The sequence below is a fragment of the Furipterus horrens genome, unplaced genomic scaffold (assembly GCF_987537825.1).
Source record: "Furipterus horrens unplaced genomic scaffold, mFurHor1.1.pri manual_scaffold_13, whole genome shotgun sequence".
In the NCBI taxonomy this organism is placed as follows: Eukaryota; Metazoa; Chordata; class Mammalia; order Chiroptera; family Furipteridae; genus Furipterus; species Furipterus horrens.
In genome coordinates this window covers 30,481,605-30,550,906 of record NW_028327183.1, presented here as the reverse complement: position 1 = coordinate 30,550,906, position 69,302 = coordinate 30,481,605, and the positions used below count along the sequence as shown (strand labels likewise).

Genomic DNA, 69,302 nt, shown 5'->3' with positions numbered 1-69,302 from the left:
CGGTGACAGAGATCGGAATTGGGCCTGAGAAGGGTGGTGACTTGTCCGCTGCCTCTGGGCCTGTAGGTGGGATTGCTACAGGCACTCAGACTCTCAGGCCAGGTGTTCTGTGCACTGTCCTACGGTGTTCTTTCATAAGAGACTAAGTGCAGCGGTAACCGAGTTTAGTCAGGTAAACAGGCCATGCCTTGGATGCACACTAATCCCACACTTGGGAGCTCCTATTCTGTGTTCCCATGGGTTCTTTGAGTTTTGGAAATGCAAAGCAGCAGGAGGAGAGTTTGTCAACAGTGTCAGGGGAATTTTTCACCCTTTATTTAGTGGTGGCCAACTGTTTGAAACAGGAGTCAATGTTTCCGCTCACCAAAGAGAGCCACCCGAGGAATTGCCTGGGATGTCTTTGGCATTACATTGACTCGGGTGTGTGTTTGTCCTCTGTCACCCTTTTGGGCCCTTCCGGGTGTTCATAGGATGTCATTTTATTGAGCTTTCTTTGCTGGCTCTTAGGCAAGAGGTTCATGACTGCATTACTTGTTTCATCTCCCCTAGGTGCACTGTTCACAATCTCTACACTTTTCCAAGAGCAGCAGAAAATGCATGGGTTCCGGGTGAGTTTTCCCACTTTGCTTGGTAATGCACTTGAGGAGGTTCTGAAGGGCCCATGCTTCAACATGGGGACAGAGAAATAGATAAATGACATCATGTAAAACGTAGCTGGTACAGTATCGGGTGAGCGCTGAGAAGCTTTGTGCAACTCGCATGTAGAAGTAGTATGCTACTTTAGGGCCGTGGAAGTTGAGATGTTCATAGGACCAATGTCCGTGACAGTCGTAGGAAAAGGAAAGTTTTACCCGTGATACGTTTTGTATAGACTACAAGAAGAAGAACCGTTTCTGTTATTTGTGGGTTGTAAAGATTTCTGAGGACTTGGAAAGTTTTCTTTAATAAAGCTGATATGAAACGGATAGCTTTTGTCACAACCAGGAAGTCACTTCAGTGTGTGGCTTACTCTCGCTTTTGTAAGCAGAGGGCCTCCTGCCCAAGAAGAACTTGGTGCTTGTGATTGTTCCAGGCACCAAAACAGTGCCATCCAGATAGACACATTTCCATCTATACTGTTCAATCCAGGGCTCAAAATATCCTCTAGTAAAGATGTCCTCACTTCCCATTCCCGCTTCAGTTCTCAGTGTGTTGGCTTTGCCCTTACTGCTTTCCCGCATCTGTTGGTAGAGGTTACCTTGGCGTAGTTACATTCAAGTCCGATGGACACATTTTCCGGTCCTTTACGTCACGCGACCATGCATGTGCCTCTCACATCTGTTTCCTCCTAAGTGATACTTTCTCCCTTTACATGGCTTTAAAATTTTTTCCCTGGAAGTATTTTTGTATGTATCTTTGAATGAAAAGGGGTCTATGGAAAAGTGGGTGGGATACCCCACGATACCATTCTTTCTTAAATAATATTCAGTGTTCAAAGTTTCCCAGTTTTCCAAATGGTTTTTGGTTTGCTCTTTTCAGTCAGGATACAGATAGAGAGTTCTTATGTTTTGGTCAGTAGGGAGGTTTTTAAATCTTTTCGTAGTAGCTCCCCCTGTATTTCTTCTGTTATTTCTTTGCGATTTGTGTTTTGAAGAAAATGGGTTTTTTAGCATCAATTTCGCACAGTCTGGATTGTGTTGATCGTATTTCCATCTGCTTTAATTCTACTTAAAGAAAGAAATGTCTGTATGCCTTGTAAAGTTGGTAGTTAGATCCAAAAGGACTCAGATTTAGGTTTAGTTCTTTTGGCAAGAGCGTTGTCCAGTGCATTTGTCTTCTTTCTCCTGGAGGCCTGTGTATCTTCCTGTCTTTGTTGTGCGACGTTAGCATCTGTTGGTTGGTGTTCATTGCCCCGGTTGGTGTTCATTGCACCAATCCACTAATTCGTCAGGGGAAATTAAGTGGTAACATGCTCCTTTAGCACCTCTTCTTCCCTCATTAGCTGGAATACTTTCCTAGAGAAAACCATGTCCTCGCTACTGGGTTCTGTGGTTCCTACAAGAAAGACATCTCCCAAATCCTAATGGACAGCATTATATTTCTCTTCCTTTTTGTTACCGTTGTTAAGCCATGGGTTTAAGTGACCTTTTGGTCTTTTGGTCTGTCGAAGTTGTTACTCTTTTTGATGGTTAAGTGGGTCCATCTTTGAATCACTTCATATTTGATGTAGAGTGCGTTTTAAACATTCCCTACCTGTTAACATTTCATAGCATTCTCTTTTATTCAACATTTAATTAAAAAAACTTCAAGCTGACCCCACAGTTCAAGGATTGTACAAAGAACTCCCATACTCCTTTTTCGCAGACACTGTGTGTAGGAGACTGTCCATCCGAATCCTGAACTGCAGTTTCCCTGTAATTTTGAGGACTGTCTGTATGTCACCACTGTGCGAGGTGTCTCGTAGCCCTAGTTCTTTCCTTACCTTGAGAGCTTACGTCTTAGAATCAGTGTCTGCCAATGAGTGACATATAAGGGAAAGGGGTGTCCGTCCTCACCTGTAAGTGACAGGTTTATTTGAAATATTAGTGAATAGAGTTCTGTGATAATGGAGAATATTGACCTGGGATAACTTCCTCCCCGCTCCCCGCTCGTTGGGAAAAACAACCCCACACCCGGCACACTGCCATATTTTCTCTTTGGCTTCCCGTCCCTCAGTTACTCACATGTCATCAGCTGCCCCTGTGTCCTGAATTTGTGCACCTCCCGTGCTATTCCAGTGGTCTGTGAGCACCCCATTATTTCACTGCCCACTTCTTCAGCTGCTTCTGTCTCCCGTGCCACAGCTCCGGCTGCAATGGCTCCTGCACCCGGACCAGTTTCCCTCCCCCCGCGGCCACCTGAGAGCTCTGACCGAGCTCCCAACCGTGCTCCACGTGTTGTGTAAGGAACATTTGGGCAGGTCCTTGACCCTGCTTCCTTGGAGGAAGGTCCTCAATCCCCGGAATTTCCTGAGTGACAGCAGTGCCTGTGAAGTGTGCTGGTGCCCTGGTAGCTCCCCTGGGTTCCTGCTAAGGAGGCGAGTCCTGGTGCGGGTCAGTGAGGCCGGAAAGACCAACCCTGTGATTAGAGGTCAGGGATTAGAGCCCAATCTCTGGGGAGGAGAGGCGGCTGGAGGTTGAACTCAACCGCGAGGCCAGTGATTGAAAAGACCCTGCCTACGTATTGCAGCCCTAAGGGAAACACAAGTCACCGAATCTCAGGTGAGCTTCCCTGGTGGGTGAAACACATCTGTGTGCTGTGAGGGAGGCACTCCCTGAGGACTCGGGAACTTGGTATGGGGACCGTCCCGGCGTTCACTGACGATGCCATCTCCCAGGACGCTTTGCTTTAGTCTGTGACCCAGTGTTCCCAATATTAGCCCCTCCTTCTGGGCCCATTTCACTTAACAGACCTACTTCTTCCTCTGTTCTCTTCTGTTTTCCTCCAGAATTTCTCTAATACCTTCGTTTCTCTCTCGTGATTGCTGCTTTGTCACAGGCTCAGTTGTCGTTCAACCACATGAAGCTGCAATTGGAGGTTGTGAAATGGACTCTCATTAGGGCTGGGGTAGTGACCACTGTGTGTGTCCTCTCGTGTCCTGTCACAGCCCATTTCCAGGAAAGCGGGTCCTGTGGAGACCCTTGTGCTTTCTTTTGAATTTCAGGTTATTGTCTAGGTGCCTGTGGTGCTTTCTTCCTTTTCTCTGCTCTTTCCATTCTTGTACCTCAATCTCGTGCCCTTCTCTCCTGCTCTCGGGCTCTAGCCGGAGATCTGCCTCAATCTCTTGTTTTTCCTGCTGACGTGCAAAACAGTTCAGGGTTACTTCAGAGAGTTAAAAGTTTGGTTGAGTAACCGCAACCCCACGACGCTTCCTTCTCACTTGACAGTGAACAGCTAATCAAACCGGGAAAGCGACACACATCACGAGGGTGAGAACTTCATCTTTATTTTATTTCCTCAAGAGAGGCATTGCCCTGTGCTCTTCCCTGATGTTTGTAAAATAGCATACAGACAGGTCACACAGGCTGGTTAAAAAATTACAATGAATTCCCACGACTCAGTAACAGAGACCATAAAATGAAAATGCATGTTGATGCGAATATGGGAGAACTACCCACCTACCTGTAAGATAATTGATATGACGTAACAGATAAATTCACAAAACCCCTCCCCTGCAAGCGTAAACAAAATTAAATGTACCTATGTATAACAGTAAAAGTAGTCCTAATATACTCAGTGGAAACAGCATGTTTTCAAAACTATGACTATTCAAAACTAACAGAAGTATATAAATATTAAGCAGGAAAAGAACTCTACTAATCCTATGGGAACATTTTGCAAATAAATCAATAAAATTTATGGTATACATACAACTATCACACTCTTAGGGCTCTAAGTTCATAGTTTTAAAGTATTTCCTCCTATGCCTGTTACAGAAACAGGGGAGTCCAAAAATCCCCAGAGTTTGCTGCTGGGGGATGGGGAGAAGGAAGCAGCTTTTATAATGCTACCAAATGCCTGAGGCTGGTGGCTAGTGTCTTTTTTTTTTTTTATGCAAAATGGCTTTAATGCATCCAAAGCCTCAGGTAGATGGGAGGGGACTTGGACCAGGGGATGGTATGGAGAAAACACACAGAGCCTGTGTGAGGTTCTGTGAATGGTCAGAATTGGTTACCGCACCCACTGCATCAGAGGACATAGTCAGGGATTTAAAAATAAGCGGAGACATTTTAGCCAGGCTGACTGTGTGGATTTGACTGAGGCTGAGGCTGACTGTGCGGATTACAAAAGGACTAACTATGCAGTTTACAAGGAGGCTGAGAATCCACGAGGTTCTGGATTAAAAGCTGGTGGACCCCATAACACAGACGAGGTCTCCCCAATCAGATTGAATGATCGACAGCTACTGGTAAAGCTGAACTGTGTTTGGAAAGTAGGGAAACGGTTTCTCTGACTTTTCTAAAACTGGCCTGGTTTGGTAGGGGGAGGCAAGAATATGTGTTTATGGGTGTTTTAAAGAACATAAGACTTAACAACCGAAATCCGCAAATAACTAAATCTATATAACTGTTAAATAAACTATTCTTTTTCTTTTCACCAAACTCTGGTATCAAGAGTTATGATTTTGGCGGCGGGCAGTCGGGCCCCAAACTAAAGAGCCCGTGGGTTTGTTTTCAATTGGAGCAGCCCAGGGGTTCTGTAACATGGCGACCCCTGAACTTCACCTCCACATGGCTCTAGACCGTTGTAAGCAAGTGCGTGAAAACGGGACATCCAGCTTCTGCCCTGGGAGATATGAATGAAACTATCTGAAATTTTGGGTGTTGACTGGGAGAGGGATAAAGCCTGAAAACACCCTGGTTTCTTGTTGTCCTTAAACGGCTTGTAGAAGTGTTCTGAAGAGCAGAACATGATAACTGTCCAGCTCATTGGAGAATATTCTGGGCTCTGTTAGATTGTCCGCACAGGAGGCTCCTCTTTCCCTTCCTCCTGCCCGTCATTAGCGCCTGGATTCACTTGCTGCTGAGCACTGGAATCTCCCCTGGGCTCAGCGACCTAGAAGTGAGAGAGAGTGAGAGAGAGAGAGACAGAGAGAGAGAGAGAGAGACAGAGACATTTCCAACAGGCCAATCTCCAAATAGGAAGATTATCTAAATTCTCAGTCCCTTGTAGCCAGAGTTTAGACTAAGTTACAAATCCTATTTTATCTCTAATTCTCCATCCTCAATGCCATTCTCGAACCATGCATTTTCATGATGATTGTTGAAGTGTGATGACTCGGAGCCTAAAAATTTCTTCATATACCCAGGAACCTGCATCCTCGCAAGGACCCGAGATGATTCCGTTTGGGGACCAGCTCGCATCAGAAGAGTTGTGCTTGCGTTACTCACAGCTTGGTCCATTTGTACACGTGGAAATCTGAACTTGGAATCACACTACAAACGTTCCTGACACATGAGCATCACAAAGCGTGGGCGCAGAGGCCTGCTCCGAACGCTAAGCCTGGATTCTGAGTTTAACCGTAACAGGTAGTGTGCTCTTGGCTAGCGCTACAGTCACAGTGCCTGTGTTCCTCCCAATTCAAAACGACTAGGGTGATGGTGGCTCAGTTGGTTGGAGCGTCTTCCCGTACATAAAAAGGTTGTGGGTTTGTTCCCCCGTCAGGGCACATCCCTAGGCTTTGGGTTTGATCCTTTCTAAGCTCGATGTCTGTTTCTCTTTCTTCCTTCCTCTGTGTCTAAAATCCAGAAACATACCCTCGGGAGAGGATTCCTTAAAAAAGAAGTGGGGGCCTTTGGGAGGTGATTAGGTCATTGGGTGAAGCTTTACAGATGAGATTATTGTCCTTAGAAAAGTGCCCAGAGCCACGCCTCGCCCCTTATACCATGGAAGTGCCCGGCGGGGAGTCGGCCGTCTGCCGCACAGACCAGGGTCCTCACCAGAACCCAGCTGTGCCGGCACTTGAGAAGGAAATGTCTGTGCTTTATCAGCTACCCAGCCTGTGGTCTTTTGTTGTGGCAGCCACCGGGCTCTGAGAGAGCTAGTTCCCAAGGCGGAAACGAAATCTTTGCCTGTTGCTCTGCCCAAAGCTGTGAGTCTAAGGTGTGTGTGATAGTGAGCCTTGGGGGAGCAAGTATTTCTCAACCCTCGCTCATTCTGACCAACCCCCGTGACCAGCTGCTCGAGGGTAAAACGTGGCCTTGTGCAAGTGGGGAGATTGGCGAGCCAGGAGAAATGAAGAACGCAGCGGTGCTGTGGCCATAACCCATTTGTTGGAGAGTCAATTTGGATGAAGATAGAGCGAGTCATGGTTTACTTTTTATTGTTGGATATAGGGACCGTAGCATGTAATAGCCTAGTGTTACACATGTACTTTCTGTAGGTACGTCCCTAGGTTGGTGTTCCTGAGGGATGTCAGGCTCAGGTGAATGAACAGCAAGAAGTAAAAACGCACTTGATGGACAAATTTGGAAACTTACTCTTCATAAAACTCACTATTTCAACAAAGCTGCTGCTTGGACACAATTGCTTCGTTTAAAATGATGTCATCGAAATCCTGAGGCCTGGCACCCCCCATGCCACCGAGTTCCCTGGGCGTGGTGTCCGGGTATCACTTACTAGATCATTCCGCTTCTTTGTCATGACGTTTAGCTACCGCACCCCCCCACCCCCAAAAACACACACACACTTTCGATCTCAAAGTTCTTTCTAAAAGGCTTTCTTTGGTTCAAGTGTAAAAGCCTTTTTTTTTTTTTTTCTATTTAAAAAGTAAAATTTTCCGCTTTATTGAGATATAATTGAGAAAAATGTAGGATTTGTAAGTACGCTGCATGGTCCCACCATCTTGTTACCGGTAATGAACGTATCCATCATCTCATGTTGAAGTTCTATTCTCAGTAAATTTCAGTGATCAATAAACTGTTATTAAGTATAGTCTCATTGATTTTTAGAAATATTTATTTATTTTTTAGAGAGAAGGGAAGGGAGGGAGAAGGAGAGGGAGAGAAACATCAATGTGTGGTTGCCTTCCACACGCTCCCGACTGGGGACCTGACCCCCAACCCAGGCCTATGCCCTGACTGCGAATCGAACCAGTGACCCTTTGGTTTGCAGTCGGGCACTCAATCCACTGAGGGACAGTAGCCAGGGCTCACATTGTTTTTCATTAGATAACGACTCTGTCATGAACAAGCACTTGATGGGCAGGGCCATGCTTGTCCCATTGTGATAGATCAGGGGTGTCTTGATGTGTGTTGGCCCTGAGGTTCTCCGTGGGCCTGGAGCATGCAGACGTGGGTGGTCACTGTGAAGAGCTGCGGGTGAGGAACCTCTGCCTTGGTGCCTCAGGTAACCCTCCTGTGGACGTGCGCCCTTGTCCTTCCTACAGGTGGGACGGCTCGTTCGTTATCGGTTGGATGTACCTGCCTCCCCATGGCCCTCATGTGGATGACCCAATGCGATTCAAACCCTGGTTTAGAATTCACCTGACGGAGAAGAAATCGACCCACGGCGGAGTGCATGTATGGCCACAGCGGGCCGCACAACGGCCACATCCAGGTGAGTGTGTGCTCGGGCTCCCTTAGGTACGGCAGCCGTGTGCGGGCAAGGGGCCAGACCTCCTCTCTCTTCCCGGTCTTGGTGCCAGCGAGTTTGCCATGGTGTCTGTAGCTACAAGCCCGTGTCCGTACAGAGCAGGAGAAATGGGAGGAAACGGGGCTCTACCCCCACTACTTCTGTGTGTTGTTTAGGCTGTGGTGCTGTATGTCACTCCCCAAAGAGTCACTAGTTGGACCTCTCCGCTGGTTCTGCATCCAGTTAAAAGTATTTCTTCTTTCCAACCACACCATTCCTCACTGTTGTTTTTTCAATTCCCCTGAGACTACTAAATGATAGCGCCTTTTTCCTGCTCTAAGAATCGCCTTGGAAAAGTGCTTGTTATCCATGTAGCGCAGTGTTTCTTCAGATTATAATCATAGGTTTTATATTATGCCATATAATATATTTCAAAAGCCATATTGAAGGAAAGAATTTATTTTTTTTCTAAAATAATTGTTACAACAAAATTTTAATGCATTAAACTTTTTGCTAAATTGTGTCAAAGGACACGGCTTACAAAAGAAGAGGCTATTTACTACATGTCGTGAAATTTTCAGCCCATGAATAATGCTCTTATAGACATTTTCCATCAACTGCATTTCTGAGCAAAATAACATGGCATTTCTCCTACAAACTTTAACAGTTACGCATGGCGCGGAAAGGGTTAAGCCTCATTGGAATCAGAGAAGGTGTGAGGGTGCTGTGCACCTGTGGGTGGGGTGAGCATGGCTCGGGAACATGGGGTGCCCCTGCTCCCCACGGATGTGGCATCCTAGGTCAGCCACACGGCCTGGGGCCCGCGGTGGGGCGGGGAGGTGCGGGCTCTGCACCGCTGCAGCCCCGTGCGGCTCTGCCACGCTCTCCCGTCACCCTCCCCGCAGCAACCGCCTGACCTGCCGCCGCATCTACCTCCCGCCCAGCCACCGGAGGACCTCATCAGGCCGGGCCTCTTCAAAGGCACCTACGGCAGCCACGGCCCGGAGAGTGTCGTGCTCAGCTTCCATGGGAAGCATGCCAGGGCCACGAAGATCACGGTAAGTCCTTGGGCCACCGGGCGGGTTCAGCCCTGCGTTGATTTGTCAGGCGGGCCTTGGAGCTGCACGACTTGGGCGGCAGGCACCCTGGCTCCTTGGTAGGGCCCAGACCACAGCACCGCTTCGCCAGGATGTGTTTGGGAATCCAGGTCCTCAGGCCTGACCCAGACGCACCCAAGCTGGGTCTCAGGAGATTGTAAGCAGTTCGTCTTTCCCACACAGAGAAAACACTGATGCCCTTGCTCCACCCTGCGGATTCTCACGTAATGGGTAGCGGGCTGGGTAAGGCTTCCGCAGGCTCCCTGGGTGACCCCAAGGGCTGTGACATTGGAGATCCCTGCGGTGGCGCACGGGCCCCACTGCCAGTCCTGGCTTCCATAGCTTGTGCAAGCCGTTGGAAGGTTGTTGAGCAGAGTAGGCCCTGTGTTGTCCCGTCCCGTGCCATTCAGGCTGTGCTCACTTGTCCTTTGCATAGTTTGTTGCGGAGGTGCACTAAAGCCTCCTGAAGTCCTCACGGAGCATTGCTCTTGAGCCTGTGTCCTCAGGGTCCCTCTGCGTTTGGGAAAGCCCTTTGTGACTGTGAGCCTGGAAGCAGGCCTTCATCCCTGGCACGGTGGTGCTCGCCTGCAGGGATTTCGGTGTTCTCCTGGGACTCATGTAGAACTGCAGGGCCTGGGGGATCTCCTGGGGTTCAGGCTTCGGAGCTCTTGCGTGCCAGTCAGACCTGGGTGGGCTGGCCTCTCAGGCCTGGTACCCTCCTCCTGACCCTGGGCCGGGGTGAAGTTCTCTAAGTCCCGGTCTCTTCAACTGTCATACAAGCTAGTTCCCACCTGAGGTCTTTTCTTTTTAGATTTTTATTTGTTTTTAGAGAGGGAGGAATGGAGGGAGAAATAGAGGGGCGGGTCGCCCGATTTGGTTTGCAGTCTGGCACTCAATCCACTGAGCCACACCAGCCAGGCCTCATCAGAGGTCTTTGAGTACAGATCGGCCATTGTGCCTGCAGACCCCTCAGCACGTCACTAGCAATTGCTGACATTTTCTGGCCTCAAAGATCCCTTAGTTACAGAGCGAAGCAGTCCACAGGTTCCATTAGTCCCATCCGGGCTCGCCAAAACTGTTGCAGAGCGAAAGGGGGTTCTTTCACGTGGCGCCTTGGTGTAAAACCCAACAACTAATGTTGAGGAAAACAGGTTTTTCTTTACAATATTCCAACCTGGGGAGGGCAGTGAGCACTTCAGCTCAGAGCCCTGTTCTCCCATGGGAGCCAGCACTTCCCATGCTCCCCAAGAAGCTAGAAGCTAAAAACATGCACAGAAGTTCCCCATCCCTTATCTGTCAGCTAGCTGTCTCCTTCCGGATCCGCGTGCGATGCCATCACCCCCCGTATAACAGTCCAGGAAAACATGTGTCATGTGGCACTGGATCACGCATGGGTCTCCCTTTGCCCTTTTAAAGTCGCATGGAGATGCTCTCAAAACCGCATGGAGAAGCTCTTCCCAAAACCACATGGAGACCCTCTTCTAAAATGGCATGGAGAACCGTGCTAAAATGTCTGCTGCTTATTTTTGAAGCCCTGACTGCGTTCTTTGAGGCAGCGGATGTGGTAACCAGTTCTGAGCATTCACATCACCTTGCGCAGGCTCTGTGTGCTCTCTGTACCATTCCATGGTCCAAAAACCCCTCCCATCTTCTCGGGGCCTTGGAAGCATCAAAGGCGTTTGTGTAGCAGAGACAGTAGGCACTAGCCACAGGCGTGGGAAGGCATCTGAAAAGCTGTTTCCTTTCCTCATCCCCGAACCGGCAGGCTCTGGGGATTTTTAGACACCCCCATTCTGTAACACCTACGTAGAAGGGGATGCCTGTTCCAGGTGCTAATTTTTTAAGGGCTTCTAAAATATTTTTACTTCTCAAGGGATTGCTTGTAAGTCAGGAGGAACACCAGAGTGAGCTCACCTGGCCAGAGGCAGGATGTAGGCTGCAGCCTCTTTGTGCTGGTCTCTGAGCCCTGCTGACCGCCACCCACGCACGCCACAGGGTGACCCCAAGATCCCTGTGGGGCAGCAGCCGGTAGACATCGACTTCACGCACCGCGCCCAGCTGCCCGATGCCGAGAACCTCTGCAGCTTTCACGAGCTCTCCCGCATCGTCCTGGAGGTTCACGAGCAGGTGCGCCGGGAGCAGCAGCAGCAGCAGCAGCAAGAAGACAGCACTGAGGACGGCGAGGGTGCTGGGCTCCCCACTGAGAAGGTCAGGGAGCCTGGGGACAAAGGGGCTGCACCTTTGAAGGAACAGCCTGTCCAGTTTGTTCTGCCCGTGGGCGTGAGCCCCATGAACGAGGTCTCCCCCTGAAGCTGCATGATGTGGTAAGGACACGAGGGTGGGCGAAGACTTGACTGCAAGGTGGTCCTGGGCTCTTGACAGGCTGGCGTGGTGCCGTCGGGCCCCAGAATGGGAGCCTCTGAGGGCTTGGTCCGCGCCCCAGCTCAGACCCACACAGATGGCACTGTTTCCTGGGCTGACCAGTCAGCTGTCACACCCCCAGCGGGAGCCTCCGACGGGGGTTATTAGGACTGCCAGGCATGAAGACTCCTCCCAGAATGCCTCGTGTCACATAGTTACTAAGGTAGAAGGAATCCAAGCGAGGATGTGAGGCAGCATTGAAGCAGACAGCGAGGAGGAAGACTCTCCCTCAGCCCACACCTCTCCACGTAGAAAGCCTGCTTGGAGTTCACCTGGATGTCCTTGCAGGTAAGGCCTGTCGTGGGTTCTCTGTCGATGTGATGGAGGTGGTTCCAAAGTCAGATCGTTACTTCTTCATTCCACATGAGCATGGGGGTGGGAGGCAGGGGACCGCATCCACGTCACATCCTACCCACATTGCCACGTTGCCCTGCCTGAGGTGATTTTTGGCCGTGGGAGCCAGCCTGTGCTGGGACAGGTTGATGTGCTGGGGAGTGCCACCCCAGGGAGCAGCCCTCAGCCAGTGGTGGTGGGAGGTGTGCCTGAACCCCCAGGCTCTTTCCCCCTCTGAGCTGTGTTCTCTACTGTCTCCTGGGAGTCCCAATGGAACTGCGCCGCGACTGCCCACAGTGATCACCTTCCTGGAAATGTCCCCCTCCAAAGTCCCCCTCCGGAAATGTCCTTTATCCTGGCTCGTTTCCTTCCCTGTCTCACTTCCGCCCTCCCTTACCAGCCCGCCTGGATTACTCCCACTAAAACCCTGGTCCTCGGCCCTTGCCTCAGGCTCTGGGATGAGGAACCATCGATAAGATAAGGCACGCTGACTGGGGTCTTGAGGGTGAGGGAATGTTCCGAGGGGCAGGGCCATCTGAGCTGAGACTTGAAGATGAGTCTCATCATCCTACCAGTGAAGGGTGAGAACAGAATGTCTGAGCAGAGGCACACCTTGTGGAGGCCGCCAGGTGACAGTGCGGGGTGTGCAAGCCACGTAGGAGACTCATGCTTGGGAGGGGACGGCGATAGAAGATGGAGCTGGGGCGAGACAGTGGGGGGTTTTTAGAATATCACAAGTGCGTCACACTTGTGTTTGGGAAAAGGCGTTATGGCCGAATCGATGGCCTGGGATGCAAGGTGCGAGTGGACAACGGAGACCCCCTCAGAGGCTACGGCAGACAACGTGGCAGGGGAGGTGCTGTGGAGAACGTGGCGCTTGGGCCTCAGTGGCGGTAGTGGTGATTTTGTTCCAGGTATGGGGGAGGGTTTGGTCCCATCGTTCAGAAATCGGTCCAGATGTGCTCCAGGGCAGTGACAGCCACCTGTCCTTAATGCAGTGGCAGCTTTGCTGCAGTGACCCACTCATCAGAGTGCTGTGTAGTTTATGAGACCTGAGCCCCAGCATTCCCTGCCTGTGTGTGTTTTCTTGAAGCTGGCGCGAGGAGCCACAAGAGGGCGCTGTCTGCAAGCCTTTGGTCTGGCACTTCCTCAGAGGCCAGGACTGGAAGCTGCTGCTCCATGGCCCAGCTTGGCCTCGACTTTACCTGCTGTCTGCTGTGGCTGCGGACTGCTGTCTCCAGGTAACGCCCTGACCTCTGAGACCTTCTGGGCAGAATGTGTTCCAAACAGTTGTGAAGGGGTTTTGGGAAAGTTGTTCCCGTGATCCGTGGCACCTCGGTCTCCAGTCTGGTAGCACAAAGAAACATCTACCCCCCTCTTCTCTTTTTTCCTGCTACTCTCTTTATCCCTTCTCTGTTCCTTACTATTTACTGAGCAAGTACCGTGTAATACAGCTCCATCCGGGCAAACTTTCTACAGTGGCATATTCTAGATCAGTACCTTTCAGTAGAGGAGCCAAAAGGCACATGTGGCTATTGAGCACATGAAATGTGGTCACTGCACTTGAGGTTCTGAATTTTGATATTTGTACCCTTGATTTTAACTGTGAACGGCCATGTGCGTGCCCTGGCTGAGAGGCTCAGTTGCTTAGAGTGGCGTTCCTGTGTGCCTAAGTTGTGGGTCCGATCCCCCATCAGGGCGCATCCAAGAAGCAGCCGGTGAATACATAAATAGGTGGAACAACGATCCACGTTGATATCACTCATTCTCTCCCCAAGGTTAATAAAAAGAAAACTTTATTTTAATGAAATAAACAGATACCCAGCCGTGTGCGCTGAGCCGCTAACACACCGGGCAGCGAAACCACAGCCCTGTGGCTGCTGCTCTTGACCCGCCCTCCCTGCTGGCTCACATGACAGCACCATGGGACCCAACCGAGGCCTCAGGACCCTGGTCACAGTAGTAGCTCGAGACACGCTCATCAGCTTCTTGCCTTTGAAGGCTTTTTAGTGTGAGCGCGCGGACAATGGCTTCCGTGTCTGCCTCATCTTCAGCTTGAGCTCTCAGTAGGTGCCAGGTACCCTGCAGGCTCACAAGTGCTCCCCAGGTGGGGTGGCCACTCATGCGAGTGCAGGGTGGAGACCCAGGCCCCAGGAGTGTGGCAACCTGTCCGCCTCCCTTCCCACAGAGCCAGGCCAGCTCCCAGGGAGCACAGTGAACTCGAGGCCAATCCCTGCAGGCCTTGCCTCTCCTCTGGGAAACAACGTGTCCGGTTTCCTGAGAAGAGGAGCCTGTCTGGTGGCTGTTCAAGGACCGGAGACAAGACATCATTGGAGGAAAACCATCCTTTGGAAAGATCATGCTGGAGAACGTGAGCCGAGCTGCTGCCGCGGGTGAAAGCAGCCTCAGTGAATGAACCCCGAATTTGACTGAGAAGCACCCGGAGGAATGCCTGCTGCACCGAGCCGGAGACTCTGCTGTGAGAGAATGTCAAAGAGACCGTCCAATGCACCGAGGACTGCGTGAGCCACCTCACCGAGAAGTGGTAGTGGCGTGGCGCCCCTTAGGGGATGTTGGGAGAAGGCCGGTGAAATGAGATAGGCTCCCAAGAGGCCGCCCACTTCTCAGATGGGAAGAATCCCAGCTCTGCCCAGCAGAGGGTCGGTGCATTCTGAACCAAGGCCAGGGATGGGCAGTGCTGGCCCAGAGGGGCTGGTTCCCATGGTTTCTCCCCAGCCTGGGGTCTGAGACACCAACCTGGTGCCGAGGACAGTGTGCTCGAAGGATGTCCCAGTCAGGCCAGCGCAGGCCAGGGGCAGGCGGCCTTCCTGCTCTCCAGGCTGTCGCCTTCCTGCCACAGCAGCGGAAAGTTTGAAGACAAGAGAAAGAGAGTGGAGCCGGGAGCGGGGAGTGGCCCTGCCACACCCAGGAGTGCGTTTCATGCCCTGTTTCATAAAGAACTCTATTCCGAAAAGCTATCGTTTAGAATGGTAGGGCAGGGGAAGTGCTTTTGCGACAAGGTAAAGCTAAAGGAGTTCCGGCACATGCCTGGCTGTGTGCCTGGTGGGTGTGCTTCAGACGTGTGGCAGGGTGAGGGAGAGGGATGGGGTCGACGATCATGGGCGGTGCAGTTAAATGTGTCGGGTTTCCTCCAGGGTCCACAGATGATTCCGTCTACACACGTGAGGACACAGCCCTCCCTCCGTTCACACCTACCTTAGCCTTCGGGGTCTGAGAAAGGAGGGCACGGTCTCGCCGCCACACCCAGAGCTGGGGATCGAAGGCCTGGATCTGGAAAGACAAAGAGTCCCTGAAAAGGTGAGGGCTCTCCATGTGGACCCACGACCCTCCCCATGTCTGGCCCCCCCGTCTCTCTCACCCCCCAGTCCCAGCTGTGAGGCCCAGGACCCCTTCCCTCTGCAGCCCGCACCGCCCTCCACCAGAGCCCCGCCGCCCACCTACCTCTTCACACTCCTCCTTGGTGACCCATGCCCTGTAGCCCATGGAGCGGAAGAATTCAAACCGCTGCTTCTGGAACATGGGACGCCAGGCGCGGTTGTTGTTCCCGTAGAGGAAGAAAAAGATGGCCTCTTTAGGGGCGCAGCGGCCCTCTTCCATGTCAATGGCGAGGTAGCTGAGGAAGGCCATCAGGATGTCAGCTGAGAGCAGACGGAGAGGGGCCCTGCCTGCAGTCAGCTTCCCAGAGAGGACGCAGGCAGGACGGCCTTCACACAGGACCCGCAGGAGCCCCATGCAGGGTCGCAGAGCGCCTCCCAGGCACAAGAAGCCCCTGCTGAGCAGGCAGCTGAAGGGCCCCTCTCCTACCTTGACGATGCAGATACAGTGAACTGAGTGGGGAAGCCCACCCCCTTCGTTGACCCTGCCGTGCGCGCGCACACCCGTCTCCCTGTCGTGTGAGCCCCTGGACAGCTCCTGCGGGCAGGAGCCGACTGGCCCATCTCAGTCCTCACGGTTTCCTACCAAGTGACTGAGGCAGGACTGGGTTCCTTGGCGCATTCCCTCAGGGGCCCTTCTGAATGCTCCCATCCTCACACTCCCTGGCCCTGGAGGTGCACTTTGTAAGGTTTCATAGGACGAATGACCGAACGCTTTGTGTCCTCGTCAAGTGCAAAACTGATGCCCTCAGAGACTCAATGTCATACAGATTGTGCGACATGAAGAGGAGGGTGCCGAGTGTTTTAAGAACCCGTTGATATATATGTGCTTTTTGTTTGTTTGTTTATTTAAATTAGCAATGCTTTTCCTTGGCTACCGGGGTGCAGAAGTGAGGAGGTCCGAAGGTTTTGGCGTTTGAGTTAGTTTCAGAGGAGATTGTGTCTTTCAGTTACATGCGTGTAAAAGTACCGCGACAGAAAGCACAATATACAGTCAGGGAAGGGTGTTGGGAAGAGCAGCGAAACGAAGAAGGGAGTGTCAGGGTGGTCACCGGGTTTGATGGAGGGTGCAGAGAGAGCTGATTTCACAGCGAGAACTCTGGCCTCGGTTGAGAACAACATGAGCCAGTGGACTTGTTGGGTGGGGGAGTGGGGAAGTGGTTAGAGCTGTGTTTCGAAGTCCATTCAGGGAGATTGGTAAGAAAGAGCCCTGGGTCTTACTGTTTGTTCTCCTCCCCCGAGGAGATGTGTATTGATTCAGAGAGAGGGAGAGACATTGACGTGAGCGAGAAACCCGGATCGGTCGCCTCCTTCAGGAGCCCTGACCGCGACCGAACCCGCAACACTTCGGTGGACCGCACGGCACTCGAAACAGCCGAACAGGCCGGCCCGGGACCCGGGGCGAGTATTCACAATCGATCTGTGGTATGTGACGGGGGCCTGCCTTGAGGAGAAAGACCGTGACATGTGGTGTCGTCGAGAGGTGTGGCGGGATGTGGGGGAGAAGACTTAGGAACGGTTCGTCTCAAGCCTGTTTCCTCAGGGGAAGGGTGGTGTGAAATGTTTGTGAGGACCTGATGTTTTCTTGTGGTTTCTTCAGTCTTGTAACGGACATTGGTGTTGTTGGGTCTTCCTAAGAACAGTGTAAGACACGCTGTAGTCCAGTCCTATCAAGTTCATCCCCAGTGTACACGGTAGAAATGGGGTGGAAAGCAGGTGAGAGGTCGGAGACCCGCTCGTGTCCCCGCGCTCCCCAGAGGATGAAAGTGACTGATGGGGTTCAGCACGGTACTCACAGGGCCAGGAAGAAGTGGATGCGCCGGTACTGCCAGGAGAACAGGACGGCGCGGCTCAAATAGGCCAGGACCATTGAGAGCAGGTACTGGTGGGAAGAGGAGGAAGACACACACGAGGACTCACATTGTGAAAGAGGAAGAAGAGCGGGACAAGGGAAAGGCTGATGCTCCCGGCATGGCAGGCGCCTAGGGTCTCAGAGATGCTCTGTGTTTGGGCCGGCCGGCATCGGGAGGGTCTCTGAGAAGCTGGAGCGAGGGGGAGTCCCCAAGAGCTGAGAGAAGAGGGACAAGCCTTGGGCTCAGGTCCCAGAAGAGCCGGGGCAGAGGCAGGGTTGCCGTCCGCACTGCGAGAAAGGCCTAGGTCCCCGAAGGCAGGTTGGAGGGGGAACTGTGGGCTCAGGAAACTGCCGCCTGATCCGAGGGTCGATGGTGGAGCAGGAACCCCTCTCACCTTATCTGAGATTCTCAGCTGCGCGTCCCACTCAAGGAAACGTTTGATGACAGGGTCCTCTGTGAAGAGAGGGCAAGTGTGAGCCTGATGACAGCAACGGAGTTTCCGTGGGAGCGTACCGGGCTCAAGAGGGGAAGCGTGCCGCTCTGGGGGAAGGTTGAGGAGCGGGGCGAAGGGTGAGGCTGCCAGGAAGAGGGATAGAGGAGATCGTTCCCTGGGAAAGAAGCAGGTGTGTCACCACCCTCACCCACCCAGTCCCGGGGGACCGAGCGACACGTAGGGTGGCAGCAGCTTATCTGCGTGACTGAGATCTTAGCGACTCAGTGCTGCTCCCCCATCACGCATGAATGCACCCCTGCTCATTCATGCCAGAGCCATTCCGTCCTTTGTCTGTTGACAGTCACATCAGGGCGTGAAGTTGGCCTCCTTCTCTCCCCTTACACACGTGAAGGTATTTAGATTCAAACGGCCAGTGAGAGCCAAGAAGTCTCCGAGGGTACAATACTCACAGGCCACGTGATTCCCAGTGCAAACCCTCCTCAAGTCTAGCCTAATCTAAGGGTCCCCACTGAGACTCGATAGGGAGCCCACCTAGGAAGGAGAGCCCACCAACCAGCAGGGAGTTCTTTTCTGTTGGAAAAGTATAGTTGTTCAAAGTTGTGACTTAAGAGTAGGCTAGGAGGGGGCTCTCCAGGGTATCTGCTTACTGAGAAGCCTGGCAAAGGCCTCCTGGTGTTCTCTCTGGACCGTTGTACCGCGCTTCCTTTTCAGGGTCATTTTGAGACCGTCCCGGTCCTCCACGAGCCAGGTGTTGTTAGGCGCGGGGACGGTCTCCTCCTGTGCCTCCCGCCTCGCTGCTCGCCCCCTCTTCCTCTTTGCCGTGGTGGTCTGAGCAGGGCGGTTGGAATCCACAGAGGGGCCTGAGTAAAGAACCCAGGGCGCAATATAAGGCTTTTGCCTTTGGAATTGAGCTACTGGTCACCGAAACCTGGCCCCCTCTCCACCCCACTGACGCCCCCACCCCCTACAAACCGACCCCTCCCTTCTCTCCAGTCTCATAGACTACTGGCCTTGTCCCCGGCCGTCTTTTCATCTTCCTGCTTTGGCGGTGTCCCCGTCTCCGCCCCGCCCACCCCCAAGTTGACCTTGCTGTTTTCTCTGTCTGTGTCCTCAAAAATCTTCCTTGTTTGAGGTAGGTTCTCCCATTGGGCGGGAACGAAAGAACTGTCATGGTTTCTTCCCTTCCTGTCTCTCATTTTGAATCTCAACTCCTAAGCTCCTTGCTTGCCTCCCAGGCCGTCCTTTCATGCGGATATTCCGGTCCACAGCTCCCGAAGTCTCCTCCACGTTGTGACGCTCTGAACCCCTCCTCTCTTTCCCACCCACCCTACTCAGGTACCCCTTCCTCCGTAATGGCAACCCTGTCGTACCCCTCATCCCCCTGTTTCCTCTCATGATGGTCCTGCCTTCACCCGAGTCACTCTTAGCACCAGGGGGCACCGTGAGGGCCAGGGGTGAGGCTGCCCAGAACACAGGGGTGCAGGGGATCCTTCCCTGGGAAAGGAAGCAAGGATGGCACCACCCTCACCCACCCAGCCCCGGGGGACCGAGCGACACGTAGGGTGGCAGCAGCATATCTGCGTGACTCAGATCTTAGCGAATCAGTGCTGCTCCCCCATCGCGCATGATGGCACCCCTGCTGACGCCACTCCGTCGTTTCTCTGTCGACAGTCACATCAGGGCGTGAAGATGGCCTCCTTCTCTCCCCTTACACACGTGAAGGACTTTAGATTCAAAAGGCCAGTGAGAGCTAAGAAGTCTCCGAGGGTACAATACTCACAGGCCACGTCATTCCCAGTGCAAACCCTTCTCAAGTCTAACCTAATCCTGTGTCACTTCTAAGTGTCCCCGGTGAGAATCGATAGGGAGCCCTCCTGGGAAAGGGAGCGCACCAACTAGCAGGGAGTTCTTTTGTGTTGGAAAAGTATAGTTATTCCAAGTGGTTTCTTAAGGGTAGGCTAGGAGGGTGCCCTCCAAGGTATCTGCTTACTGTGCAGCCTGGCAACGGCCTCGTGGTGTTCTCTCTGCACCGTTGCCACGCGCGTTCTTTTGAATGTCATTTTGAGACCGTCCCCGTCCTCTACGAGCCAGGTGTTGTTAGGCGCGGGGACGGTCTCCTCTTGTGCCCCCCGCCTCTCTGCTCGCCCCCTCTTCCGCTTTGCTGCGGTTGTCCGAGCAGCGGTGGTGGATTCCACACAGGCGCCTGAGTTAAGAACCCAGGGTACGATATAAGGCTTTTTTTGCCTTTGAAATTCAGCTATTGGTCACCAAAACCCGACCTCGTTTCCACCCCACCTCTCCCCCTGTCCCTAGAAACCAACCCCTCCATTCTTTCTTGTCTCATAGGCTACCGGCCTTCTCCCCTGCCATCTTTTCATCCAAAGGAGATTCACCATCTCCTTTGGTGAATCCAATACTCCGCCCCTCCACCGCCCCCCATGTTCACCTTGCTCTTATTCTTCTTCTGTGTCCTCAAAGGTCTTCCTCGTTTGAGAGGATTTCTCCCATTGAAGGGGGACAAAAGGACCGTCCTTGTTTCTTCCCTTCCCTTCTCTCATCTTTGAATCTCATCTCCTATCCCTCCTTGCTTGCCTCCCAGGCTGTCCTTTCATGGGGATCTCCTGGTCCCCAGCTCCTGTCATCTCCTGTAATCCGGTGGTGCTCTGAATCTCTCCTTTCTTTCACACACAGCCTGCTCAGGGCCCCCTTCCTCCTTAATGTCAACCGTGCCAAATCCCGCCGCCCCCTGTTTCCTCACCTGATTGTCCTGCGTTCCCCCGAGTAACTCTGAGCTCCATCGGGCTCCCTGAGGTGCTCGGCTCTGGGCCAAGGTGGTCACAGTTGGCACTTGAGTCAGTGTCAGCCATGGCTCCTTGTTCTCCTTCCGTAAATGTGGGCGATCACAGAAGTAGTTGCCCACCTGGGCTGCCTAGCGCCACGGAATGGATCCTCCCAATCAGGAGGTTCGGAAGCCTCTGATGTCATCGGTTATTCCCACCCGGCCACCAGTTTGAAAGACTCAAACACACATATGTACCTCCCATACACAGAATCCATGTAAGTGCCACGCATGCACTTACTTCTCCTGACGGTCAGGGTAAACAGTGTCTCCTGCTGCTGACCCTACAAGCTCAGACCAGCCTCCAGAGGTGTCCTCCAGTGTCAGCATCGCTCTTTACCTCGTCCCCAGCCAGTGCGCTGTTGTCTCCATTCTGAGCTTGAACTGGGTTGGCAGGTCTTCTCTCCCATTTCCATTTCAGAGTGTTGCCTGGCGGGAGAGGGAGGTAAAGCAGAAATACTGAGACCTTTCAAGAGCGGGGTAAAAGTGTAAAAAAGTTCCTGGGTCCGTGGCCCTGCCAAGTGACAATTTAGTTTCAAACGGCGAATTTGGTGCGCTGACCTGCGTGGCTTGTTGCATTGAGCATTGATCCTGCAAGCGACAGTTTCACCCGTGTGATTCCCGGTCAGGGCACCTGCCTGGGTCACAGGCTGGTCCCCGTCTGGGGCCCTGTGCAAGCGGTCTTTGCCTCTCTCACACATCGGTTTCTCTCCCTGTCTTCCTCTCTTTCTCTCTTCCCAGCTCTTCCCTTGTACAATATTGAATAAGTTGATCTTATTAAAATAATCAGTTGAGCGCAGTACAGGCACTTTGGAAAACGACAAGCACAGCACCAGCAAACACAGGTTTTGGCGACGCTCGATGTCTCAGGAAACGATGTTCAGGATTTGGAAGCAGGGGAAACGCATCCTCAACCCTCAGGCAGCTTTCATTCCAAGAGACGTTGTGAGAACCTAAAATCCTAGAAAGCCGCACATGCGCTCACATGCTTCAGACGGTGTCTACGATTTGAGGGAGTCCATGAAGCACCCAAAGCCTGCCCCTCAAGTCCAGGGAAGGAACTCTCGTCTACATATCCACGTTTTCAGCCTGTGTTTCACTCTTGAGTCAGACATTTCACTACCGCTCAGGTACCCTATGAATGAAATGTCACCCACACAGGAAGACTTAAGTGGAAAGGTCTCCAGTTGAAGACAGAACAGAATGTTCCCTGTGCAGGTGGGGAGGGCAGATGCAGAAAAGGTACCGACCAACCCGTTACGCCGCAGGGTCAGCGGATGCTGTTTCTGAACCACCTGCCAGCCTCACAGCTCTCCTGTTTTCCTGGGCACGGAACCCTTTACTTCCTTTTGTTTATCCTCCCTCCCTCCCTCCCTTGCTTTCTTATTGTGGTGAAATAACATACTCAATTTACCGTTTTAACCACAACAGAGGTTAAATTCGCGGGTATCGAACGCATGCACCTTGTGCTACAGTCACCGCCGTCCATCCGCAGAACTTTGTCGTCTTCCCAAACTGAGACTCTGCACCCAACAAAGATGAACTTTTATCCGTCTCCCCCTGGTCCTGGTAGCCAGCCACCCTTGCGCCTCCTGTCCGTAGGAGCTTGACTACTGTAGGGAACGGGTTTCGGTGGAATCCTATAGTGTCTGTACATTTATTTCAGGCTTATTTTGTCAGCGTAAGGATTCAAGGTTCATGCATGTTGTTGCATGCGCCAGAATTTCCTTCTTTTTATAGGATGGATGATATCGATCATAGAAACCGTATCTTGTTGCTGCATCCATGGGCTGATGGACACTCGGGTTGTTTCCACCCTTGGGCCGTGAGTCGTGCTTCTGATCCATCATTTGAACACTTGGATGAGACAGTCAGGATGTACCCGAAGTTGTATTTTTTATTTGTTCACGTCCATGTTTCTAATCTGCTTGTACCAACCCTGAGTGAAGTCCCATCAGTTCTTCCAGAAAACGGTATGGCAGCTCCTCAACATTCTATGACGTAGCAATTCCAGGTCTGGGAATTTCTTGGAAGGAAATGAAAGGAGAACTTGGAAGAGGTATGTGCACCTCCCGGTTTGTTGCAGCATTATTCAGCAGAGCCGAGGTGTGGAAAGAACCTGGGTCCGTCAGTGGATGAGCGGGTACAGAAGAGGTGAGATGTCCTTTTATTTTTTTATTTTTTATTTTTTTTAAGTATATTTTATTGTGTGAGATTTCCTTTTAAAGTGGCACGTTACTCAAGTAGGAGAAGGAACGGAATGCAGCCATCTGGGACAGTGGGGATAGAGGCCTCGAGGGGGTTACGTGAAGTGAAAGAAACCAGACAGAGGAAGCAAATTCTCTGCCTTCTAGCAGTTTGTTTCCTTTTCGTTCTGATTTCTTTGCTGTGTTGCTTAGCAAATGTTTCTTTTTCCAGAGCGTGGTTTTTGTGAAAAGTTGTAGAAGCTGGAGATCATTGGTCTGTCTTGTCAAGACATCTTTGCAAAGCCTAAACTAATATGATCCATGATTAACTTTGTTCTAAGTCCAGACAGCATGAGCATCAACGATGGATAATGAAGTAATTTGTCCCCAAATTCAGTGTAATTTTTAGACACCTTAATCTTAATGTTATGATTGATGTTTTAAAGCCAGCACTGGTAGTCACAGTGCCCAAACTGGGTGGGTGGCTGGCTCTCTTCTCGCTTTTCTAGCCGTGTCTGTACCCTTACTTTTCATCCCGTCAGAGGATATTAGGTATCCACTGCTTTAGATGTGAGAAACTTGTCTGCCCTAGGAAGAAGCTCTGGGGTGCTTGCAGGGGTCCGTTCTTTTGGTTTCTGGGCCGACAGCCTGACTGGATGCGCGGATGGCGGATAGTAAGTGAGAAATGCATCCGTGAGCCTCCCGCTGAGGCCCTCAGCTAACGGGGCTGCCTGTGGGCCCGCTCCCCACTCCAGCCCAGCATCCTGCTCCAGCCCTGTGGTGGTCTTTCCTTCAGTTTTCTCCCATGTGTTGCCCCTCTCCCAGCCTCCCAGTCCCCCAGCCCGCCATTTCTGTCTTTTGCTCTGTTACTTTGTAGAGTCGTGAGCAACGCTCCGTGATGTCCCGAGCCCCAAATGCCTCCCCAGCCAGCCTTTCCTCTGTGCCCCTTTGGAGGGGGCTGCGAAGGCTCCTGTTAAGGCTGATGTCGCCCAGGAGCAGCGGGGTCACAGGGAGCAGCCTGCTCACTCACCCCCTTGTTGGGTGTGGCGTGCATCATTAGCACCCAGGACTGGGGATGAAAGAACAGAGTAAGAAAGTCGTGGCGACCCCGTTCTCTTGGGCCCTAAGTTGACCTGTTCACCTCTCTGAAAAGGACCATCGTTCCCCTTAAGCCCGTCTCGGAAGATTGTGGTTATTACTTGCTTTAGCGCTTCCTACCCTGTTGTCAATTGAAAGCGGAGCAGGTGATGTCCTCTTACCAAGTACCTCCCCCAGGAACTGAGGGCCGCGCTCCTCCATGGAAACATGTGTGGTTGGGGACGGAGAAGTAGGCAGGCAGGGCGGTGGGGCTTCGCTGTGGGCCAGGCTGGTGACTGGGCGCTGAAGCACTCCGGCTTTCTTCCCGGTCTGGGGGCTAGTTGGTGCCTTTATGTATTCAGTCATTTCCGTGGGTCTGTTCCTCTGAGACTCCCCTTGTGAGGTGCCCCTCCTTCACGTGGCTGCGCCACCAGCACAGGTAGAGCGTGGCATTCCTGCAGAGCAGCTGACTCTGTAGGGAGATACGTTCAGTCCCTATAGCTGGGCCGATTTCATTGTCTTGTTGCCTCCGCATCGCACCAGAGACTCTCCACGCTGTGATCACATGGCCATTTTGGAGTGCTGTATTGGCTAGTGTTTCTGGGTTGGGATTTGGTGACATTTGGGGCGATTTCCTGTCAAACGACTGTAAGTTCTTCATGGGCCTTCCACGTCCATGCGCCATTCTGGGTGGCTCAGCTGTGTGCTCCAAGCTCTTGCCCCCTCCTGTCTGCCTCAGGGAACCTCAGGCTGTTGTCGGGACCCGTCTGCCCTGCCACATTTCCTCTGCAGTTCTTCCAGCTCCTAGCATCCCCTCCCCCTGCTCCTGTGGTCCTTGGGCTTCACCCTTGCCCTCAGAATGATTCTCATGCTGGCTGCTGCCTCCTGCTCTGCTGTCCCCCCTGACTGCGGGTCCCACCGCAAGGCCGATCTGCTCAGGATCTTCCGATCCTCCTGCCTTGTGCACGTCCAGACTTTAGTTTCTTGTCTTGCCCCTGCTTCACATCTCACCAACCCAGGAGACGTGTGTCCCTCCAGAGGAAGTGAGTTGGGGAGGCTCGAGTGGTCATCTCTCCTGGAAATGTAACCCTTGCTGTCCTCTCTTCTCATGGGCGAGAACAACGCTTCTGTGATTCCTCTAAAGCCCAGAATTTCAGGGGCAGGAAGCTGGTGCTCCGCCGGTGCCCTCCCCGCCTTTATCCTGTGGGAGCCCGCGTGGTCCTGGCTGTACCCTCAGTTCCTCTGTTATTTGTCCATAGCTCAGTGTGTTAAATCTCTTTAGAGTTAGAACAAAGCTCGCTACACCAGTCCCTGTGTACACACACTCAAGAAAAGTTGCGTGACTCTTAGGGATGACCAGCTGGCTTTTATGAGTAATATGACCAGTTCTTCTCTTTGATAACTGCTTTTTGAGTGTTGTGAGGCTATTTGATGATGTCATCTTAGAGCAGCATGGAGATGGTTGTCATCCGTGGCCGGTGTGGCTCAATGGATTGAACATCGGCTTGCAAACTGAAGGGTCGCCAGTGCAATTCCCAGACAGAGCACATGCGTGTGTTGCAGGCCAGGTCCCCAGTTGGGGGCATGTGAGAGGCAACCAATCAATGTTTCTCTCTCACATCCCTGTCTCCCTCCTTCCCCTCCCTCTGAAAGTAAATAAATAAAATCTTCAAAAAGGCAAAAAGAGTGCGAGCACTCCAAATAGCATCGTAGAGGGAGGCAGGTGCTCACGTGTCCCGGGCATTACAGGCTGTGACCCCCAGAGGACAGCATACGTGGTCAATAAGGCCCCTGCAGAGCACGTCTTGGCTGTGGGTGTAGGGGGGTCGGGCAGGTAGCTGGTGTTTGTGCACGCAGACCCAGGGAAAAGCCGTGAGATAGGAAAATCTACCTCTGTAAGGGAGAGCAGGGAGCAGACTGAAGCAGAGGCTGGCCAAACTTACAAATGAGGTATGTCTGGGGCAGCTGAAGAATGAAATGGATCCCCACACCACTTGGCAAGCACGAAAGAATGACATAGGAAAGAGGGGTGAAAGTCACAGGTACTAGTACATGAGTGCAGCCAGGTATAGGTAATTACATGTTTGGCCCGGGTGGGACAAGCACCTGTTCTGGGAACCAGTACACAGCAGGAGACTATGGAGGATGCCGATTTAAATCTAAATGAAGATCATTTCTGATCATCCAGTCTCTGAGAAGTGTTTGCAGAAATGAGCCTCCATTCTGGCTCAGGTCCAACCTGTGGGACAGACACAGTCACGTCAAAGAACAATCTTCTCCGTAGGTGGGTAGGGACTTCTGGGGAGCAGGAACTGGTGTGGTCAGGGGTAGGTCAGGATGTGAGCAACAGATTGGGGACAAGGGCCATGACGAGGTGAACACACACACGTGCGTGCGGGGATGTGGGCAGACAAAGGAGGCTATCTGGAGGTTTCTTTTGACTGGTTATTCTTGACCCCTTGAAAACGGTTGGGAAATTCAGAGAATAATTTATATTATCTTCATTTGGTATCCTAAAGTGTTTAATCTGCCCCCAACGAAAGCAGGTTTCACAATGCAGGAGCATATTTTTGTGAGTTTGCTTTTGAAGGCAACTCACCCTTATTCCCTGGCATAGGTGGGAGCGTGAGCCAGCCTTGATTCAGAAGCGAAGGGTCTGAGTTAGGAGCTGGCAGACATCCTCCATACTCAACAGCAGAACGAGCACAAGCAGAGGAAAACACTAGGCATACATTATACAAGCTGGATATCTTAGTCGGGGCACAAGGGTTCCCAAAAGAGCCACTCTAAATGCCCACAGGCTGCGCCCTCTGCTGTGAGCTCCATGGATCCATGACAGGGACAGGAAGAGAGTGTCCCAAGATTGCCCTCCCTCATGAGTTTCTGGTGTGAATCTGTTGATTAAAATGAAGATCTAGCACATTTTCTTTCCAGCCAGGCCTCTCATTTTTGACAAGTGCTTGCCTCCCAAGGTACCAGGGATTGAGTGCGATGGCAGAGAGGGAAAGGGTGTTGAGTCATATGAAAACTATTTATACCATCGTGAAAGTGGAACCATCCTTAGCCCTTTCCCTGCTGTGTCTGTTCAGGTGTAAACCCTCGCGTGAGGTCAGGACGTTTCGTGAAAATTCCTCCCGGTTACGAGCACATCAGGTACAGAGATGCGTACACCTGCCGTATGTACCTCCTGCTGCTTTGGCTTTGGCAGGGCAGCATGGTGAGAAGCTGCATGGGGAGGGACCTCTGACTCACGGCACGCGGACGCTTTGGTCCTAAGAGCAAGCTGCCCTTGGCTTGTGCTGTCTTTTCACCTTTCCGCTCTGTTCCCTGTGGGGTGGCCGTAACCAGCGTCGTACCTGAGCGGTGGGCTGGGCCGGGCCAGGTTTCTGCAGCATCTTTTGTGTTTTGGGGTAGTACCAGCACGATCGCTCTGATGCATACCTTAGCACCTATTATTTATTAAGGCCGAGCGGAGAGAGCAGGGTCGAAGCCCTAAAGCCCTTGTATTCCAAAAGGTAGTGTAAGTGGTTTGTCCTAGGCTTCAGTAGTCACTTGCGTTTAGACAGCATATGTGAATCTGAAGAAATGGCGTACCTGTACCCACATGCACGTGAGACAAAACGCCGTAGAAAGAGTTAATTATTTAGAACCGGATTCCTCTTGATGGACATTACTTGGGCTCTGGAACTTTTCCTAAGCCATATTCCATGGTGATTAAGGCTATCTCCAGTTTTTATTAGGTTGAGCTGAGATGCAGAGTGTGAATTTCAGTTGTCAAGAAAGATGTTAAAAATATCTGCTTGCAGGGACCCGCTGCTGCTTATGACCTCAGCCCCGCTGAGTGGGCCCTGTGTCGGCATCGCCTGTGTGGACGAGACCCACTTCTGAGTCTTATAAGGGCACGGTTTCTAATAAAACCTACTCGGAACACAAGGAATAGAGTCATCTGTGGCGTTTCTCCTAAGCCCTGCCAGGCTCTGGACGTGCGGCTGACGAGCTCGCTTGTCCCATTTTACTTATAGCAGGGAACCCCCCAGGAGTCAGTGTGGAGACGCCAGGACTGGTGGGCGTGCTGGGGGCAGTGTCTGAGCGCTGTGCACAGCCCACAGTGCTTGTGTCGTCGGGCCCAGAGCTGAGCTGCCTGAGTGAAGACCAGTGGCGAGGGGGCTCGTCAGGAGTGTGTATAAGCGGTCAGGAGGAGCCGGGCCCCAAGGGGGTGAGGTGGGCCAAATCTGAAGGCATGAATTGTGTTCTCCTCCAAAACCTGTTGGAAGCAGCCTCTCTAGAACATTCTGTCTTAGACGGCCCCGCTCTCGCTCTGCTTGGCAGTCAGTGAGCCACGGTGCCTTCTCCAGGCCCGTGGAAGAGAATATGACGTAGCACTTCTTAATGAGAGTTGTCGATCAATCGCCATGGCTGTGCTGACGGGAACAGCCTGGCACGGGCTTTTAAATGCAGTGGACAAGCACTTAGAGGGTCATTATGTCATACATTTGCCACGGGATTCTTCTAGAACAACAGTGTCTCTGGAACTGATAGCCAAGACCGAGAATGGAATTGTGACCCACGTGTGGGAGGGAGGCTCGGGGGCTGGGAGCTAGGAAGTGCCTGGAGTTGTGTTGGGCGTGTGTTGTGGTCGGACGTTTTCTGTAGCTTGTAAGAATGTATCGTGAGTCCAGACTTTTCACCACGCCTTCCAGGGCCTCTGGACTTTAGCCACGTGTTATGATGTCCCCCAGCTGCTGATAGCCAACAGCTTAGAAGGCACCGTTCTAACTGGAGATTGCTGTCCTCTCTAAGCTTTGGGTGTAGTTATAAAAATGGAGTAGTCATTGTGTTGTAGGAAATTAGGAAGATCCAGAAAACATAATGAAAATACGATGTGGGTAAGCATTGGCTGCATTTCTCTGTGGACATATTTAAACTGAGTGGTCTCTTGCCTCCATGAGTATGAGGAAAAAATATATAATGTGTGAAAAGAGAGCCATGGCTGGCACGGCTCAGTGGATTGAGCGCTGGCCTGTGGACCAGAGGGTGGCCCGTTCAATTTCCAGTGAGGGCACAGGCCTGGGTTGCGAGGCAGGTCCCCATCGGGCGTGCATGAGAGGCAAGCACAGATGGATGTTTCTCTCCCTCTCTTACTCCCTCCCTTCCCCTCTCTCTAAAAATAAATAAATAAAGTATTTGAGGGGAAAAAACAGTCATTTCAACCCTAATTTCAAACCTCTCTACGCCCCAGTATCCCAGTGCTCCTAAAATGTTCTGATGCAGTGCAGCTTGGAATTTCTTCTCTGTTGTTACCCAGACGTTCCAGAGAAGCGCTGTGACGATTGGTTTGCGAGGTGCCTGGGACCTTGCACTGTTTCCTCCTCCTCCGTTCGCTCCGTTCCTGGAGCTACTGAGGGCCCGTGTCCCCCTGGTCTTCTCAAAGCCTCTAGGCCGTGTTCTGCTGGACCAGAAAGGATCCACAGTCTTGACCGAGTGCACGACGCTGTCCTAGAGAGAAGCAAGTCAGCATCACCTGAGGCTGCAGATTGGGACTGTCAGGAGCTTTGTGGCCTCAGATTAGTGGCTTTTGCAGTATCACTTGTGTTTCTTTTTCTCCATATCAGGCCATGTGTTATCTTACTAATCTGTGTGTGTAAGAAGGTGGAAGCATCATGGGGCGATGTGCTGTCCTTATGACATACCTACCACGTGTCCCTGTGTGCAAATTGATGGTGACTGTTGAAGTGCATTTTGAACTTGAAAATAACGACCTGTAGGGCTCTGGCTTTGAGGTTCTAACCTAGAATCCTGGCAGTGCTCCAAATTGCTCTAGTAGATAGAAGGAGTTTGGTATACAGTGAGGCTGGACAGGCCACTTTCAGCCAGTGTGCACCTCAAGGCTGTCAGGCAGGAGGAGGAAATCCCCCCTCATTCACAGGAGGGTTATTATCTTGTTGTAGTTAGAGAAGCCATGTCTCAGCTCTTGCAGCCAGGCAGGAGGGGTTCCCTCTTACTGGTGGGAGATCAGCCTTGCACTCAGGTCTCCACCTGACTGGACGAGGCCCACCCCAGTGGGGAGAGCGGTCGGCTTTACTCAGTCCGCCGGTATAAGTGTTAACCTCAGCCAGAAGCACCTTCCCAGGCGCATGTGCAATCATGTTTGGCCAAGTGTCTAGGCACCCTGTGGTCCAGTCCAGTTGGTACACGACGTTACCTACCACACAGTGCCTGCACAGAGACCCCAGACCCTACGCCTGGCAGTCAGGGCTTTACGTGAGTTGGTTGCCCATTAATTCAGTCAGCTTTCACCGAACAAGTACGTGTGCAAAGGCAGAGGAAAACTGAAGTGAAGGACATTTTCCAAAAGGTTTACTGCAGCTGGTCCTCTCTCTAGTGAGATTTCAGGTTGGCACTGGGTTTCCTTCTCTCCAGTCGTCTTCAGTGAATACGGTTGCCTTGCTTTTGAAATCAGGTGGGGAAGTGCGATGTTTTTAAAAAAAGAGAGAAGACCCAACTTAATTCTTAATGTACAGTCCCATGACATTGTGGGCTCTGCCGCCACCTCTTAAGGACTCCCGTGCCCCCTCAGCTGTGTAAACGGACGCGAGGCTCGTCATTTCACAAAGGCGCTCAGCTCAGTCCATGTCTTGCAAGACAGCAGTTCCCTGTCATTGGAGCTGCTCACACTGAGGCTGGGTTTCCAAAGGACTCCGTTGTCTGTTTTACTATGCTTTTCAAAGACGTTTTCATTCTTAGAATTCTTTAGGAAGTTTTGTAGGTAAGCTTTGCTGAATTCCTTGTGTGCAAGGCTGTTACAAGCCTTTGTAATTTCTTCATAGTCCTGTCTTCCCCCTCCTGCCCTGTCCCCTGATGCACTGTCAAGTGAAGACTGGCTGGCTCTAAAATGAAGACCCGCTTTGTCTCTTCCTGTAGTGCTCCACCGATACAGACACATCTCGGGGTTGTGGCAGCCGGATATCGGGCCCTGTGGAGGACTGCTGAATGTGGTGGTGAGTCCGAGAGCCTCGCGTGTGAATTCTTTTCTTTTCTTTTCTTTTCTTTTCTCTTCATGTGTGGTTTCTTGTGAAGTCAGGACTGCTGCCCCATGTGGATGGAACTTAGTGCCTTTTCTACCCGAGGGGCAAGTCAGCTGCTTGCTATATGTCATTGGAGCAATCACAAGGAACCTCTCATCAGTTATTTTTCGCGGCCCTAGGTGGTTCTCTGTAGAGCAGCTTCTCCCCCACCGTGAGGTGTGCATGTGCCCTGAACAGGGCCTCCTGAACAGAAACGCTAGGGCCAGGCATGTGCGGTTAATACTTTGGCAGCTCCGGGCAGGCGCCTGGGCCCAGGTGTTGCTGTAGCTGATGTCCCAGTGGAAAGAGTCGGGTGCCCCGGGGAGCGCTGGTGTTCTGCCCCTGCTTCCCTTCTCGCTGGCTCAGGCCAGAAGCCCGGTCCGGGAGACCGGCTGCTCGCCATGTAACAGTGGTGGGTCTGCCTCTCAGCGGCCCCGGACAGCCTCAGTGTGGCTCTTCCGAGCGTGGTCCAGACGGGCCACCTGGGGACTCTGGTTGCTCACCGAGTGGGGTTTGCACGGGGATAAGTATGGCTTTATATTCTTTGGTGGGAGCGTTCGTTAAGAAACACACTTTACATATGTTACGTTTGATATCACTGGGCAAAAGCCTTGCTATTAAAGCATTTTCTCAGGGACAACCCAACAGCTCCCAGCGTGGGCGTATGTTTTTCTTTTTAGTCGTGGGGTGGGTGGGGGGTGGGGGTGAGAATTGTTTTTCATACTGGCAGTGAGTCATAAAAATGAATAAAAAGAAGCTTCTCAAAGCAGGGGAAATGGATGCCATGACTGAATAACAGCAACTGGCTCTCGTCTCAGACAGGCAGCCACAGGAGTGAGTAAGTTCTCTCCTCCCGTGGCTAGAGCTAGAAGCTGTAGATCTGGGCTCTTCCTGGGCAGGCAGGAGCGACTACGGGGTCCTCCCGACCGGGCTGTCCGTGTCCCTGCACTGAGAATGTGGGTGCATTTGTGCTGAGCGTGTGTGTGGGGACTGCGTGTCCTTTGATCTGAGTTCTGTCCCTTTCTATCTGTCACTGGTTCAAACACACAAGAATAGCGGGAATGGTAGCATGAACTGCCAATGCCTGCCACCGGGATTCAGCAGTTACTGGTAGTGCGCCAAGTTTGTGGCCTCTGTCTCTGCCCCTTGCCGTTCTGTTTTTAGGAGGTTTCAAGCAAATCCCAGGCCTGTGTTGCTTCATGTGTTCATCCTTCAATGTGGATCTCTACAAATGTGGGTATTTCCCTACATATGCACCACGTTCTTATCACATCTTGCAAAAGTAGCGGTAATTCCTTGACATTACCTGAGACCCTGTGCATATGTAAGGTTCCCCGATAGTCTCAAAACTGCCTTTGACAGCTGGTTCGTTCCAATCGGGACCCAAAGCAGGCCCGCACGCTGTAGTTGTGTGTTTTGCTCGTGATGTCCTGTTGAAATCAGCACCCCGTTTTTTTCTCAGGTCAGTTGCCCTATTTATTGGGCATCACTTAGGAGATTATTCCGCTTCTTCCTCGTGTCGTTTAGCTACCTCCCCTTTCTAAAAGGCTTTCTTGGATTCAGGTCTAACTGCTTTTTTTGCATTTAAAGAGTTCATTTTTCAGCTGTATTGAGATATAATTGACAAAAATGTAAGATTTCTAAGGCACACTGCATGGTCCCACCATCTAGCTACCGGTAGTTAACGTATCCATCATCTCACGTTGAAGTTGTCTTCTCAGTAAATTTCAGTGATCAAATACACTGTTATTAAGTATAGTCTCATTGACTTTTAGAAATATTTATTTATTTTTAGAGAGAAGGGAAGGGAGGGAGAAGGAGAGGGAGAGAAACATCAATGTGTGGTTGCCTTTCACACGCTCCCACCTGAGGACCTGTCCCCCAACCCAGGCCTATGCCCTGACTGCGAATGGAACCGGTGACCCTTTGGTTTGCAGTCGGGCACTCAGTCCACTGAGCCACAGTAGCCAGGGCTCACATTGTTTTTCATTAGATAACGACTCTGTCATGAACAAGCACTTGATGGGCAGGGCCATGCTTGTCCCATTGTGATAGATCAGGGGTATCTTGATGTGTGTTGGCCCTGAGGTGCTCCGTGGGCCTGGAGCATGCAGACGTGGGTGGTCACTGTGAAGAGCTGCGGGTGAGGAACCTCTGCCTTGGTGCCTCAGGTAACCCTCCTGTGGACGTGCGCCCTTGTCCTTCCTACAGGTGGGACGGCTCGTTCATTATCGGTTGAATGTACCTGCCTCCCCATGGCCCTGATGTGGATGACCCCATGCGATTCAAGCCCTGGTTTAGAATTCACCTGACGGAGAAGAAATCGACCCACGGCGGAGTGCATGTATGGCCACAGCGGGCCGCACAACGGCCACATCCAGGTGAGTGTGTGCTCGGGCTCCCTTAGGTACGGCAGCCGTGTGCGGGCAAGGGGCCAGGCCTCCTCTCTCTTCCCGGTCTTGGTGCCAGCGAGTTTGCCATGGTGTCTGTAGCTACAAGCCCGTGTCCGTACAGAGCAGGAGAAATGGGAGGAAACAGGGCTCTACCCCCACTACTTCTGTGTGTTGTTTAGGCTGTGGTGCTGTATGTCACTCCCCAAAGAGTCACTAGTTGGACCTCTCCACTGGTTCTGCATCCAATTAAAAGCATTTGTTCTTTCCAACCACACCATTCCTCACTGTTGTTTTTTCAATACCCCTGAGACTACTAAATGATAGCCCCTTTTTCCTGCTCTAAGAATCGCCTTGGACAAGTGCTTGTTATCATTGTAGCGCAGTGTTTCTTCAGATTGTAATCATCGGTTTTATATTATGCCACATATTATACTTCAAAAGCCATATTGAAGGAAAGAGTTTTTTTTCTAAAATAATTGTTGTCACAAAATAATTTTAATGCAGTAAACTTTTTGCTAAATTGTGTCAAAGGACACGGCTTACAAAAGAAGGGGGTATTTACTACATGTCGTGAAATTTTCAGCCCATGAATAATGCTCTTATAGACATTTTCCATCAACTGCATTTCTGAGCAAAATAACATGGCATTTCTCCTACAAACTTTAACAGTGACGCATGGCGCTCAAAGGGTTAAGCCTCATTGGAATCAGAGAAGGTGTGAGGGTGCTGTGCACCTGTGGGTGGGGTGAGCATGGCTCGGGAACATGGGGTGCCCCTGCTCCCTACGGATGTGGCATCCTAGGTCAGCCACACGGCCTGGGCCCCGCGGTGGGGCGGGGAGGTGCGGGCTCTGCACCGCTGCAGCCCCGTGCGGCTCTGCCACGCTCTCCCGTCACCCTCCCCGCAGCAACGGCCTGACCTGCCGCCGCATCTACCTCCTGCCCAGCCACCCGGAGGACCTCATCAGGCCGGGCCTCTTCAAAGGCACCTACGGCAGCCACGGCCTGGAGAGTGTCGTGCTCAGCTTCCATGGGAAGCATGCCAGGGCCACGAAGATCACGGTAAGTCCTCGGGCCACCGGGCGGGTTCAGCCCTGCGCGGATTTGTCAGGCGGGCCTTGGAGTTGCACGACTTGGGCGGCAGGCACCCTGGCTCCTTGGTAGGGCCCAGACCACAGCACCGCTTCCCCAGGATGTGTTTGGGAATCCAGGTCCTCAGGCCTGACCCAGACGCACCCAAGCTGGGTCTCAGGAGATTGTAAGCAGTTCGTCTTTCCCACACAGAGAAAACACTGATGCCCTTGCTCCACCCTGCGGATTCTCACGTAATGGGTAGCGGGCTGGGTACGGCTTCCGCAGGCTCCCCGGGTGACCCCAAGGGCTGTGACATTGGAGATCCCTGCGGTGGCGCCAGGAAATGTCCCCCTCCAAAGTCCCCCTCTGGAAATGTCCTTTATCCTGGCTCCTTTCCTTCCCTGTCTCACTTCCGCCCTCCCTTACCAGCCCGCCTGGATTACTCCCACTAAAACCCTGGTCCTCGGCCCTTGCCTCAGGCTCTGGGATGAGGAACCATCGATAAGATAAGGCACGCTGACTGGGTCTTGAGGGTGAGGGAATGTTCCGAGGGGCAGGGCCATCTGAGCTGAGACTTGAAGATGAGTCTCATTTTCCACCAGTGAAGGGTGAGAACAGAATGTCTGGGCAGAGGCACACCGTGTGGAGGCCGCCAGGTGACAGTGCGGGGTGTGCAAGCCACGTAGGAGACTCATGCTTGGCAGGGGACTGCGATAGAGGATGGAGCTGGGGCGAGACAGTGGGGGGTTTTTAGAAGATCACAAGTGCGTCACACTTGTGTTTGGGAAAAGGCATTATGGCCGAATCGATGGCCTGGGATGCAAGGTGCGAGTGGACAAGGGAGACCCCCTCAGAGGCTACGGCAGACAACGTGGCAGGGGAGGTGCTGTGGAGAACGTGGCGCTTGGGCCTCAGTGGCGGCAGTGGTGATTTTGTTCCAGGTATGGGGGAGGGTTTGGTCCCATCGTTCAGAAATCGGTCCAGATGTGCTCCAGGGCAGTGACAGCCACCTGTCCTTAATGCAGTGGCAGCTTTGCTGCAGTGACCCCACCCATCAGGGTGCTGTGTAGTTTATGAGACCTGAGCCGCAGCATTCCCTGCCTGTGTGTGTTTTCTTGAAGCTGGCGCGAGGAGCCACAAGAGGGCGCTGTCTGCAAGCCTTTGGTCTGGCACTTCCTCAGAGGCCAGGACTGGAAGCTGCTGCTCCATGGCCCAGCTTGGCCTCGACTTTACCTGCTGTCTGCTGTGGCTGCGGACTGCTGTCTCCAGGTAACGCCCTGACCTCTGAGACCTTCTGGGCAGAATGTGTTCCAAACAGTTGTGAAGGGGTTTTGGGAAAGTTGTTCCCGTGATCCGTGGCACCTCGGTCTCCAGTCTGGTAGCACAAAGCAACATCTACCCCCCTCTTCTCTTTTTTCCTGCTACTCTCTTTATCCCTTCTCTGTGCCTTACTATTTACTGAGCAAGTACCGTGTAATACAGCTCCATCCGGGCAAACTTTCTACAGTGGCATATTCTAGATCAGTACCTTTCAGTAGAGGAGCCAAAAGGCACATGTGGCTATTGAGCACATGAAATGTGGTCACTGCACTTGAGGTTCTGAATTTTGATATTTGTACCCTTGATTTTAACTGTGAACGGCCATGTGCGTGCCCTGGCTGAGAGGCTCAGTTGCTTAGAGTGGCGTTCCTGTGTGCCTAAGTTGTGGGTCCGATCCCCCATCAGGGCGCATCCAAGAAGCAGCCGGTGAATACATAAATAGGTGGAACAACGATCCACGTTGATATCACTCATTCTCTCCCCAAGGTTAATAAAAAGAAAACTTTATTTTAATGAAATAAACAGATACACAGCCGTGTGCGCTGAGCCGCTAACACACCGGGCAGCGAAACCACAGCCCTGTGGCTGCTGCTCTTGACCCGCCCTCCCTGCTGGCTCACATGACAGCACCATGGGACCCAAGCGAGGCCTCAGGACCCTGGTCACAGTAGTAGCTCGAGACATGCTCATCAGCTTCTTGCCTTTGAAGGCTTTTTAGTGTGAGCGCGCGGACAATGGCTTCCGTGTCTGCCTCATCTTCAGCTTGAGCTCTCAGTAGGTGCCAGGTACCCTGCAGGCTCACAAGTGCTCCCCAGGTGGGGTGGCCACTCATGCGAGTGCAGGGTGGAGACCCAGGCCCCAGGAGTGTGGCAACCTGTCCGCCTCCCTTCCCACAGAGCCAGGCCAGCTCCCAGGGAGCACAGTGAGCTCGAGGCCACTCCCTGCAGGCCTTGCCTCTCCTCTGGGAAACAACGTGTCTGGTTTCCTGAGAAGAGGAGGCTGTCTGGTGGCTGTTCAGGGACCGGAGACAAGACATCATTGGAGGAAAACCGTCCTTTGCAAAGATCATGCTGGAGAACGTGAGCCGAGCTGCTGCCGCGGGTGAAAGCAGCCTCAGTGAATGAACCGCGAATGTGACTGAGAAGCACCCGGAGGAATGCCTGCTGCACCGAGCCGGAGACTCTGCTGTGAGAGAATGTCAAAGAGACCGTCCAATGCACCGAGGACTGCGTGAGCCACCTCACCGAGAAGTGGCGCCCCTTAGGGGATGTTGGGAGAAGGCCGGTGAAATGAGATAGGCTCCCAAGAGGCCGCCCACTTCTCAGATGGGAAGAATCCCAGCTCTGCCCAGCAGAGGGTCGGTGCATTCTGAACCAAGGCCAGGGATGGGCAGTGCTGGCCCAGAGGGGCTGGTTCCCGTGGTTTCTCCCCAGCCTGGGGTCTGAGACACCAACCTGGTGCCGAGGACAGTGTGCTCGAAGGATGTCCCAGTCAGGCCAGCGCAGGCCAGGGGCAGGCGGCCTTCCTGCTCTCCAGGCTGTCGCCTTCCTGCCACAGCAGCGGAAAGTTTGAAGACAAGAGAAAGAGAGTGGAGCCGGGAGTGGGGAGCGGCCCTGCCACACCAGGAGTGCGTTTCATGCCCTGTTTCATAAAGAACTCTATTCCGCAAAGCTATCGTTTAGAATGGAAGGGCAGGGGAAGTGCTTTTGGGACAAGGTAAAGCTAAAGGAGTTCCGGCACATGCCTGGCTGTGTGCCTGGTGGGTGTGCTTCAGACGTGTGGCAGGGTGACGGAGAGGGATGGGGTCGACGATCATGGGCGGTGCAGTTAAATGTGTCGGGTTTCCTCCAGGGTCCACAGATGATTCCGTCTGCACCCGTGGGGACACAGCCCTCCCTCCGTTCACACCTACCTTAGCCTTCGGGGTCTGAGAAAGGAGGGCACGGTCTCGCCGCCACACCCAGAGCTGGGGATCGAAGGCCTGGATCTGGAAAGACAAAGAGTCCCTGAAAAGGTGAGGGCTCTCCAGGTGGACCCACGACCCTCCCCTTGTCCGCCCCTTCCCCCCACCCCCGTCTCTCTCACCCCCCCAGTCCCAGCTGTGAGGCCCAGGACCCTTTCCCTCCGCAGCCCGGCACCGCCCTCCACCAGAGCCCCGCCGCCCACCTACCTCTTCACACTCCTCCTTGGTGACCCATGCCCTGTAGCCCATGGAGCGGAAGAATTCAAACCGCTGCTTCTGGAACATGGGACGCCAGGCGCGGTTGTTGTTCCCGTAGAGGAAGAAAATGATGGCCTCTTTAGGGGCGCAGCGGTCCTCTTCCATGTCAATGGCGAGGTAGCTGAGGAAAGCCATCAGGGTGTCAGCTGAGAGCAGACGGAGAGGGGCCCTGCCTGCAGTCAGCTTCCCAGAGAGGACGCAGGCAGGACGGCCTTCACACAGGACCCGCAGGAGCCCCATGCAGGGTCGCAGAGCGCCTCCCAGGCACAAGAAGCCCCTGCTGAGCAGGCAGCTGAAGGGCCCCTCTCCTACCTTGACGATGCAGATACAGTGAACTGAGTGGGGAAGCCCACCCCCTTCGTTGACCCTGCCGTGCGCGCGCACACCCGTCTCCCTGTCGTGTGAGCCCCTGGACAGCTCCTGCGGGCAGGAGCCGACTGGCCCATCTCAGTCCTCACGGTTTCCTACCAAGTGACTGAGGCAGGACTGGGTTCCTTGGCGCATTCCCTCAGGGGCCCTTCTGAATGCTCCCATCCTCACACTCCCTGGCCCTGGAGGTGCACTTTGTAAGGTTTCATAGGACGAATGACCGAACGCTTTGTGTCCTCGTCAAGTGCAAAACTGAGGACCTCAGAGACTCAATGTCATACAGATTGTGCGACATGAAGAGGAGGGTGCCGAGTGTTTTAAGAACCCGTTGATATATATGTGCTTTTTGTTTGTTTGTTTATTTAAATTAGCAATGCTTTTCCTTGGCTACCGGGGTGCAGAAGTGAGGAGGTCCGAAGGTTTTGGCGTTTGAGTTAGTTTCAGAGGAGATTGTGTCTTTCAGTTACATGCGTGTAAAAGTACCGCGACAGAAAGCACAATATACAGTCAGGGAAGGGTGTTGGGAAGAGCAGCGAAACGAAGAAGGGAGTGTCAGGGTGGTCACCGGGTTTGATGGAGGGTGCAGAGAGAGCTGATTTCACAGCGAGAACTCTGGCCTCGGTTGAGAACAACATGAGCCAGTGGACTTGTTGGGTGGGGGGGTGGGGAAGTGGTTAGAGCTGTGTTTCGAAGTCCATTCAGGGAGATTGGTAAGGAAGAGCCCTGGGTCTTACTGTTTGTTCTCCTCCCCCGAGGAGATGTGTATTGATTCAGAGAGAGGGAGAGACATTGACGTGAGCGAGAAACCCGGATCGGTCGCCTCCTTCAGGAGCCCTGACCGCGACCGAACCCGCAACACTTCGGTGGACCGCACGGCACTCGAAACAGCCGAACAGGCCGGCCCGGGACCCGGGGCGAGTATTCACAATCGATCTGTGGTATGTGACGGGGGCCTGCACTGAGGAGAAGGACCGTGACATGTGGTGTCGTCGCGAGGTGTGGCGGGATGTAGGGGAGAAGACTTAGGAACGGTTCGTCTCAAGCCTGTTTACTCAGGGGAAGGGTGGTGTGAAATGTTTGTGAGGACCTGATGTTTTCTTGTGGTTTCTTCAGTCTTGTAACGGACATTGGTGTTGTTGGGTCTTCCTAAGAACAGTGTAAGAAACGCGGTAGTCCAGTCCTATCAAGTTCATCCCCAGTGTACACGGTAGAAATGGGGTGGAAAGCAGGTGAGAGGTCGGAGACCCGCTCGTGTCCCCGCGCTCCCCAGAGGATGAAAGTGACTGATGGGGTTCAGCACGGTACTCACAGGGCCAGGAAGAAGTGGATGCGCCGGTACTGCCAGGAGAACAGGACGGCGCGGCTCAAATAGGCCAGGACCATTGAGAGCAGGTACTGGTGGGAAGAGGAGGAAGACACACACGAGGACTCACATTGTGAAAGAGGAAGAAGAGCGGGATAAGGGAAAGGCTGATGCTCCCGGCATGGCAGGCGCCTAGGGTCTCAGAGATGCTCTGTGTTTGGGCCGGCCGGCATCGGGAGGGTCTCTGAGAAGCTGGAGCGAGGGGGAGTCCCCAAGAGCTGAGAGAAGAGGGACAAGCCTTGGGCTCAGGTCCCAGAAGAGCCGGGGCAGAGGCAGGGTTGCCGTCCGCACTGCGAGACACGCCTAGGTCCCCGAAGGCAGGTTGGGGGGGGAACTGCGGGCTCAGGAAACCGCCGCCTGATCCGAGGGTCGATGGTAGAGCAGGAACCCCTCTCACCTTATCTGAGATTCTCAGCTGCGCGTCCCACTCAAGGAAACGTTTGATGACAGGGTCCTCTGTGAAGAGAGGGCAAGTGTGAGCCTGATGACAGCAACGGAGTTTCCGTGGGAGCGTACCGGGCTCAAGAGGGGAAGCGTGCCGCTCTGGGGGAAGGTTGAGGAGCGGGGCGAAGGGTGAGGCTGCCAGGAAGAGGGATAGAGGAGATCGTTCCCTGGGAAAGGAAGCAGGGGTGTCACCACCCTCACCCACCCAGTCCCGGGGGACCGAGCGACACGTAGGGTGGCAGCAGCTTATCTGCGTGACTGAGATCTTAGCGACTCAGTGCTGCTCCCCCATCACGCATGAATGCAGCCCTGCTCATTCATGCCAGAGCCATTCCGTCCTTTGTCTGTTGACAGTCACATCAAGGCGTGAAGTTGGCCTCCTTCCCTCCCCTTACACACGTGAAGGTATTTAGATTCAAAAGGCCAGTGAGAGCTCAGAAGTCTCCGAGGGTGCAATACTCACAGGCCACGTGATTCCCAGTGCAAACCCTCCTCAAGTCTAGCCTAATCTAAGGGTCCCCACTGAGACTCGATAGGGAGCCCACCTAGGAAGGAGAGCCCACCAACCAGCAGGGAGTTCTTTTCTGTTGGAAAAGTATAGTTCTTCAAAGTTGTGACTTAAGAGTAGGCTAGGAGGGGGCTCTCCAGGGTATCTGCTTACTGAGAAGCCTGGCAAAGGCCTCCTGGTGTTCTCTCTGAACCGTTGTACCGCGCTTCCTTTTCAGGGTCATTTTGAGACCGTCCCGGTCCTCCACGAGCCAGGTGTTGTTAGGCGTGGGGACGGTCTCCTCCTGTGCCCCCCGCCTCTCTGCTCGCCCCCTCTTCCGCTTTGCTGCGGTTGTCCGAGCAGCGGTGGTGGATTCCACACAGGCGCCTGAGTTAAGAACCCAGGGTACGTTATAAGGCTTTTGCCTTTGAAATTCAGCTATTGGTCACCAAAACCCGACCTCGTTTCCACCCCACCTCTCCCCCCGTCCCTAGAAACCAACCCCTCCATTCTTTCTTGTCTCATAGGCTACCGGCCTTCTCCCCTGCCATCTTTTCATCTTCCTCCTTTGGTGAATCCAATACTCCGCCCCTCCACCGCCCCCCATGTTCACCTTGCTGTTATTCTTCTGTGTCCTCAAAGGTCTTCCTCGTTTGAGAGGATTTCTCCCATTGAAGGGGGACAAAAGGACCGTCCTTGTTTCTTCCCTTCCCTTCTCTCATCTTTGAATCTCATCTCCTATCCCTCCTTGCTTGCCTCCCAGGCTGTCCTTTCATGGGGATCTCCTGGTCCCCAGCTCCTGTCATCTCCTGTAATCCGGTGGTGCTCTGAATCTCTCCTTTCTTTCACACACAGCCTGCTCAGGGCCCCCTTCCTCCTTAATGTCAACCGTGCCAAATCCCGCCGCCCCCCGTTTCCTCACCTGATTGTCCTGCGTTCCCCCGAGTAACTCTGAGCTCCATCGGGCTCCCTGAGGTGCTCGGCTCTGGGCCAAGGTGGTCACAGTTGGCACTTGAGTCAGTGTCAGCCATGGCTCCTTGTTCTCCTTCCGTAAATGTGGGCGATCACAGAAGTAGTTGCCCACCTGGGCTGCCTAGCGCCACGGAATGGATCCTCCCAATCAGGAGGTTCGGAAGCCTCTGATGTCATCGGTTATTCCCACCCGGCCACCAGTTTGAAAGACTCCAACACACATATGTACCTGCCATACATAGAATCCATGTAAGTGCCACGCATGCACTTACTTCTCCTGACGGTCAGGGTAAACAGTGTCTCCTGCTGCTGACCCTACAAGCTCAGACCAGCCTCCAGAGCTGTCCTCCAGTGTCAGCATCGCTCTTTACCTCGTCCCCAGCCAGTGCGCTGTTGTCTCCATTCTGAGCCTGAACTGGGTTGGCAGGTCTTCTCTCCCATTTCCATTTCAGAGTGTTGCCTGGCGGGAGAGGGAGGTAAAGCAGAAATACTGAGACCTTTCAAGAGCAGGGTAAAAGTGTAAAAAAGTTCCTGGGTCCGTGGCCCTGCCAAGTGACAATTTAGTTTCAAACGGCGAATTTGGTGCGCTGACCTGCGTGGCTCGTTGCACTGAGCATTGATCCTGCAAGCGACAGTTTCACCCGTGTGATTCCCGGTCAGGGCACCTGCCTGGGTCGCAGGCTGGTCCCCGTCTGGGGCCCTGTGCAAGCGGTCTTTGCCTCTCTCACACATCGGTTTCTCTCCCTGTCTTCCTCTCTTTCTCTCTTCCCAGCTCTTCCCTTGTACAATAGTGAATAAGTTGATCTTATTAAAATAATCAGTTGAGCGCGGTACAGGCACTTTGGAAAACGACAAGCACAGCACCAGCAAGCACAGGTTTTGGCGACGCTCGATGTCTCAGGAAACGATGTTCAGGATTTGGAAGCAGGGGAAACGCATCCTCAACCCTCAGGCAGCTTTCATTCCAAGAGACGTTGTGAGAACCTAAAATCCTAGAAAGCCGCACATGCGCTCACATGCTTCAGACGGTGTCTACGATTTGAGGGAGTCCATGAAGCACCCAAAGCCTGCCCCTCAAGTCCAGGGAAGGAACTCTCGTCCACATATCCACGTTTTCAGCCTGTGTTTCACTCTTGAGTCAGACATTTCACTACCGCTCAGGTACCCTATGAATGAAATGTCACCCACACAGGAAGACTTAAGTGGAAAGGTCTCCAGTTGAAGACAGAACAGAATGTTCCCTGTGCAGGTGGGGAGGGCAGATGCAGAAAAGGTACCGACCAACCCGTTACGCCGCAGGGTCAGCGGATGCTGTTTCTGAACCACCTGCCAGCCTCACAGCTCTCCTGTTTTCCTGGGCACGGAACCCTTTACTTCCTTTTGTTTATCCTCCCTCCCTCCCTCCCTTGCTTTCTTATTGTGGTGAAATAACATACTCAGTTTACCGTTTTAACCACAACAGAGGTTAAATTCGCGGGTATCGAACGCATGCACCTTGTGCTACAGTCACCGCCGTCCGTCCGCAGAACTTTGTCGTCTTCCCAAACTGAGACTCTGCACCCAACAAAGATGAACTTTTATCCGTCTCCCCCGGTCCTGGTAGCCAGCCACCCTTGCGCCTCCTGTCCGTAGGAGCTTGACTACTGTAGGGAACCCGTATCGGTGGAATCCTATAGTGTCTGTACATTTATTTCAGGCTTATTTTGTCAGCGTAAGGTTTCAAGGTTCATGCATGTTGTTGCATGCGCCAGAATTTCCTTCTTTTTATAGGATGGATGATATCGATTATAGAAACCGTATCTTGTTGCTGCATCCATGGGCTGATGGACACTCGGGTTGTTTCCACCCTTGGGCCGTGAGTCGTGCTTCTGATCCATCATTTGAACACTTGGATGAGACAGTCAGGATGTACCCGAAGTTGTATTTTTTATTTGTTCACGTCCATGTTTCTAATCTGCTTGTACCAACCCTGAGTGAAGTCCCATCAGTTCTTCCAGAAAACGGTATGGCAGCTCCTCAACATTCTATGACGTAGCAATTCCAGGTCTGGGAATTTCTTGGAAGGAAATGAAAGGAGAACTTGGAAGAGCTATGTGCACCTCCCGGTTTGTTGCAGCATTATTCAGCAGAGCCGAGGTGTGGAAAGAACCTGGGTCCGTCAGTGGATGAGCGGGTACAGAAGACGTGAGATGTCCTTTTCAAGTGGCACGTTACTCAAGTAGGAGAAGGAACGGAATGCAGCCATCTGGGACAGTGGGGATATAGGCCTCGAGGGGGTTACGTGAAGTGAAAGAAACCAGACAGAGGAAGCAAATTCTCTGCCTTCTAGCAGTTTGTTTCCTTTTCGTTCTGATTTCTTGACTGTGTTGCTTAGCAAATGTTTCTTTTTCCAGAGCGTGGTTTTTGTGAAAAGTTGTAGAAGCTGGAGATCATTGGTCTGTCTTGTCAAGACATCTTTGCAAAGCCTAAACTAATATGATCCATGATTAACTTTGTTCTAAGTCCAGACAGCATGAGCATCAACGATGGATAATGAAGTAATTTGTCCCCAAATTCAGTGTAATTTTTAGACACCTTAATCTTAATGTTATGATTGATGTTTTAAAGCCAGCACTGGTAGTTACAGTGCCCAAACTGGGTGGGTGGCTCTCTTCTCGCTTTTCTAGGCGTGTCTGTACCCTTACTTTTCATCCCGTTGGAGGATATTAGGTATCCACTTCTTTAGATGTGAGAAACTTGTCTGCCCTAGGAAGAAGCTCTGGGGTGCTTGCAGGGGTCCGTTCTTTTGGTTTCTGGGCCGACAGCCTGACTGGATGCGCGGATGGCGGATAGGAAGTGAGAAATGCATCCGTGAGCCTCCCGCTGAGGCCCTCAGCTAACGGGGCTGCCTGTGGGCCCGCTCCCCACTCCAGCCCAGCATCCGGCTCCAGCCCTGTGGTGGTCTTTCCTTCAGTTTTCTCTCCATGTGTTGCCCCTCTCCCAGCCTCCCAGTCCCCCAGCCCGCCATTTCTGTCCTTTGCTCTGTTACTTTGTAGAGTCGTGAGCAACGCTCCGTGAGTGCACCAAGTGTCCCGAGCCCCAAATGCCTCCCCAGCCAGCCTTTCCTCTGTGCCCCTTTGGAGGGGGCTGCGAAGGCTCCTGTTAAGGCTGATGTCGCCCAGGAGCAGCGGGGTCACAGGGAGCAGCCTGCTCACTCACCCCCTTGTTGGGTGTGGCGTGCATCATTAGCACCCAGGACTGGGGATGAAAGAACAGAGTAAGAAAGTCGTGGCGACCCCGTTCTCTTGGGCCCGAAGTTGACCTGTTCACCTCTCTGAAAAGGACCATCGTTCCCCTTAAGCCCGTCTCGGAAGATTGTGGTTATTACTTGCTTTAGCGCTTCCTACCCTGTTGTCAATTGAAAGCGGAGCAGGTGATGTCCTCTTACCAAGTACCTCCCCCAGGAACTGAGGGCCGCGCTCCTCCATGGAAACATGTGTGGTTGGGGACAGAGAAGTAGGCAGGCAGGGCGGTGGGGCTTCGCTGTGGGCCAGGCTGCTGACTGGGCGCTGAAGCACTCCGGCTTTCTTCCCGGTCTGGGGGCTAGTTGGTGCCTTTATGTATTCAGTCATTTCCGTGGGTCTGTTCCTCTGAGACTCCCCTTGTGAGGTGCCCCTCCTTCACGTGGCTGCGCCACCAGCACAGGTAGAGCGTGGCGTTCCTGCAGAGCAGCTGACTGTGTGGGGAGATACGTTCAGTCCCTATAGCTGGGCCGATTTCATTGTCTTGTTGCTTCCGCATCGCACCAGAGACTCTCCACGCTGTGATCACATGGCCATTTTGGAGTGCTGTATTGGCTAGTGTTTCTGGGTTGGGATTTGGTGACATTTGGGGCGATTTCCTGTCAAACGACTGTAAGTTCTTCATGGGCCTTCCACGTCCATGCGCCATTCTGGGTGGCTCAGCTGTGCGCTCCAAGCTCTTGCCCCCTCCTGTCTGCCTCAGGGAACCTCAGGCTGTTGTCGGGACCCGTCTGCCCTGCCACATTTCCTCTGCAGTTCTTCCAGCTCCTAGCATCCCCTCCCCCTGCTCCTGTGGTCCTTGGGCTTCACCCTTGCCCTCAGAATGATTCTCATGCTGGCTGCTGCCTCCGGCGCGGCTGTCCCCCCTGACTGCGGGTCCCACCGCAAGGCCGATCTGCTCAGGATCTTCCGATCCTCCTGCCTTGTGCACGTCCAGACTTTAGTTTCTTGTCTTGCCCCTGCTTCACATCTCACCAACCCAGGAGACGTGTGTCCCTCCAGAGGAAGTGAGTTGGGGAGGCCCGAGTGGTCATCTCTCCTGGAAATGTAACCCTTGCTGTCCTCTCGTCTCATGGGCGAGAACAACGCTTCTGTGATTCCTCTAAAGCCCAGAATTTCAGGGGCAGGAAGCTGGTGCTCCGCCGGTGCCCTCCCCGCCTTTATCCTGTGGGAGCCCGCGTGGTCCTGGCTGTACCCTCAGTTCCTCTGTTATTTGTCCATAGCTCAGTGTGTTAAATCTCTTTAGAGTTAGAACCAAGCTCGCTACACCAGTCCCTGTGTACACACACTCAAGAAAAGTTGTGTGACTCTTAGGGACGACCAGCTGGCTTTTATGAGTAATATGACCAGTTCTTCTCTTTGATAACTGCTTTTTGAGTGTTGTGAGGCTATTTGATGATGTCATCTTAGAGCAGCATGGAGACGGTTGTCATCCGTGGCCCGTGTGGCTCAATGGATTGAACATCGGCCTGCAAACTGAAGGGTCGCCAGTGCGATTCCCAGCCAGAGCACATGCGTGTGTTGCAGGCCAGGTCCCCAGTTGGGGGCATGTGAGAGGCAACCAATCAATGTTTCTCTCTCACATCCCTGTCTCCCTCCTTTCCCTCCCTCTGAAAGTAAATAAATAAAATCTTCAAAAAGGAAAAAAGAGTGCGAGCACTCCAAATAGCATCGTAGAGGGAGGCAGGTGCTCACGTGTCCCAGGCATTACAGGCTGTGACCCCCAGAGGACAGCATACGTGGTCAATAAGGCCCCTGCAGAGCACGTCTTGGCTGTGGGTGTAGGGGGTCGGGCAGGTAGCTGGTGTTTGTGCACGCAGACCCAGGGAAAAGCCGTGAGATAGGAAAATCTACCTCTGTAAGGGAGAGCAGGGAGCAGACTGAAGCAGAGGCTGGCCAAACTTACATATGAGGTACGTCTGGGGCAGCTGAAGAATGAAATGGATCCCCACACCACTTGGCAAGCACCAAAGAATGACATAGGAAAGAGGGGTGAAAGTCACAGGTACTAGTACATGAGTGCAGCCAGGTATAGGTAATTACATGTTTGGCCCGGGTGGGACAAGCACCTGTTCTGGGAACCAGTACACAGCAGGAGACTATGGAGGATGCCGATTTAAATCTAAATGAAGATCATTTCTGATCAACCAGTCTCTGAGAGGTGTTTGCAGAAATGAGCCTCCATTCTGGCTCAGGTCCAACCTGTGGGACAGACACAGTCACGTCAAAGAACAATCTTCTCCGTAGGTGGGTAGGGACTTCTGGGGAGCAGGAACTGGTGTGGTCAGGGGTAGGTCAGGATGTGATCAACAGACTGGGGACAAGGGCCATGACGAGGTGAACACACACACGTGCGTGCGGGGATGTGGGCAGACAAAGGAGGCTATCTGGAGGTTTCTTTTGACTGGTTATTCTTGACCCCTTGAAAACGGTTGGGAAATTCAGAGAATAATTTATATTATCTTCATTTGGTATCCTAAAGTGTTTAATCTGCCCCCAACGAAAGCAGGTTTCACAATGCAGGAGCATATTTTTGTGAGTTTGCTTTTGAAGGCAACTCACCCTTATTCCCTGGCATAGGTGGGAGCGTGAGCCAGCCTTGATTCAGAAGCGAAGGGTCTGAGTTAGGAGCTGGCAGACATCCTCCATACTCAACAGCAGAACGAGCACAAGCAGAGGAAAACACTAGGCATACATTATACAAGCTGGATATCTTAGTCGGGGCACAAGGGTTCCCAAAAGAGCCACTCTAAATGCCCACAGGCTGCGCCCTCTGCTGTGAGCTCCATGGATCCATGACAGGGACAGGAAGAGAGTGTCCCAAGATTGCCCTCCCTCATGAGTTTCTGGTGTGAATCTGTTGATTAAAATGAAGATCTAGCACATTTTCTTTCCAGCCAGGCCTCTCATTTTTGACAAGTGCTTGCCTCCCAAGGTACCAGGGATTGAGTGCGATGGCAGAGAGGGAAAGGGTGTTGAGTCATATGAAAACTATTTATACCATCGTGAAAGTGGAACCATCCTTAGCCCTTTCCCTGCTGTGTCTGTTCAGGTGTAAACCCTCGCGTGAGGTCAGGACGTTTCGTGAAAATTCCTCCCGGTTACGAGCACATCAGGTACAGAGATGCGTACACCTGCCGTATGTACCTCCTGCTGCTTTGGCTTTGGCAGGGCAGCATGGTGAGAAGCTGCATGGGGAGGGACCTCTGACTCACGGCACGCGGACGCTTTGGTCCTAAGAGCAAGCTGCCCTTGGCTTGTGCTGTCTTTTCACCTTTCCGCTCTGTTCCCTGTGGGGTGGCCGTAACCAGCATCGTACCTGAGCGGTGGGCTGGGCCGGGCCAGGTTTCTGCAGCATCTTTTGTGTTTTGGGGTAGTACCAGCACGATCGCTCTGATGCATACCTTAGCACCTATTATTTATTAAGGCCGAGCGGAGAGAGCAGGGTCGAAGCCCTAAAGCCCTTGTATTCCAAAAGGTAGTGTAAGTGGTTTGTCCTAGGCTTCAGTAGTCACTTGCGTTTAGACAGCATATGTGAATCTGAAGAAATGGCGTACCTGTACCCACATGCACGTGAGACAAAACGCCGTAGAAAGAGTTAATTATTTAGAACCGGATTCCTCTTGATGGACATTACTTGGGCTCTGGAACTTTTCCTAAGCCATATTCCATGGTGATTAAGGCTATCTCCAGTTTTTATTAGGTTGAGCTGAGATGCAGAGTGTGAATTTCAGTTGTCAAGAAAGATGTTAAAAATATCTGCTTGCAGGGACCCGCTGCTGCTTATGACCTCAGCCCCGCTGAGTGGGCCCTGTGTCGGCATCGCCTGTGTGGACGAGACCCACTTCTGAGTCTTATAAGGGCACGGTTTCTAATAAAACCTACTCGGAACACAAGGAATAGAGTCATCTGTGGCGTTTCTCCTAAGCCCTGCCAGGCTCTGGACGTGCGGCTGACGAGCTCGCTTGTCCCATTTTACTTATAGCAGGGAACCCCCCAGGAGTCAGTGTGGAGACGCCAGGACTGGTGGGCGTGCTGGGGGCAGTGTCTGAGCGCTGTGCACAGCCCACAGTGCTTGTGTCGTCGGGCCCAGAGCTGAGCTGCCTGAGTGAAGACCAGTGGCGAGGGGGCTCGTCAGGAGTGTGTATAAGCGGTCAGGAGGAGCCGGGCCCCAAGGGGGTGAGGTGGGCCAAATCTGAAGGCATGAATTGTGTTCTCCTCCAAAACCTGTTGGAAGCAGCCTCTCTAGAACATTCTGTCTTAGACGGCCCCGCTCTCGCTCTGCTTGGCAGTCAGTGAGCCACGGTGCCTTCTCCAGGCCCGTGGAAGAGAATATGACGTAGCACTTCTTAATGAGAGTTGTCGATCAATCGCCATGGCTGTGCTGACGGGAACAGCCTGGCACGGGCTTTTAAATGCAGTGGACAAGCACTTAGAGGGTCATTATGTCATACATTTGCCACGGGATTCTTCTAGAACAACAGTGTCTCTGGAACTGATAGCCAAGACCGAGAATGGAATTGTGACCCACGTGTGGGAGGGAGGCTCGGGGGCTGGGAGCTAGGAAGTGCCTGGAGTTGTGTTGGGCGTGTGTTGTGGTCGGACGTTTTCTGTAGCTTGTAAGAATGTATCGTGAGTCCAGACTTTTCACCACGCCTTCCAGGGCCTCTGGACTTTAGCCACGTGTTATGATGTCCCCCAGCTGCTGATAGCCAACAGCTTAGAAGGCACCGTTCTAACTGGAGATTGCTGTCCTCTCTACGCTTTGGGTGTAGTTATAAAAATGGAGTAGTCATTGTGTTGTAGGAAATTAGGAAGATCCAGAAAACATAATGAAAATACGATGTGGGTAAGCATTGGCTGCATTTCTCTGTGGACATATTTAAACTGAGTGGTCTCTTGCCTCCATGAGTATGAGGAAAAAATATATAATGTGTGAAAAGAGAGCCATGGCTGGCACGGCTCAGTGGATTGAGCGCTGGCCTGTGGACCAGAGGGTGGCCCGTTCAATTTCCAGTGAGGGCACAGGCCTGGGTTGCGAGGCAGGTCCCCATCGGGCGTGCATGAGAGGCAAGCACAGATGGATGTTTCTCTCCCTCTCTTTCTCCCTCCCTTCCCCTCTCTCTAAAAATAAATAAATAAAGTATTTGAGGGGAAAAAACAGTCATTTCAACCCTAATTTCAAACCTCTCTACGCCCCAGTATCCCAGTGCTCCTAAAATGTTCTGATGCAGTGCAGCTTCGAATTTCTTCTCTGTTGTTACCCAGACGTTCCAGAGAAGCGCTGTGACGATTGGTTTGCGAGGTGCCTGGGACCTTGCACTGTTTCCTCCTCCTCCGTTCGCTCCGTTCCTGGAGCTACTGAGGGCCCGTGTCCCCCTGGTCTTCTCAAAGCCTCTAGGCCGTGTTCTGCTGGACCAGAAAGGATCCACAGTCTTGACCGAGTGCACGACGCTGTCCTAGAGAGAAGCAAGTCAGCATCACCTGAGGCTGCAGATTGGGACTGTCAGGAGCTTTGTGGCCTCAGATTAGTGGCTTTTGCAGTATCACTTGTGTTTCTTTTTCTCCATATCAGGCCATGTGTTATCTTACTAATCTGTGTGTGTAAGAAGGTGGAAGCATCATGGGGCGATGTGCTGTCCTTATGACATACCTCCCACGTGTCCCTGTGTGCAAATTGATGGTGACTGTTGAAGTGCATTTTGAACTTGAAAATAACGACCTGTAGGGCTCTGGCTTTGAGGTTCTAACCTAGAATCCTGGCAGTGCTCCAAATTGCTCTAGTAGATAGAAGGAGTTTGGTATACAGTGAGGCTGGACAGGCCACTTTCAGCCAGTGTGCACCTCAAGGCTGTCAGGCAGGAGGAGGAAATCCCCCCTCATTCACAGGAGGGTTATTATCTTGTTGTAGTTAGAGAAGCCATGTCTCAGCTCTTGCAGCCAGGCAGGAGGGGTTCCCTCTTACTGGTGGGAGATCAGCCTTGCACTCAGGTCTCCACCTGACTGGACGAGGCCCACCCCAGTGGGGAGAGCGGTCGGCTTTACTCAGTCCGCCGGTATAAGTGTTAACCTCAGCCAGAAGCATCTTCCCAGGCGCATGTGCAATCAATCATGTTTGGCCAAGTGTCTAGGCACCCTGTGGTCCAGTCCAGTTGGTACACGACGTTACCTAACACACAGTGCCTGCACAGAGACCCCAGACCCTACGCCTGGCAGTCAGGGCTTTACGTGAGTTGGTTGCCCATTAATTCAGTCAGCTTTCACCGAACAAGTACGTGTGCAAAGGCAGAGGAAAACTGAAGTGAAGGACATTTTCCAAAAGGTTTACTGCAGCTGGTCCTCTCTCTAGTGAGATTTCAGGTTGGCACTGGGTTTCCTTCTCTCCAGTCGTCTTCAGTGAATACGGTTGCCTTGCTTTTGAAATCAGGTGGGGAAGTGCGATGTTTTTAAAAAAAGAGAGAAGACCCAACTTAATTCTTAATGTACAGTCCCATGACATTGTGGGCTCTGCCGCCACCTCTTAAGGACTCCCGTGCCCCCTCAGCTGTGTAAACGGACGCGAGGCTCGTCATTTCACAAAGGCGCTCAGCTCAGTCCATGTCTTGCAAGACAGCAGTTCCCTGTCATTGGAGCTGCTCACACTGAGGCTGGGTTTCCAAAGGACTCCGTTGTCTGTTTTACTATGCTTTTCAAAGACGTTTTCATTCTTAGAATTCTTTAGGAAGTTTTGTAGGTAAGCTTTGCTGAATTCCTTGTGTGCAAGGCTGTTACAAGCCTTTGTAATTTCTTCATAGTCCTGTCTTCCCCCTCCTGCCCTGTCCCCTGATGCACTGTCAAGTGAAGACTGGCTGGCTCTAAAATGAAGACCCGCTTTGTCTCTTCCTGTAGTGCTCCACCGATACAGACACATCTCGGGGTTGTGGCAGCCGGATATCGGGCCCTGTGGAGGACTGCTGAATGTGGTGGTGAGTCCGAGAGCCTCGCGTGTGAATTCTTTTCTTTTCTTTTCTTTTCTCTTCATGTGTGGTTTCTTGTGAAGTCAGGACTGCTGCCCCATGTGGATGGAACTTAGTGCCTTTTCTACCCGAGGGGCAAGTCAGCTGCTTGCTATATGTCATTGGAGCAATCACAAGGAACCTCTCATCAGTTATTTTTCGCGGCCCTAGGTGGTTCTCTGTAGAGCAGCTTCTCCCCCACCGTGAGGTGTGCATGTGCCCTGAACAGGGCCTCCTGAACAGAAACGCTAGGGCCAGGCATGTGCGGTTAATACTTTGGCAGCTCCGGGCAGGCGCCTGGGCCCAGGTGTTGCTGTAGCTGATGTCCCAGTGGAAACAGTCGGGTGCCCCGGGGAGCGCTGGTGTTCTGCCCCTGCTTCCCTTCTCGCTGGCTCAGGCCAGAAGCCCGGTCCGGGAGACCGGCTGCTCGCCATGTAACAGTGGTGGGTCTGCCTCTCAGCGGCCCCGGACAGCCTCAGTGTGGCTCTTCCGAGCGTGGTCCAGACGGGCCACCTGGGGACTCTGGTTGCTCACCGAGTGGGGTTTGCACGGGGATAAGTATGGCTTTATATTCTTTGGTGGGAGCGTTCGTTAAGAAACACACTTTACATATGTTACGTTTGATATCACTGGGCAAAAGCCTTGCTATTAAAGCATTTTCTCAGGGACAACCCAACAGCTCCCAGCGTGGGCGTATGTTTTTCTTTTTAGTCGTGGGGTGGGTGGGGGGTGGGGGTGAGAATTGTTTTTCATACTGGCAGTGAGTCATAAAAATGAATAAAAAGAAGCTTCTCAAAGCAGGGGAAATGGATGCCATGACTGAATAACAGCAACTGGCTCTCGTCTCAGACAGGCAGCCACAGGAGTGAGTAAGTTCTCTCCTCCCGTGGCTAGAGCTAGAAGCTGTAGATCTGGGCTCTTCCTGGGCAGGCAGGAGCGACTACGGGGTCCTCCCGACCGGGCTGTCCGTGTCCCTGCACTGAGAATGTGGGTGCATTTGTGCTGAGCGTGTGCGTGGGGACTGCGTGTCCTTTGATCTGAGTTCTGTCCCTTTCTATCTGTCACTGGTTCAAACACACAAGAATAGCGGGAATGGTAGCATGAACTGCCAATGCCTGCCACCGGGATTCAGCAGTTACTGGTAGTGCGCCAAGTTTGTGGCCTCTGTCTCTGCCCCTTGCCGTTCTGTTTTTAGGAGGTTTCAAGCAAATCCCAGGCCTGTGTTGCTTCATGTGTTCATCCTTCAATGTGGATCTCTACAAATGTGGGTATTTCCCTACATATGCACCACGTTCTTATCACATCTTGCAAAAGTAGCGGTAATTCCTTGACATTACCTGAGACCCTGTGCATATGTAAGGTTCCCCGATAGTCTCAAAACTGCCTTTGACAGCTGGTTCGTTCCAATCGGGACCCAAAGCAGGCCCGCACGCTGTAGTTGTGTGTTTTGCTCGTGATGTCCTGTTGAAATGAGCACCCCGTTTTTTTCTCAGGTCAGTTGCCCTATTTATTGGGCATCACTTAGGAGATTATTCCGCTTCTTCCTCGTGTCGTTTAGCTACCTCCCCTTTCTAAAAGGCTTTCTTGGATTCAGGTCTAACTGCTTTTTTTGCATTTAAAGAGTTCATTTTTCAGCTGTATTGAGATATAATTGACAAAAATGTAAGATTTCTAAGGCACACTGCATGGTCCCACCATCTAGCTACCGGTAGTTAACGTATCCATCATCTCACGTTGAAGTTGTCTTCTCAGTAAATTTCAGTGATCAAATACACTGTTATTAAGTATAGTCTCATTGACTTTTAGAAATATTTATTTATTTTTAGAGAGAAGGGAAGGGAGGGAGAAGGAGAGGGAGAGAAACATCAATGTGTGGTTGCCTTTCACACGCTCCCACCTGAGGACCTGTCCCCCAACCCAGGCCTATGCCCTGACTGCGAATGGAACCGGTGACCCTTTGGTTTGCAGTCGGGCACTCAATCCACTGAGCCACAGTAGCCAGGGCTCACATTGTTTTTCATTAGATAACGACTCTGTCATGAACAAGCACTTGATGGGCAGGGCCATGCTTGTCCCATTGTGATAGATCAGGGGTATCTTGATGTGTGTTGGCCCTGAGGTGCTCCGTGGGCCTGGAGCATGCAGACGTGGGTGGTCACTGTGAAGAGCTGCGGGTGAGGAACCTCTGCCTTGGTGCCTCAGGTAACCCTCCTGTGGACGTGCGCCCTTGTCCTTCCTACAGGTGGGACGGCTCGTTCATTATCGGTTGAATGTACCTGCCTCCCCATGGCCCCGATGTGGATGACCCCATGCGATTCAAGCCCTGGTTTAGAATTCACCTGACGGAGAAGAAATCGACCCACGGCGGAGTGCATGTATGGCCACAGCGGGCCGCACAACGGCCACATCCAGGTGAGTGTGTGCTCGGGCTCCCTTAGGTACGGCAGCCGTGTGCGGGCAAGGGGCCAGGCCTCCTCTCTCTTCCCGGTCTTGGTGCCAGCGAGTTTGCCATGGTGTCTGTAGCTACAAGCCCGTGTCCGTACAGAGCAGGAGAAATGGGAGGAAACAGGGCTCTACCCCCACTACTTCTGTGTGTTGTTTAGGCTGTGGTGCTGTATGTCACTCCCCAAAGAGTCACTAGTTGGACCTCTCCACTGGTTCTGCATCCAATTAAAAGCATTTGTTCTTTCCAACCACACCATTCCTCACTGTTGTTTTTTCAATACCCCTGAGACTACTAAATGATAGCTCCTTTTTCCTGCTCTAAGAATCGCCTTGGACAAGTGCTTGTTATCATTGTAGCGCAGTGTTTCTTCAGATTGTAATCATCGGTTTTATATTATGCCACATATTATACTTCAAAAGCCATATTGAAGGAAAGAGTTTTTTTTCTAAAATAATTGTTGTCACAAAATAATTTTAATGCAGTAAACTTTTTGCTAAATGGTGTCAAAGGACACGGCTTACAAAAGAAGGGGGTATTTACTACATGTCGTGAAATTTTCAGCCCATGAATAATGCTCTTATAGACATTTTCCATCAACTGCATTTCTGAGCAAAATAACATGGCATTTCTCCTACAAACTTTAACAGTGACGCATGGCGCTCAAAGGGTTAAGCCTCATTGGAATCAGAGAAGGTGTGAGGGTGCTGTGCACCTGTGGGTGGGGTGAGCATGGCTCGGGAACATGGGGTGCCCCTGCTCCCTACTGATGTGGCATCCTAGGTCAGCCACACGGCCTGGGCCCCGCGGTGGGGCGGGGAGGTGCGGGCTCTGCACCGCTGCAGCCCCGTGCGGCTCTGCCACGCTCTCCCGTCACCCTCCCCGCAGCAACGGCCTGACCTGCCGCCGCATCTACCTCCCGCCCAGCCACCCGGAGGACCTCATCAGGCCGGGCCTCTTCAAAGGCACCTACGGCAGCCACGGCCTGGAGAGTGTCGTGCTCAGCTTCCATGGGAAGCATGCCAGGGCCACGAAGATCACGGTAAGTCCTCGGGCCACCGGGCGGGTTCAGCCCTGCGCGGATTTGTCAGGCGGGCCTTGGAGTTGCACGACTTGGGCGGCAGGCACCCTGGCTCCTTGGTAGGGCCCAGACCACAGCACCGCTTCCCCAGGATGTGTTTGGGAATCCAGGTCCTCAGGCCTGACCCAGACGCACCCAAGCTGGGTCTCAGGAGATTGTAAGCAGTTCGTCTTTCCCACACAGAGAAAACACTGATGCCCTTGCTCCACCCTGCGGATTCTCACGTAATGGGTAGCGGGCTGGGTACGGCTTCCGCAGGCTCCCCGGGTGACCCCAAGGGCTGTGACATTGGAGATCCCTGCGGTGGCGCCAGGAAATGTCCCCCTCCAAAGTCCCCCTCTGGAAATGTCCTTTATCCTGGCTCCTTTCCTTCCCTGTCTCACTTCCGCCCTCCCTTACCAGCCCGCCTGGATTACTCCCACTAAAACCCTGGTCCTCGGCCCTTGCCTCAGGCTCTGGGATGAGGAACCATCGATAAGATAAGGCACGCTGACTGGGTCTTGAGGGTGAGGGAATGTTCCGAGGGGCAGGGCCATCTGAGCTGAGACTTGAAGATGAGTCTCATTTTCCACCAGTGAAGGGTGAGAACAGAATGTCTGGGCAGAGGCACACCGTGTGGAGGCCGCCAGGTGACAGTGCGGGGTGTGCAAGCCACGTAGGAGACTCATGCTTGGCAGGGGACTGCGATAGAGGATGGAGCTGGGGCGAGACAGTGGGGGGTTTTTAGAAGATCACAAGTGCGTCACACTTGTGTTTGGGAAAAGGCATTATGGCCGAATCGATGGCCTGGGATGCAAGGTGCGAGTGGACAAGGGAGACCCCCTCAGAGGCTACGGCAGACAACGTGGCAGGGGAGGTGCTGTGGAGAACGTGGCGCTTGGGCCTCAGTGGCGGCAGTGGTGATTTTGTTCCAGGTATGGGGGAGGGTTTGGTCCCATCGTTCAGAAATCGGTCCAGATGTGCTCCAGGGCAGTGACAGCCACCTGTCCTTAATGCAGTGGCAGCTTTGCTGCAGTGACCCCACCCATCAGGGTGCTGTGTAGTTTATGAGACCTGAGCCCCAGCATTCCCTGCCTGTGTGTGTTTTCTTGAAGCTGGCGCGAGGAGCCACAAGAGGGCGCTGTCTGCAAGCCTTTGGTCTGGCACTTCCTCAGAGGCCAGGACTGGAAGCTGCTGCTCCATGGCCCAGCTTGGCCTCGACTTTACCTGCTGTCTGCTGTGGCTGCGGACTGCTGTCTCCAGGTAACGCCCTGACCTCTGAGACCTTCTGGGCAGAATGTGTTCCAAACAGTTGTGAAGGGGTTTTGGGAAAGTTGTTCCCGTGATCCGTGGCACCTCGGTCTCCAGTCTGGTAGCACAAAGAAACATCTACCCCCCTCTTCTCTTTTTTCCTGCTACTCTCTTTATCCCTTCTCTGTGCCTTACTATTTACTGAGCAAGTACCGTGTAATACAGCTCCATCCGGGCAAACTTTCTACAGTGGCATATTCTAGATCAGTACCTTTCAGTAGAGGAGCCAAAAGGCACATGTGGCTATTGAGCACATGAAATGTGGTCACTGCACTTGAGGTTCTGAATTTTGATATTTGTACCCTTGATTTTAACTGTGAACGGCCATGTGCGTGCCCTGGCTGAGAGGCTCAGTTGCTTAGAGTGGCGTTCCTGTGTGCCTAAGTTGTGGGTCCGATCCCCCATCAGGGCGCATCCAAGAAGCAGCCGGTGAATACATAAATAGGTGGAACAACGATCCACGTTGATATCACTCATTCTCTCCCCAAGGTTAATAAAAAGAAAACTTTATTTTAATGAAATAAACAGATACCCAGCCGTGTGCGCTGAGCCGCTAACACACCGGGCAGCGAAACCACAGCCCTGTGGCTGCTGCTCTTGACCCGCCCTCCCTGCTGGCTCACATGACAGCACCATGGGACCCAAGCGAGGCCTCAGGACCCTGGTCACAGTAGTAGCTCGAGACATGCTCATCAGCTTCTTGCCTTTGAAGGCTTTTTAGTGTGAGCGCGCGGACAATGGCTTCCGTGTCTGCCTCATCTTCAGCTTGAGCTCTCAGTAGGTGCCAGGTACCCTGCAGGCTCACAAGTGCTCCCCAGGTGGGGTGGCCACTCATGCGAGTGCAGGGTGGAGACCCAGGCCCCAGGAGTGTGGCAACCTGTCCGCCTCCCTTCCCACAGAGCCAGGCCAGCTCCCAGGGAGCACAGTGAGCTCGAGGCCACTCCCTGCAGGCCTTGCCTCTCCTCTGGGAAACAACGTGTCTGGTTTCCTGAGAAGAGGAGGCTGTCTGGTGGCTGTTCAGGGACCGGAGACAAGACATCATTGGAGGAAAACCGTCCTTTGCAAAGATCATGCTGGAGAACGTGAGCCGAGCTGCTGCCGCGGGTGAAAGCAGCCTCAGTGAATGAACCCCGAATGTGACTGAGAAGTACCCGGAGGAATGCCTGCTGCACCGAGCCGGAGACTCTGCTGTGAGAGAATGTCAAAGAGACCGTCCAATGCACCGAGGACTGCGTGAGCCACCTCACCGAGAAGTGGTAGTGGCGTGGCGCCCCTTAGGGGATGTTGGGAGAAGGCCGGTGAAATGAGATAGGCTCCCAAGAGGCCGCCCACTTCTCAGATGGGAAGAATCCCAGCTCTGCCCAGCAGAGGGTCGGTGCATTCTGAACCAAGGCCAGGGATGGGCAGTGCTGGCCCAGAGGGGCTGGTTCCCGTGGTTTCTCCCCAGCCTGGGGTCTGAGACACCAACCTGGTGCCGAGGACAGTGTGCTCGAAGGATGTCCCAGTCAGGCCAGCGCAGGCCAGGGGCAGGCGGCCTTCCTGCTCTCCAGGCTGTCGCCTTCCTGCCACAGCAGCGGAAAGTTTGAAGACAAGAGAAAGAGAGTGGAGCCGGGAGTGGGGAGCGGCCCTGCCACACCAGGAGTGCGTTTCATGCCCTGTTTCATAAAGAACTCTATTCCGCAAAGCTATCGTTTAGAATGGAAGGGCAGGGGAAGTGCTTTTGGGACAAGGTAAAGCTAAAGGAGTTCCGGCACATGCCTGGCTGTGTGCCTGGTGGGTGTGCTTCAGACGTGTGGCAGGGTGACGGAGAGGGATGGGGTCGACGATCATGGGCGGTGCAGTTAAATGTGTCGGGTTTCCTCCAGGGTCCACAGATGATTCCGTCTGCACCCGTGGGGACACAGCCCTCCCTCCGTTCACACCTACCTTAGCCTTCGGGGTCTGAGAAAGGAGGGCACGGTCTCGCCGCCACACCCAGAGCTGGGGATCGAAGGCCTGGATCTGGAAAGACAAAGAGTCCCTGAAAAGGTGAGGGCTCTCCAGGTGGACCCACGACCATCCCCTTGTCCGCCCCTTCCCCCCACCCCCGTCTCTCTCACCCCGCCAGTCCCAGCTGTGAGGCCCAGGACCCTTTCCCTCCGCAGCCCGGCACCGCCCTCCACCAGAGCCCCGCCGCCCACCTACCTCTTCACACTCCTCCTTGGTGACCCATGCCCTGTAGCCCATGGAGCGGAAGAATTCAAACCGCTGCTTCTGGAACATGGGACGCCAGGCGCGGTTGTTGTTCCCGTAGAGGAAGAAAATGATGGCCTCTTTAGGGGCGCAGCGGTCCTCTTCCATGTCAATGGCGAGGTAGCTGAGGAAAGCCATCAGGGTGTCAGCTGAGAGCAGACGGAGAGGGGCCCTGCCTGCAGTCAGCTTCCCAGAGAGGACGCAGGCAGGACGGCCTTCACACAGGACCCGCAGGAGCCCCATGCAGGGTCGCAGAGCGCCTCCCAGGCACAAGAAGCCCCTGCTGAGCAGGCAGCTGAAGGGCCCCTCTCCTACCTTGACGATGCAGATACAGTGAACTGAGTGGGGAAGCCCACCCCCTTCGTTGACCCTGCCGTGCGCGCGCACACCCGTCTCCCTGTCGTGTGAGCCCCTGGACAGCTCCTGCGGGCAGGAGCCGACTGGCCCATCTCAGTCCTCACGGTTTCCTACCAAGTGACTGAGGCAGGACTGGGTTCCTTGGCGCATTCCCTCAGGGGCCCTTCTGAATGCTCCCATCCTCACACTCCCTGGCCCTGGAGGTGCACTTTGTAAGGTTTCATAGGACGAATGACCGAACGCTTTGTGTCCTCGTCAAGTGCAAAACTGATGCCCTCAGAGACTCAATGTCATACAGATTGTGCGACATGAAGAGGAGGGTGCCGAGTGTTTTAAGAACCCGTTGCTATATATGTGCTTTTTGTTTGTTTGTTTATTTAAATTAGCAATGCTTTTCCTTGGCTACCGGGGTGCAGAAGTGAGGAGGTCCGAAGGTTTTGGCGTTTGAGTTAGTTTCAGAGGAGATTGTGTCTTTCAGTTACATGCGTGTAAAAGTACCGCGACAGAAAGCACAATATACAGTCAGGGAAGGGTGTTGGGAAGAGCAGCGAAACGAAGAAGGGAGTGTCAGGGTGGTCACCGGGTTTGATGGAGGGTGCAGAGAGAGCTGATTTCACAGCGAGAACTCTGGCCTCGGTTGAGAACAACACGAGCCAGTGGACTTGTTGGGTGGGGGGGTGGGGAAGTGGTTAGAGCTGTGTTTCGAAGTCCATTCAGGGAGATTGGTAAGAAAGAGCCCTGGGTCTTACTGTTTGTTCTCCTCCCCCGAGGAGATGTGTATTGATTCAGAGAGAGGGAGAGACATTGACGTGAGCGAGAAACCCGGATCGGTCGCCTCCTTCAGGAGCCCTGACCGCGACCGAACCCGCAACACTTCGGTGGACCGCACGGCACTCGAAACAGCCGAACAGGCCGGCCCGGGACCCGGGGCGAGTATTCACAATCGATCTGTGGTATGTGACGGGGGCCTGCACTGAGGAGAAGGACCGTGACATGTGGTGTCGTCGCGAGGTGTGGCGGGATGTAGGGGAGAAGACTTAGGAACGGTTCGTCTCAAGCCTGTTTACTCAGGGGAAGGGTGGTGTGAAATGTTTGTGAGGACCTGATGTTTTCTTGTGGTTTCTTCAGTCTTGTAACGGACATTGGTGTTGTTGGGTCTTCCTAAGAACAGTGTAAGAAACGCGGTAGTCCAGTCCTATCAAGTTCGTCCCCAGTGTACACGGTAGAAATGGGGTGGAAAGCAGGTGAGAGGTCGGAGACCCGCTCGTGTCCCCGCGCTCCCCAGAGGATGAAAGTGACTGATGGGGTTCAGCACGGTACTCACAGGGCCAGGAAGAAGTGGATGCGCCGGTACTGCCAGGAGAACAGGACGGCGCGGCTCAAATAGGCCAGGACCATTGAGAGCAGGTACTGGTGGGAAGAGGAGGAAGACACACACGAGGACTCACATTGTGAAAGAGGAAGAAGAGCGGGATAAGGGAAAGGCTGATGCTCCCGGCATGGCAGGCGCCTAGGGTCTCAGAGATGCTCTGTGTTTGGGCCGGCCGGCATCGGGAGGGTCTCTGAGAAGCTGGAGCGAGGGGGAGTCCCCAAGAGCTGAGAGAAGAGGGACAAGCCTTGGGCTCAGGTCCCAGAAGAGCCGGGGCAGAGGCAGGGTTGCCGTCCACACTGCGAGACACGCCTAGGTCCCCGAAGGCAGGTTGGGGGGGGAACTGCGGGCTCAGGAAACCGCCGCCTGATCCGAGGGTCGATGGTAGAGCAGGAACCCCTCTCACCTTATCTGAGATTCTCAGCTGCGCGTCCCACTCAAGGAAACGTTTGATGACAGGGTCCTCTGTGAAGAGAGGGCAAGTGTGAGCCTGATGACAGCAATGGAGTTTCCGTGGGAGCGTACCGGGCTCAAGAGGGGAAGCGTGCCGCTCTGGGGGAAGGTTGAGGAGCGGGGCGAAGGGTGAGGCTGCCAGGAAGAGGGATAGAGGAGATCGTTCCCTGGGAAAGGAAGCAGGGGTGTCACCACCCTCACCCACCCAGTCCCGGGGGACCGAGCGACACGTAGGGTGGCAGCAGCTTATCTGCGTGACTGAGATCTTAGCGACTCAGTGCTGCTCCCCCATCACGCATGAATGCAGCCCTGCTCATTCATGCCAGAGCCATTCCGTCCTTTGTCTGTTGACAGTCACATCAAGGCGTGAAGTTGGCCTCCTTCTCTCCCCTTACACACGTGAAGGTATTTAGATTCAAAAGGCCAGTGAGAGCTCAGAAGTCTCCGAGGGTGCAATACTCACAGGCCACGTGATTCCCAGTGCAAACCCTCCTCAAGTCTAGCCTAATCTAAGGGTCCCCACTGAGACTCGATAGGGAGCCCACCTAGGAAGGAGAGCCCACCAACCAGCAGGGAGTTCTTTTCTGTTGGAAAAGTATAGTTCTTCAAAGTTGTGACTTAAGAGTAGGCTAGGAGGGGGCTCTCCAGGGTATCTGCTTACTGAGAAGCCTGGCAAAGGCCTCCTGGTGTTCTCTCTGGACCGTTGTACCGCGCTTCCTTTTCAGGGTCATTTTGAGACCGTCCCGGTCCTCCACGAGCCAGGTGTTGTTAGGCGTGGGGACGGTCTCCTCCTGTGCCCCCCGCCTCTCTGCTCGCCCCCTCTTCCGCTTTGCTGCGGTTGTCCGAGCAGCGGTGGTGGATTCCACACTGGCGCCTGAGTTAAGAACCCAGGGTACGTTATAAGGCTTTTGCCTTTGAAATTCAGCTATTGGTCACCAAAACCCGACCTCGTTTCCACCCCACCTCTCCCCCCGTCCCTAGAAACCAACCCCTCCATTCTTTCTTGTCTCATAGGCTACCGGCCTTCTCCCCTGCCATCTTTTCATCTTCCTCCTTTGGTGAATCCAATACTCCGCCCCTCCACCGCCCCCCATGTTCACCTTGCTGTTATTCTTCTGTGTCCTCAAAGGTCTTCCTCGTTTGAGAGGATTTCTCCCATTGAAGGGGAACAAAAGGACCGTCCTTGTTTCTTCCCTTCCCTTCTCTCATCTTTGAATCTCATCTCCTATCCCTCCTTGCTTGCCTCCCAGGCTGTCCTTTCATGGGGATCTCCTGGTCCCCAGCTCCTGTCATCTCCTGTAATCCGGTGGTGCTCTGAATCTCTCCTTTCTTTCACACACAGCCTGCTCAGGGCCCCCTTCCTCCTTAATGTCAACCGTGCCAAATCCCGCCGCCCCCTGTTTCCTCACCTGATTGTCCTGCGTTCCCCCGAGTAACTCTGAGCTCCATCGGGCTCCCTGAGGTGCTCGGCTCTGGGCCAAGGTGGTCACAGTTGGCACTTGAGTCAGTGTCAGCCATGGCTCCTTGTTGTCCTTCCGTAAATGTGGGCGATCACAGAAGTAGTTGCCCACCTGGGCTGCCTAGCGCCACGGAATGGATCCTCCCAATCAGGAGGTTCGGAAGCCTCTGATGTCATCGGTTATTCCCACCCGGCCACCAGTTTGAAAGACTCCAACACACATATGTACCTGCCATACATAGAATCCATGTAAGTGCCACGCATGCACTTACTTCTCCTGACGGTCAGGGTAAACAGTGTCTCCTGCTGCTGACCCTACAAGCTCAGACCAGCCTCCAGAGCTGTCCTCCAGTGTCAGCATCGCTCTTTACCTCGTCCCCAGCCAGTGCGCTGTTGTCTCCATTCTGAGCCTGAACTGGGTTGGCAGGTCTTCTCTCCCATTTCCATTTCAGAGTGTTGCCTGGCGGGAGAGGGAGGTAAAGCAGAAATACTAAGACCTTTCAAGAGCAGGGTAAAAGTGTAAAAAAGTTCCTGGGTCCGTGGCCCTGCCAAGTGACAATTTAGTTTCAAACGGCGAATTTGGTGCGCTGACCTGCGTGGCTCGTTGCACTGAGCATTGATCCTGCAAGCGACAGTTTCACCCGTGTGATTCCCGGTCAGGGCACCTGCCTGGGTCGCAGGCTGGTCCCCGTCTGGGGCCCTGTGCAAGCGGTCTTTGCCTCTCTCACACATCGGTTTCTCTCCCTGTCTTCCTCTCTTTCTCTCTTCCCAGCTCTTCCCTTGTACAATAGTGAATAAGTTGATCTTATTAAAATAATCAGTTGAGCGCGGTACAGGCACTTTGGAAAACGACAAGCACAGCACCAGCAAGCACAGGTTTTGGCGACGCTCGATGTCTCAGGAAACGATGTTCAGGATTTGGAAGCAGGGGAAACGCATCCTCAACCCTCAGGCAGCTTTCATTCCAAGAGACGTTGTGAGAACCTAAAATCCTAGAAAGCCGCACATGCGCTCACATGCTTCAGACGGTGTCTACGATTTGAGGGAGTCCATGAAGCACCCAAAGCCTGCCCCTCAAGTCCAGGGAAGGAACTCTCGTCCACATATCCACGTTTTCAGCCTGTGTTTCACTCTTGAGTCAGACATTTCACTACCGCTCAGGTACCCTATGAATGAAATGTCACCCACACAGGAAGACTTAAGTGGAAAGGTCTCCAGTTGAAGACAGAACAGAATGTTCCCTGTGCAGATGGGGAGGGCAGATGCAGAAAAGGTACCGACCAACCCGTTACGCCGCAGGGTCAGCGGATGCTGTTTCTGAACCACCTGCCAGCCTCACAGCTCTCCTGTTTTCCTGGGCACGGAACCCTTTACTTCCTTTTGTTTATCCTCCCTCCCTCCCTCCCTTGCTTTCTTATTGTGGTGAAATAACATACTCAGTTTACCGTTTTAACCACAACAGAGGTTAAATTCGCGGGTATCGAACGCATGCACCTTGTGCTACAGTCACCGCCGTCCGTCCGCAGAACTTTGTCGTCTTCCCAAACTGAGACTCTGCACCCAACAAAGATGAACTTTTATCCGTCTCCCCCGGTCCTGGTAGCCAGCCACCCTTGCGCCTCCTGTCCGTAGGAGCTTGACTACTGTAGGGAACCCGTATCGGTGGAATCCTATAGTGTCTGTACATTTATTTCAGGCTTATTTTGTCAGCGTAAGGTTTCAAGGTTCATGCATGTTGTTGCATGCGCCAGAATTTCCTTCTTTTTACAGGATGGATGATATCGATTATAGAAACCGTATCTTGTTGCTGCATCCATGGGCTGATGGACACTCGGGTTGTTTCCACCCTTGGGCCGTGAGTCGTGCTTCTGATCCATCATTTGAACACTTGGATGAGACAGTCAGGATGTACCCGAAGTTGTATTTTTTATTTGTTCACGTCCATGTTTCTAATCTGCTTGTACCAACCCTGAGTGAAGTCCCATCAGTTCTTCCAGAAAACGGTATGGCAGCTCCTCAACATTCTATGACGTAGCAATTCCAGGTCTGGGAATTTCTTGGAAGGAAATGAAAGGAGAACTTGGAAGAGCTATGTGCACCTCCCGGTTTGTTGCAGCATTATTCGGCAGAGCCGAGGTGTGGAAAGAACCTGGGTCCGTCAGTGGATGAGCGGGTACAGAAGACGTGAGATGTCCTTTTCAAGTGGCACGTTACTCAAGTAGGAGAAGGAACGGAATGCAGCCATCTGGGACAGTGGGGATATAGGCCTCGAGGGGGTTACGTGAAGTGAAAGAAACCAGACAGAGGAAGCAAATTCTCTGCCTTCTAGCAGTTTGTTTCCTTTTCGTTCTGATTTCTTGACTGTGTTGCTTAGCAAATGTTTCTTTTTCCAGAGCGTGGTTTTTGTGAAAAGTTGTAGAAGCTGGAGATCATTGGTCTGTCTTGTCAAGACATCTTTGCAAAGCCTAAACTAATATGATCCATGATTAACTTTGTTCTAAGTCCAGACAGCATGAGCATCAACGATGGATAATGAAGTAATTTGTCCCCAAATTCAGTGTAATTTTTAGACACCTTAATCTTAATGTTATGATTGATGTTTTAAAGCCAGCACTGGTAGTTACAGTGCCCAAACTGGGTGGGTGGCTCTCTTCTCGCTTTTCTAGGCGTGTCTGTACCCTTACTTTTCATCCCGTCGGAGGATATTAGGTATCCACTTCTTTAGATGTGAGAAACTTGTCTGCCCTAGGAAGAAGCTCTGGGGTGCTTGCAGGGGTCCGTTCTTTTGGTTTCTGGGCCGACAGCCTGACTGGATGCGCGGATGGCGGATAGGAAGTGAGAAATGCATCCGTGAGCCTCCCGCTGAGGCCCTCAGCTAACGGGGCTGCCTGTGGGCCCGCTCCCCACTCCAGCCCAGCATCCGGCTCCAGCCCTGTGGTGGTCTTTCCTTCAGTTTTCTCTCCATGTGTTGCCCCTCTCCCAGCCTCCCAGTCCCCCAGCCCGCCATTTCTGTCCTTTGCTCTGTTACTTTGTAGAGTCGTGAGCAACGCTCCGTGAGTGCACCAAGTGTCCCGAGCCCCAAATGCCTCCCCAGCCAGCCTTTCCTCTGTGCCCCTTTGGAGGGGGCTGCGAAGGCTCCTGTTAAGGCTGATGTCGCCCAGGAGCAGCGGGGTCACAGGGAGCAGCCTGCTCACTCACCCCCTTGTTGGGTGTGGCGTGCATCATTAGCACCCAGGACTGGGGATGAAAGAACAGAGTAAGAAAGTCGTGGCGACCCCGTTCTCTTGGGCCCGAAGTTGACCTGTTCACCTCTCTGAAAAGGACCATCGTTCCCCTTAAGCCCGTCTCGGAAGATTGTGGTTATTACTTGCTTTAGCGCTTCCTACCCTGTTGTCAATTGAAAGCGGAGCAGGTGATGTCCTCTTACCAAGTACCTCCCCCAGGAACTGAGGGCCGCGCTCCTCCATGGAAACATGTGTGGTTGGGGACAGAGAAGTAGGCAGGCAGGGCGGTGGGGCTTCGCTGTGGGCCAGGCTGCTGACTGGGCGCTGAAGCACTCCGGCTTTCTTCCCGGTCTGGGGGCTAGTTGGTGCCTTTATGTATTCAGTCATTTCCGTGGGTCTGTTCCTCTGAGACTCCCCTTGTGAGGTGCCCCTCCTTCACGTGGCTGCGCCACCAGCACAGGTAGAGCGTGGCGTTCCTGCAGAGCAGCTGACTGTGTGGGGAGATACGTTCAGTCCCTATAGCTGGGCCGATTTCATTGTCTTGTTGCTTCCGCATCGCACCAGAGACTCTCCACGCTGTGATCACATGGCCATTTTGGAGTGCTGTATTGGCTAGTGTTTCTGGGTTGGGATTTGGTGACATTTGGGGCGATTTCCTGTCAAACGACTCTAAGTTCTTCATGGGCCTTCCACATTCATGCGCCATTCTGGGTGGCTCAGCTGTGCGCTCCAAGCTCTTGCCCCCTCCTGTCTGCCTCAGGGAACCTCAGGCTGTTGTCGGGACCCGTCTGCCCTGCCACATTTCCTCTGCAGTTCTTCCAGCTCCTAGCATCCCCTCCCCCTGCTCCTGTGGTCCTTGGGCTTCACCCTTGCCCTCAGAATGATTCTCATGCTGGCTGCTGCCTCCGGCGCGGCTGTCCCCCCTGACTGCGGGTCCCACCGCAAGGCCGATCTGCTCAGGATCTTCCGATCCTCCTGCCTTGTGCACGTCCAGACTTTAGTTTCTTGTCTTGCCCCTGCTTCACATCTCACCAACCCAGGAGACGTGTGTCCCTCCAGAGGAAGTGAGTTGGGGAGGCCCGAGTGGTCATCTCTCCTGGAAATGTAACCCTTGCTGTCCTCTCGTCTCATGGGCGAGAACAACGCTTCTGTGATTCCTCTAAAGCCCAGAATTTCAGGGGCAGGAAGCTGGTGCTCCGCCGGTGCCCTCCCCGCCTTTATCCTGTGGGAGCCCGCGTGGTCCTGGCTGTACCCTCAGTTCCTCTGTTATTTGTCCATAGCTCAGTGTGTTAAATCTCTTTAGAGTTAGAACCAAGCTCGCTACACCAGTCCCTGTGTACACACACTCAAGAAAAGTTGTGTGACTCTTAGGGACGACCAGCTGGCTTTTATGAGTAATATGACCAGTTCTTCTCTTTGATAACTGCTTTTTGAGTGTTGTGAGGCTATTTGATGATGTCATCTTAGAGCAGCATGGAGACGGTTGTCATCCGTGGCCCGTGTGGCTCAATGGATTGAACATCGGCCTGCAAACTGAAGGGTCGCCAGTGCGATTCCCAGCCAGAGCACATGCGTGTGTTGCAGGCCAGGTCCCCAGTTGGGGGCATGTGAGAGGCAACCAATCAATGTTTCTCTCTCACATCCCTGTCTCCCTCCTTCCCCTCCCTCTGAAAGTAAATAAATAAAATCTTCAAAAAGGAAAAAAGAGTGCGAGCACTCCAAATAGCATCGTAGAGGGAGGCAGGTGCTCACGTGTCCCAGGCATTACAGGCTGTGACCCCCAGAGGACAGCATACGTGGTCAATAAGGCCCCTGCAGAGCACGTCTTGGCTGTGAGTGTAGGGGGTCGGGCAGGTAGCTGGTGTTTGTGCACGCAGACCCAGGGAAAAGCCGTGAGATAGGAAAATCTACCTCTGTAAGGGAGAGCAGGGAGCAGACTGAAGCAGAGGCTGGCCAAACTTACATATGAGGTACGTCTGGGGCAGCTGAAGAATGAAATGGATCCCCACACCACTTGGCAAGCACCAAAGAATGACATAGGAAAGAGGGGTGAAAGTCACAGGTACTAGTACATGAGTGCAGCCAGGTATAGGTAATTACATGTTTGGCCCGGGTGGGACAAGCACCTGTTCTGGGAACCAGTACACAGCAGGAGACTATGGAGGATGCCGATTTAAATCTAAATGAAGATCATTTCTGATCAACCAGTCTCTGAGAGGTGTTTGCAGAAATGAGCCTCCATTCTGGCTCAGGTCCAACCTGTGGGACAGACACAGTCACGTCAAAGAACAATCTTCTCCGTAGGTGGGTAGGGACTTCTGGGGAGCAGGAACTGGTGTGGTCAGGGGTAGGTCAGGATGTGAGCAACAGACTGGGGACAAGGGCCATGACGAGGTGAACACACACACGTGCGTGCGGGGATGTGGGCAGACAAAGGAGGCTATCTGGAGGTTTCTTTTGACTGGTTATTCTTGACCCCTTGAAAACGGTTGGGAAATTCAGAGAATAATTTATATTATCTTCATTTGGTATCCTAAAGTGTTTAATCTGCCCCCAACGAAAGCAGGTTTCACAATGCAGGAGCATATTTTTGTGAGTTTGCTTTTGAAGGCAACTCACCCTTATTCCCTGGCATAGGTGGGAGCGTGAGCCAGCCTTGATTCAGAAGCGAAGGGTCTGAGTTAGGAGCTGGCAGACATCCTCCATACTCAACAGCAGAACGAGCACAAGCAGAGGAAAACACTAGGCATACATTATACAAGCTGGATATCTTAGTCGGGGCACAAGGGTTCCCAAAAGAGCCACTCTAAATGCCCACAGGCTGCGCCCTCTGCTGTGAGCTCCATGGATCCATGACAGGGACAGGAAGAGAGTGTCCCAAGATTGCCCTCCCTCATGAGTTTCTGGTGTGAATCTGTTGATTAAAATGAAGATCTAGCACATTTTCTTTCCAGCCAGGCCTCTCATTTTTGACAAGTGCTTGCCTCCCAAGGTACCAGGGATTGAGTGCGATGGCAGAGAGGGAAAGGGTGTTGAGTCATATGAAAACTATTTATACCATCGTGAAAGTGGAACCATCCTTAGCCCTTTCCCTGCTGTGTCTGTTCAGGTGTAAACCCTCGCGTGAGGTCAGGACGTTTCGTGAAAATTCCTCCCGGTTACGAGCACATGAGGTACAGAGATGCGTACACCTGCCGTATGTACCTCCTGCTGCTTTGGCTTTGGCAGGGCAGCATGGTGAGAAGCTGCATGGGGAGGGACCTCTGACTCACGGCACGCGGACGCTTTGGTCCTAAGAGCCAGCTGCCCTTGGCTTGTGCTGTCTTTTCACCTTTCCGCTCTGTTCCCTGTGGGGTGGCCGTAACCAGCGTCGTACCTGAGCGGTGGGCTGGGCCGGGCCAGGTTTCTGCAGCATCTTTTGTGTTTTGGGGTAGTACCAGCACGATCGCTCTGATGCATACCTTAGCACCTATTATTTATTAAGGCCGAGCGGAGAGAGCAGGGTCGAAGCCCTAAAGCCCTTGTATTCCAAAAGGTAGTGTAAGTGGTTTGTCCTAGGCTTCAGTAGTCACTTGCGTTTAGACAGCATATGTGAATCTGAAGAAATTGCGTACCTGTACCCACATGCACGTGAGACAAAACGCCGTAGAAAGAGTTAATTATTTA

General features: G+C 52.9%; 2 protein-coding genes and 1 pseudogene across 2 annotated transcripts; 1 reads left to right on the top strand and 2 right to left on the bottom strand.

The window, feature by feature from the left end:
- LOC149994358 (F-box only protein 31-like) overlaps positions 1 to 11,498 on the top strand; it is a 93,155-nt pseudogene extending 81,657 nt beyond the window's left edge.
- A 2,976-nt stretch (positions 11,499 to 14,474) lies between these two features.
- Positions 14,475 to 20,511, bottom strand: LOC149994357 (speedy protein E4-like). The gene is made up of 7 exons (XM_090259044.1): positions 20,403 to 20,511; positions 18,292 to 18,504; positions 17,585 to 17,643; positions 17,134 to 17,219; positions 15,405 to 15,576; positions 15,159 to 15,233; positions 14,475 to 14,504 (listed from the first exon to the last, which is right to left on the bottom strand). The coding sequence occupies exons 1-7, from the start codon at positions 20,509 to 20,511 to the stop codon at positions 14,475 to 14,477; spliced, it is 744 nt and encodes a 247-aa protein (XP_090115170.1).
- A 37,274-nt stretch (positions 20,512 to 57,785) lies between these two features.
- LOC149994356 (speedy protein E4A-like) lies at positions 57,786 to 62,471 on the bottom strand. Its single transcript, XM_090259043.1, has 7 exons — positions 62,363 to 62,471; positions 61,615 to 61,827; positions 61,026 to 61,088; positions 60,907 to 60,965; positions 60,456 to 60,541; positions 58,727 to 58,898; positions 57,786 to 57,815 (listed from the first exon to the last, which is right to left on the bottom strand). Exons 1-7 carry the CDS (start codon positions 62,469 to 62,471, stop codon positions 57,786 to 57,788), a joined length of 732 nt encoding a protein of 243 aa, XP_090115169.1.
- Positions 62,472 to 69,302: the final 6,831 nt, after the last annotated feature.

Bases quoted from the DNA above. Each gene is read 5' to 3' on its own strand.
- LOC149994357 (XM_090259044.1), bottom strand. From the start codon at position 20,511: ATGGCTGACACTGACTCAAGTGCCAACTGTGACCACCTTGGCCCAGAG. The intron at 18,505-20,402 runs GTGAGGAAACAG...TTCTTTACTCAG, and splicing joins GGGGAACGCAGGACAATCAG to GCCCCTCTGTGGATTCCAAC. The intron at 17,644-18,291 runs GTAAGCAGATAC...CTCTCTTCACAG, and splicing joins GGCCTTTGCCAGGCTTCTCA to AGGACCCTGTCATCAAACGT.
- LOC149994356 (XM_090259043.1), bottom strand. From the start codon at position 62,471: ATGGCTGACACTGACTCAAGTGCCAACTGTGACCACCTTGGCCCAGAG. The intron at 58,899-60,455 runs GTGAGTACCGTG...GGCTTTCCTCAG, and splicing joins ATCCACTTCTTCCTGGCCCT to CTACCTCGCCATTGACATGG. The intron at 57,816-58,726 runs GTAGGTGGGCGG...ACATCCCCTAAG, and splicing joins CCAAGGAGGAGTGTGAAGAG to GGGCGCCACGCCACTACCAC.